This window comes from Capsicum annuum, chromosome 11 (genome assembly GCF_002878395.1).
Source record: "Capsicum annuum cultivar UCD-10X-F1 chromosome 11, UCD10Xv1.1, whole genome shotgun sequence".
Classification (NCBI taxonomy): domain Eukaryota; kingdom Viridiplantae; phylum Streptophyta; class Magnoliopsida; order Solanales; family Solanaceae; genus Capsicum; species Capsicum annuum.
The window spans coordinates 70,216,494-70,288,582 of NC_061121.1; positions in this window are offsets into that span (position 1 = coordinate 70,216,494).

Sequence of the window (72,089 nt, forward strand, 5' to 3'; positions counted from 1 at the left end):
TAGATGCCTAAAATGTGTCCAAGAGAGTGTAATTTGAGAGAAAATTTTAGAAAGGAGTATGAGAGAAATAGGAGTCTGGTGGTCTTTTAAAATTGGTCAGACCATATTTGTGTTCCAAGGTCCGCAATCGCGATGACACGGGTGACTTCTATAGGGAGCATTTCTGCTCCTATGTTTTCCCCTATTCATCTTATTGCTCAATTTGACACACTTTCCCTTATTCAGTTCATTATGAAAAACTTTCACACTTTACCTTTCTCAAGCTCATTCAAATCACTCCATAGTGTGACCAATGTGTAGATTAACTAATGACAAAAATTTAAAATCTACTCTACCAAATAGAAACAAAGGGTACGATCCGCTTTTGTGGTATTTGTGAGTTGCCTCCCACATAATGCCTTTGTTATCATTATGGAACGACATCTTCCAGTCTTTTAAAGTTAGATCCTCAAGGGACACATCAATTATTTCCCCATCTTCAACATCTATAACGGAGACCATTTGAAGCTCCATCAGTTGTTTTTTTATGTTACACACTTGGAATGACACTTCACTATCATGCCCTCCAAACCTCATTTCACCAAGATCCAAATTAAAAATGTCTCTTCTAGTGGCGAGAAAGGGTTGACTAAATATAATAGGCACCTCTTGGTCCATCTCATAATCTAGCATCACAAAATCTGATGGAAGGATGAATTTATGTACTTTCACCATCACGTCAAATAAAACACCAACCAGCTTCTTGATATACCAGTCAACCATTAAAAGCCTAGGTGTGGGGGTACTCAAGCCAATTATCCTATATATTAAAATGGGTAAAAGGTTTATACTTGTACTGAGGTCACATACAGCTTTTTCAAACTTCGAGTCCCAGTTATGCATGGAATGGTAAAGGCCTCAGGTTTTCCTTCTTTTCTGCTATTTCACAACTTATGATACCACGATAACCATAGGTGACTCAATAGTGTCACCTTCAAAAGCTTCTTCTTGTATATAAATTTCTTTATAAACTTAGTATACCCCGAAATCTCTTGGATCGCTTCAATTAATGGGATATTAATAAAAAGGAGTCTAACATTAGTTATGAATTTCTTGAGCTTATCATTCTCTTCCTTTCTCTTAAACCTTTGAATAAAAGTAGAAGGGATTTGAATAGTGTGCAATATACCACCTTGTGACTTACTATTCTCAACCACCTCTTCATCTATTTCCACTTGTTCTTATACATCTCCTTCACTTTGAGGTTTTGGGGGGACGTTGTTTTGAATCAACCACAACCTTTGTCCTAACATTCACTGGCTTAGCTGCGGGCTCTTTTTTACCCATATTTTCTCTCTTAACTTTATTAAAATGATCACTTAGTGTCTTACCACTCTTAGTGACTATTACCAATACCTGATCTTTAATTTTTGGGTTCACAATTGTGTCACTAAAAAGACTCCCCCCTTTGTTCTAGCATTCAATAAAGTGGAGATTTTCCTAATTTTTGTTTCGAATTATTTGATAGAAGTAGAGTGGGACACAACTATTTTGTTGAGTTTTTAAAATTGCCATTCAATTCACGGAGAGTTTTGTATGTTCCTTCTACTTTCATCAAAATTCTTGGCAAGACATTATCAGTTTTGTATTTGTTGTGGTCGATGGAGCCACCTTCTTTGTTACTTTACCAATCATTAGGAGTCACATAATGATCATAGTCGTAGTGTCTATCTATCCAATCACATTCATGATCACGATCTGTCCAAATATGATTCCAACCTTGCCTTTGAATTGTGGGGTAAGAAACACTTGAATAATTTTCCAAATACCAAATCTCCTTATGAAGCTTATTGTCCTCTTTATCATCATAGTCTTTAGATGCCACACCATTCACCGATTTGTGGGTGCACCCATCACGTGTTTTATCAAAAGATCTAATTGAGTCATCACTTCTGCCATATTCTCCTCTCTCTCTCTTTTCATCCTCTATCTTTGTTCCTTGTCAATAAAGGAGGTAGTAGAAGATCCTTTTGGTACCTAGGCATCTCAGGTTTTCCCCTACCCATTTTGGTTGGTAACTTTCTCAAGAAAATTTAGAGCCACTTGATAATTCAACTTCATAAGAGATCCCTCCCTCTGCATTGTCTACCATAATTTTATTGAGTGGATAAAGAGCCCAGTAGAATATTTAGAGAAGTATCTTCTTCGGGAACTTATGGTTGGGACACTATATGAGTTTTTCGTTGAATCTTTCCCACACCTCGTACAATGGTTCTCTATTCAATTGCCTAAAAGTTATGATTTCATCATGCAATTAGATCATTTTGGAAGGTGGGAAATACCGTTCAAGGAGGACCATAGTGAGTTCATCCCATGAAGAAATTGATTTGACCAAAAGAGACCAAAGCTATAATACCACCTCGCCCGTGAGAGAGAGCAGGTAAAAATGAAGTCGGATGGACTATTGGGTTATGTGTGAAATATCAAAGGGTAAAGACACATCTACGATGTTCTTCAAATACAAGTTGGGGTCATCATAAGCTTGTCCCCCAAAATTTCCTTTATTTTGAGAATATGGAACATCACGCTTATGACATGAAAGACAACGTTCCTATGAGTAGGTGGGATACAGATGGCACTTGTATTCCCAAAATCATTGAGTTTCTCCTCATTGTACTTGCCTAGCATTCTCACTCATTGTTTTGTGTATGCTATGAAGATCACCTAAAAAGGAAATAAAAAGAACAACCAAAATAAATACACACCACTACGAAAATATCCAAAGTAAGAATCAACACTGCACAAGTGAAAAATAGATTCTACTCCTATACAAAGGTACCATTTTGATAATACTTACCTATACCTGTCAAATTGATAGAGGAAGATCATTGTCAATACCTCTACTTATGTTGAGGTTGAATCTACAAGGAGAAAAAGTAGCTTTCTAGACCTATGGGTGTTAATAATTACTAAAAAGGTACCCGACGTGTAAATGAAGTAAAAAGTATGATTTAAATTGGGAGTTATATTTGTCACAAGGTTTGATCAATAACTATTCAAGTTATGACACTAAGACAACTCTTGTGATTAAAAAATTCAATATTAGAGGGATCTTGAGATTATGTCTACCTAATGGCAAATTATGCATGAGAACATGATGATTTAATGTAAATTCTAGTTATTAATTATGTGGTTGGCTATGTTGAAGGTCCTTGAGGCTAGTTTGTAAACAAAGCCTCAAGGATATCACTCACTGACCCTTTATAGTACCTAATAAGTGTATTAATTAAATCCACCTAAAACCTAAATTCGTCATCCCTATTTCTAGGGGAATTCCTTAAACATAACCACTCTCTATTTACCCTTATTTCTAAGATGGAAAAAAGATAGCAAACTATCTCTATTACTACCTATTATTGCTTTATCCTCCACAGCCATCTTTTAAGGATGCCATGGGTTTCTAAAGTTCACCTACGCCTCTGTTTCAAGGATGATGTGAGATTTTAAGAGTTTGGGGTTTTCACCCACAAATTCCAACTAAGTAAACCAAGAAATAGTAAAACCCATCATCATCAAACTAGAATCTACACAAATACATCACAACTCACACACAATTATACCTTAGTTCAACATAATCCTAAGATAGAGAGATTTATCTACTCATAAAGTAAAGAGAAAGAAATATACCATAAGGTTCATTCAAAACATCCATACTTTAATTTCACCAAATTCAAAGCAAGAAATTCAAAATATAATTGCTTCCCAAATTAGGGTTTTTGACTTCAAATTCAATTGTTATCCAAAGTCTGAAATGCCAAAATTGGAATGGGTTTGAGATTTCTAAGGGATTTGTAGTCGACAGTTCAAAATTATAAAATTGCCCGCAGGCCTATTCTCACATTATCGCTATAGAGACTACCATAACTGCGGTCATATCATTCCATTACAAAAAGTGACCCACTTTGACTTGCTGTGATCGCAACTCTCAGATAGAGATCTCGATAACTGAGGCTCCCATTTTGTGCGGGGTCTTTACCTGTACACTTTCTTTTTTTTTTTTGATTCGTTTTGAGCTCAAATCCACATCTTTCTATTTCAACCCATTTATACCTGGAAAATGTGCAAATTAGTGCATGCATGTAACACAGTTGTGTTATTTATACCTTAAAATTATAGTAGTTTGCATGAATTTAGGATGCAAATGGTTGGTAAATTTACTACTCATCGTTAGACCTGGAGGGTTAGTTTCCCATTCTACAATGAGCCAATAATTGAGTAGTAAGGTAGGTCTCTGGTGCCTAAGGGAAGGTCTATTCCTATCTTAGAGCTCAGAGGTTGATCTCCAAGGGGTTTATATACCATTTTATACATGTTAAAGATTCTAGTTCCGAGGGTCCTTCATTTAAATCTGTTCCTGTGGTATGCGATTTTCTCAAAATGTTACCTTATGATCTTTCTAGTATTTCTCCTAATAGGAAAATTGATTTTGGAATTAATCTTCTTCCAAACACTCATCCTTTCTCTATCCCTCCCTATAGAACGACTTTGGTTGAGTTGAAAAACCTTAAGGAGCAATTGAAAGATCACCTTGATAAGATTTTTATTCATCATAATATTTCTCTATGGGGTGCTCTTGTGCTCTTTATGCGTAAGAATTATGGATCCCTTTGAATGTGTATAGACCACTGTCAGTTGAATAAGGTTATGGTGAAGAATAAATATCCTCTTCCTAAGATTGATGACCTATTTGACTAACTTTAGGGTTCTAAGTACTTCTTTATGGTCGATCTTTGATTAGGATACCATCAGCTAGAAATTAGGCAGGGGGTTAGCCCTAAGATAGTTTTTCATACCCAGTATGACCGTTATGATTCCTTGGTTATGTATTTTGGGTTGAATAATCCCCTGACGACATTTATGGGTCATATGAACTGTATTTTTTATTAGTTTCTGGACTTATTCATCCTTGTGTTTATTGATGACATCCCTGTTTATTCTAAGAGATAGGTAGACCATGCCTATCACCTTCATATAGTATTATAGTCCTTTAAGGAGTAGCGATTGTATACTAAATTCTCTAAGTGTGAATTCTGGTTGAATATTGTGACCTATCTTGGTTATGTTATGTCTAGTGAGAGTGATTATGGTAGATCCATGAAAGTTGAGATGGTTAAAGAGTGGCTTAGACCCATGACTCCAATCGACATTTGTAGCTTCTTGGTCTTGGTAGGTTATTATAAGATATTTGTGGAGAGTTTCTCTTTGATTGCTACTCCATTAATTAGATTGACTTAGAAGAAATTGAAGTTCCTGTGATCCGATGCTTGAGAAGTTGGTTTTAAGAAATTAAAAGATATATTGATTTCTGCTCTAGTTTTGACCCTGCCTTAGTGTACTATGGGGTTCATGTTGACATCTATTCAGATCATAAGATCTTGGAATATGTATTTACTTACAAGGAGTGGAATCTCAAGAAAAGGAAGTGGCTTAAGTTTCTTAAAGACCACGACATGAGTCTCCATTATCATAAAGGTAAAGCTAAAATAGTTGTTGATGCTCTTAGCAGGTTATCTATGGAAAGCTTATCTCATGTGGATTAGGAAAAGTGGGAGTTAGTGAAGGATATTCACTATTTGGCTAATCTTAGGGTTCATCGCTTAGACTCTGAAGATGGAGGTGTCATGGTGCTAGAGGTTATAAAGTTATCTCTTGGTTCTGAGCTAAAGGAGTGATAGGTTTTGGATCTGATCTTGATGTGGATTAAGGATGATATGGGAAAATAGAAAATAATGGTTGTTTAGATTGGTTTTGATGGTATCTTGAGATACAAAGGTAGATTGTGTATTCCCAATATTGATAGGCTGTGAAAGAAGATTTTGGCTGAGCTTCATAAGTCGAGGTACAATGTACATCCTAGTTTAACGAAGGTGTACAATGATTTGAAAGAGATCCATTAGTGGAATAATATAAAATGGGAAGCGGAAAAAGTGTGGCCAAGTATATGGTTTGTCAACAAGTGAAGGTGGGGCTCTTGAGGCCTAGTGGGTAGTCTTAACCGGTTGAGTTATCTGTGTGGAAATAAGAAGTATTTAATATGGATTTTGTTATTGGTCCTTCGGTCTCGCTATCAGTTTGATTTAATTTGGGTCATTATGGATAGGTTGACCAAGTCCTCTCATTTCTTATAGTGAAGACTAACTATTCAGTAGAGGATTATGCTAAGCTCTTCATTCAGGGGGTAGTAAAGTTGCATGGTGCTACAATTTTCGTTATATCTGATTGGGGTACTTATTCGTCATTTTAATTTTGGCGTTCTTTCCAGAGAGGGTTAGGAACTAAGGTTAACCTTAGCAGTGCTTTCCACTCTCAACGAATAGACACATGGATAAAACTATTCAAACTATAGAGGTTACTCAAAGGTCTTGTGTGCTTGACTTTGGTGGTTGTTGAGTTGATCATTTGACTCTCATAGAGTTTGTGTATAATAATAGCTATCGCGCTAGTATTGGGATGGATCCCTTTGACGCTCTTTATGGTAGGAGGTGTAAGTTTCCTATTGGGCTGTTTGAGGTTGGCGAGAATAGGTTGTATGGTTCCAACTTAGTTCACCAAGCCACAGAGAAGGTGAATGTGATTCAAGATAGGCTTAAGACTACTTAAAGTGGCCAAACGTCGTATTATGTGGATATAAGGAAAAGGGCTTAGAGTTTGACGTAGATGATTTGGTGTTATTGATGGTGTCTCCCATGAAGAGAGTGATTTGATTCGATAGAATAGAAAAACTCAGTCCTTGTTATGTTGATACGTAGCATATTTTAAGGCAGGTGGGAAGTGTAGCTTATGAGTTAGATTGCCTTTAAGTTTGGGTTCCATTCATCTAATTTTTTATGTTTAATGTTAAAGAAGTGTGTAGGTGATCCTTTCTTGGTAGTTCCTTTGGAGAGTGTTGGTGTTTCAGATTCTTTGTCCTATGAGGAAGTCCTAATTAAGATTTTGGATCCATAAGTTCATTGGCTGCAGACTACAGATGTGGCTTCAGTAAAGGTTCATCTGAGGAATCATAAAGTTGAAAAAGCTACTTGGGAAGTTGAAGAGGACATAAAGAACAAATACCCATTCTTATTTCCCATTCAAGATAATTGTGCTTCAGGTATGTGATAATTATATCTTTGTTTCCTAACTTTGTCAAAGAAAATCTTGATTTCCACGACTTCTTTATTTTCTACATTTATTAAAGGTAAGTGTGGGTGTGTTTTTGTGTTATACTGTGCCAAGGAATGCCTTGACCCATCATTCGAGGACGAATAATACTTGGGGAGAATAATGTAACACCTATGATTCTTAGCCCTGGAAATACTTTAGAGCTTCGAACTCACTGCCCTGACTAGAACTCCCTTATGAGTCTTAGGGTGTCTCGAAGGGTCATAGGATCTAAATCATAGGGTGTCTGGTGAGTTTATCCTAAGTTGATTCCGTGGTAATAACTTGAGGTAGCGAGCTGTAAAGACTTTCGATGAGTTGTATAACCCCTTTCCATAGCCAAAGGTGTATAATGCCTAAAGTCTTCTGCCTTGAGTAAGACAAGATTCAACAAGCCGTAATGAAGGTGCAAATCATAAAGTGACCAATGTGTACCCAAAAGTTTCTATCTTTATTATGACTTAGACTCTACGAGTCATAGTGAGTCCTTAAGTATCATATAGTGACCTATAGTCAATTGCAATTATTTTTCATCTTTTAACCTAAGGGTGTTAAGGACATTTCCCTTTTCCCCAAATCATAACCTATAACTTTAAAACTTTATTGGTACCTCATTCCCATCCATAACACAGTAAAATAACTTCTCTCTTCCCATAAATTTCCTCAAGCAGGAGTGTTAGGTTTTTCTAATGGTTGAATGTCTAAATTTTCTAAGGGAAACTTCCCTCTTAAATTGTGATCCTTTAAGGTATGTACCTCTTTCTCCAAAACTCATATTGTTAATAGCATATGCTTAAATGGTTACTCAGGTGGTTTAATTATTGGTTTTTAGATATGGGTTGTAGGCTTTGAATAATTATTGTTTATGTGATCTTTCACATTTACATATGCATTATTTATGTTTTTAATAGTGGTTTTGAAACCAATTAGATGCATGGATGTGTGAATTGAATGGGGAGAATGGTTTCCCCCAAGTTTAATAAGTTAATAATTTGAAGCTTTCAATAACCTCAACCCAATCTAGTAGTTTTCCCTAAGTTGTGTTGAGGGTTTTTCATCTATTGTACCTCCATTGACCAAGTTGAATCAGAAAAAGATTTCATTTTAGTGGTTTGATGCTTGTGAGGCAAGCTTCCAAAAGTTTACAAATTTGTTGACTTCAACTCCTACCTTGACCCTGATAAAAGAGGATATGGGTTTTACCAACTTTTGTGATACTTCGGATGTTGTTTTAGATATTGTGTTGGTGCAGGGGGGTAAGTTAATTGCCTATGCTTTCTATTAATTGAAGCCCATGAGAGGAATTATCCTATCCATGATTTGGAATTATGCACAGTTGTTTTTTACTTTGAAGTTGTGGAGGTACTACTTGTATGGAGTTTGCTGAGAGATTTTTGTTAGATCATCATAGCCATTAGTATTTATTCTCCTAACAAGATCTTAACATGAGGCAACACCATTGGCTTAAGTTGCTTAAGGATTATAACTTGATTGTTCTCTATCATCCAGGCAAGGCTAACGTGGTTGCAGATACATTAAGCTGAAAGTCGACTATCATGGGTAGCTTGTCATATCTTGTGACTCAGGAGAGACCTTTGGCCTTAAAAGTTCAGTCTTTGGCTAAACAGATGGTTAGGCTTGATATTCAACACTTGGGTGTGTTTGGCTTTTGTGGAGGCTAGGTCTTTTTTGATGGAGTAGATTTGGGCTCATTAATTTGATGATGTTGGGTTGAGAGTGATATGGGATAAGGTGTTAAGCGGTAGGGATAAGGAAGACTAGTTTGATTAAGATGGTATTTTGAGTATAGGAGGCCGAGTTTTTGTACCAAGAGTGGGTGATTAGATCAAATTGATTTTGGAGAAGGCTCATTGTTCTAGGTATTTTATTCATCCAAGAGTGACTAAGATATTGCATGATTTGAGATAACATTACTGGTTGAGTGGTATAAGAAAGGATGTAGAAAATTTTATTACTCATTATTTATATTTCAAACAAGTAAAGGCTGAGCATTTGAGATCGAGTGGTTTGCTTCAGAGGTTACAAATTTTTGAGTTAAAATAGGAATAGATCACTATGGACTCTGTGACTGGGTTACCTTATATTTCTTATGGTTCTGGTAGTGTTTGGGTCATTGTGGATCAATGTACCAAATCTGCTCATTTTATTTCAAAATAAGTTTTCTTCAGTGCTGAGAGCTTGGCCCATATCTATATTTGTAAGATAGTATGCCTTCATGGTATGGCAGTGTCTATTATCTCAGATCGAGGTTCAATATATCTTACTTTTGGATGCTTTTTAGGAGAAGTTGGGTACTCAAGTTAATCTTAGTACAACTTTTTTCCCCTAGACTAATGGTCGATTAGAGTTGTCTATTTAGGTTTTGGAGGATATACTCAACGCTTGTATGATAGACTTTGGTGGTTAATGGGAGCAACATCTAGATTTGGTAAAGTTAGCATATAGTAATAGTTACCATTCCAGTATCAAGATAGACCCTTTTGAGGCTTTTTATGGTAGTTTTTGTCAATCTCTAGTTGGTTGGTTTAATATTTTAAAGATTAGACCTTGAGGTATAGACTTTCTTTGTGAGTCCTTGGATAAGCTTCAGTTCATTCAGGACAGACTTTGAGAAGCTTAGAGTAGTCAAAAGTGTTATGTGTATCGTAGACTTTATACCTTGAAATTCACTATTGGTGATCGTGTCTTTCTTTGTGTATTACCCATGAAGGGTGTTTTGATGTTTGAGAAGAGGGGAAAACATAGCTCCACATATATTGGATCTTTTGAGATCCTTTTAGACTATTAGGGATATGGCATCTAAGTTAGCATTGCCCCAGAGTTGTCAGTGGTTCATCTAGTTTTTTATGTCTCCATGCTTCGACGTTACATTCCAGATGAGTCTCGTGTCATTCGCTGGTATTCAATTCAATTAGATAAGTGATTATCTTTTTTTAAGAAACCAGTATCTATTCTAGCTAGGGATGTTAGAAGGTTGTATTCTAGAGATATTTTAGTGGTTATGGTCCACTGAAGACATCGACCTATAGATGAGGCTACTTGGGAGGTTGAGTCTGATATGCGTAGTAATTATCCTTAGCTTTTTGGGGATTCAAGTATTTCTCTTTCCTTTAGTTCGAGGACGAACTAGATTCTTAGTGGTGGATGATGTAATGACCTGACTTTTGGTGTTTTGGGTGAAATATTTATTTCTATATATTTGACCATTTTACCCCTCTACATGATGGCATTATAGTATTTTTATTTTGTCGGAATGATTGGTATGATTCCTAATGCAGTTCGATGTGATTTGTGTGAGTTTGTTGTTTTTGGTGGCTTGAAAAGCCTTATAGAAGTCTTCGATCTACATTTATTGATTTGCACATCAGATGGCAAAACAGATACGCTAGCAGATTTGGAACGTCAATTTTAGGTTAGTAACGTTGTTGCTCTGGTCTTATGACTTTTATATCTTATTTCAACCCTTGATTTAAAAAGTTGTAAAAATTGGGTTGTGGGGGTCAATTCTGTGAAAATTATATTTTTTGAAAATCTAATATCACCATTGAGTCTGGAGCGTCAAATTTGATAGAGTATCATAGTATATTTCCATTCACGGGATTCTAGATGAATCTTGAGGGATCTACAGAGACTTGGATTTGCACTCCCGCTTAATCAACATTTTAGTTGCTTAAGCGACGTAACTGAGCAGCTGAGATATCGCTTTCAGGACTCCTCACGTACATAACCGTCGCTTAAGCGATAACAGGATTGCGTATACGACACCCGCTGACAAGCAAAGTATTGTGTAAGCAGCACCTGGTCGCTTAACCAATGCCTGGGCCATTTATATGCCTCATTTTCACAATTTTACACCATTTTCAGGCATGAAGCTTGTGGATCGAATTTTTGAGCATTTTCTTCCATTTGTAAGAATGGGTAGGCTCAAAAACACCTATTTTATTTACTTTTGTTTAATTTCAACATTCAAATCTTGTTTAAATGCAAATTTAAAGATTGAATTTGAGGATTTTAGCCTAGAAGGCCCAACATTAATTTTTCAATTCAAACCCCAATATCACTTCGTTTTAACTTAGATTTTCTCCTATGCGTTCCTTTAATCTTGGGATATATGTTTTGGATAAAAATTTTGATTTTACCCATTTTTTAAAGAAATGGACCTTACTCGGGGCTCTTACCTCCTGTGGCGGTCAAGGGTTGAGCCACACCCACAAGACTTATTATAAATAAACTTAAAATAAATATAAAGAGGGGGACATAGACCTTACCTCCAATACTATGATGGTTCAAAGTAAACTAGCCTACTAAGGCTGGTCGACTCATTCCCAATACTAGAAATGAAACCTATATCTAAGCACCTCAAAGAAAGGACTTCTCTCGATACAATATAATCTAGGAAAGAATAAATATGGTAGAATCTCCCATTACAAAGTATGAAAAAATCAACACAAAACTAAATCACATCATAAAAGCTATAAACTAGAGAGAATAGCGTAGATGAAGATGATGAGATGAGATAAATGAATGAAGTGATAATAAGTGCAAGATCTTTTAACTCCATCTAGGGTGGTTTCTTGATGTGTTTCAACTTCCTCCTTCTAAAAGTGGACATACCCATTTTATCATGTGTGAAACATCCTCTAGTCTCCCAAGGAAGGTGATGAAAGTTATAATAATATTGACTAGAATCCAAATCATGACTATGCTTAGATAAAGTTTCTGCCATAAAGTTTACCTCCCTGTATATGTGAAGACATCTGAAGCAATCAAGTAAACTAATGAGATCCTGTAGCTCCTTACTGTACCTGAAAAGGCTCTAAGGTAGTGTACTATTATGTTTAAGCCACTTATTCCTTTCTTTTTCGAAAATCCATTTCGCTCCATTTTGACATCGACTCAAAAGTTGAAAAAATAGGTGTCATTATCTTTCTTTTGACACGTAGATTTGGTATTTCTATGTTTTAGTTGATTTGAGTTTGTTCATAAGGGTAAAACTCTAGGTTAAAGGCTCTTTGAACAAGTTTTTGACATTCAAGGTTGGTTATGCATAAATTTTCTTCAGACTGGGTTAGGTAGTTAACATTGGTACAAAATTAATTCTAAGAGTGTGTGATCTAATCATTAAAATGGCTATAATTATCGTGTTGTGCCCATGTGGGGGCCTATAATGTTGCTAATTGGTGGTTTTGAGACATTATTTGCTATATGTAACCATGTGGGATTTTATAGGATATTGTTGGCCTTGTGCATGTGATGTTAGTTATTTATTGTTTTATGAAAAAGCCTAATAGGCTATCTATGGTATATTATAGTGTACGTTACTCTATTGGCATATGAGTTAAGTTGGATCTAATGGATATTGGAATATTGAGTGGATTTAGGCTCACGTGGTTAGTATATTGGTTGAATATAAAAATTCTCATTTTGGTTCGTTGTGAGTTACTTCCTCGTGTCATATACATTCATGAAACATTGGTACCACCATGGAAATACTTGAAAATCTAGCTTTTTCTAATAGAAAATATGACATTTTTAACAAACCTCTAGCGATGAATGTACCAGAGAGCAGATATGGATATTGTATTGGATATGGATTAAACATGTGTTGACCAACCTTCCATGGGTCCTACCTTAGAAGCACGACTTATTAGTTGTATACGAAGGTTATACGACGACCTCGTGCATCATTGCTTCATTCTAATAGTCTTGCCTTTGATTTTGGTAATATCTTTCAATTTATATTAGTTTGAGTGATAGTATTACTTGTCAAGGCTTGCTGCAACAAGTGATATCATGTCGCTTGGTTTTTGGGCCGTGATATGTATGGTGTCTATATCTACTTTACCATTCCACTTCTCCTTCCAAAAGATCCATATGTTTGAAGAATAATTAGCCATGACATTTTGAATTCCAAGCCTTCTCCTATTATTATCTATCTCCATAGGACTTTGAAAAGGCTCCACAAGTGTTATTTATAAATAACAATGTCTTCTATTCAGTTTTATTAACCTTTCACAGGAATTTAAAGAGTTTAACAAATATGATGTTCTATAAAATTTCTCTGCTAATAATTGATTAAAGATAGTGGTCAAACCTTCTTACTCTTTCTAGTCATATGAGAAGAAATTGTGTTGCCAGTCCTAGCCGTTCTATTAATTATTTCCTTCTAAGTGACCAATTTTACTTTGATAATGGTCCCCAGTTTTAGATATGTGTTTAATATTGCTTTCCTAATCTTGATCTTCCACCTTTTCCTTCCTATGTATCAATTCTTCTTTTGGGATTGTTTTAAGTAGGACTGCCTCCTGGTTTGGACTATCTGTACTCAAAACAAGGAGTAGTGTAGGATCCTCTTCTTTTTATGCTTCTAATTCCTTGTGTGTAGATGTCTAATGATTTTCCTCCTCTTTTTGTTTGGTTCTGCCTTAGTAGATTATGGAGGTAGTATTTCATTGGTACTTGCTTTCTACGTCAGGTTTTCTTTATATCCTTCCCTAGTTTTCTATGAGTTCTCCTTCACCTTGTTTGGGTGCTAATGACCTCTTTCTATCTATTAACCAAATGTATTCTCCACCCATTGCTTTGAAGTGGTTGTGTGGTTGTTGTTATTATTACCTTCTACCTATTTTCTATTAGTTTATTGACTTTCTCTACTTTAAGTACATCAAATTTGTTCCCTATTTCTACACTTTGTTACTTATGTGGAGGGATTGGGTTCCATGTTTATTCCTGCCTTTACCTGTTGTTTCGTCTTCCTTTACATATCCTCTTTGTTTTTTCCCTTTAAATCCCTCTGGAGTATTCATTTTATTTGTCATTTTATTTCTGCTTTGGTACTTCCTATAGCATTGAACTTTGACATCTTTTTGTCTGTTTGTATTGTTTCTATGCTTTGGTAATTTATGCCCTCAAGAAAATATGGAGTTGATTGTTGTGCATTCAGCATATGGTTTATCATTTATCGTGATTTTGTTTTCTACTATATCTTAATTTAGCTTTGGCAAGATCCAATGGGGATATGCCTGATCTTGGATGGTGAGGATAAGTTGCACATTTGCCCTTGCTTTAGACTTGTCAGCCATAATTTTGGATTTTACGCCTTGGAATGGCAACTCAAAGGCTATAATAAATTTGGGAGCATGGATGGTTACCCAGTTACGAGATTGGTTTTGATTATTGGTATTGAGTAGTCTAACGCCAGTGCTAAATTCATTGTTTTGGATTAAGTTGTTTGGGTGCAGCCTTTATTTTTAGATTTCCAGTTGGGGTTTTTTTAATAGGTTGAGTAAGCCTACTATTTACCTTCCTATTCACTCTTCTTCAATTTTAATAGATGGTGGTTGATAGATGGTTGGATAGTATCCCATTGGCAGTTGATGATGGTATATTCCGCTCTTGACCTTGATATTTACTTTTCATTGGAGTTTGGATTATCTACAACATGAATAGTGTATTCAGGTTGCGATTAGCATGGTTTTATCCTCAATTTTTAGGACATCATGGAGTAGATCATTCATTTTTAACTATTTTCCCTTTAGGCTTCTAGATATCAAATTTGAGGTTTATTCGGGCCCATTGTAGCTTTAAAAGTAAGGTTGCAGGCATTGTCATCACCGCTGTAGTACCTAGGTAGCACCTAATGGGCTTATCATTATGCTTAACATCATGGATTTTGGTGTATTATCTTTAGTTTTTTGAGGTTAGTGTGATGGAGTTATGTAGACAAGGTTTGGATGATATTTTGGGTTGTTTAGAGTAGATAGCAGGTTTGGAAATGCAAAAGAAGGTTATAGTTGGATGTTGAAATCTGTTGCATGACTTTTTCCTTGTATTGCCTTCTTCTTGCATGAGTATTCACGTTGTTTGGCGGGTATGGGTGTAGTATCACTGTGTTGTGGTTTGACTTGTGTGCATCAGCCTTTCTTAATTTAGTTGGAGACCAGCTGGTTATTGAAGTTGAATATCACCAAGGATGCAAACAATACTAGTGATAACCAAAAACACCTAAGCAATATAGAGAAATGCAACCTTAGCAAAAAATTGATCAATCCAATCCATAACAAACACCTTATCTGCTAACAAAGCGATTATAGGAAAGATCACCTATCTCAACCTCCCTTAAGTCAAATAGAATAACAACCAGATTACCACAAGAACGTAGTGTCCAACTCTAAACTAACACAAAGATAAAACTATCACTGAAAGAAGAACTCAACAAACCTAAAAGATAAGACCAAGGCTTCCCAATATCATAAAAGAACTACCATTGGGTGATGAACTAGCTAGATTAAAAGAATGGATCCCAAACTGGTCAATCTAAGAAATGTCCTATAAAGAGAAGGATAACAAATGCTAAAATCACAACATCTAGAAGGCAAGGCATAAACTCAAACTCTAAAATGGGCAAATAAACAAAATTTTCAACTCTAAAACCATAATAGACCCAAGGATAGCTGACCTATGTACACCTTCATAACCCACTCAACAACCGATCGAACCTCACCAACAACAGAGAAATTATCCAACTGAGAAAATTACAAGAAAGTAAACTCTGACTAGATAATCCTTGTAGGCATCTACCAAGAAAGGATCAATCAATATCAAATAATGAAAATAATAATAATAGTAATAGAAAAACTAATATAATGAGTGGGTGGTTCAAAAAATGAAAATCAATTACAACTACCACTCTAGGGCCATAAGAAGGCCAATATGCTAAGAAAAATGGGACCTTAACCTAAATGCTACTCCGCTAAGGAAATATCAATACTTATACATTATATACAGTACAAAAAGAAATCAGCTACGGTAGCATTCATATAATCATAAAATCTACACCAAGACACACAATAATCCGTATAAACCTACTAAGGAACATAATTATTTGTAATGATCCTCCAGGTCATTTTCTATATTTTTGCTTATTTTTGCTATTTCAATTTTTGCTATAGCTGTCGCAGTCAATTATGAGTTGATAAAACTGATAGTTTGGTTACTGGATAGTTCACTTGGTTTCTTGATCTTATTCTTTATTTTGAAGTCTTCATAGGTTCAGATTGGCTACTGGGCAAAAACATTAGACAAATAACCTCATTTACAAATTTTGGACGTTCCAAAAGATCTAGAACATTGATTTTAGGCTTGGTGGACCCTTGGTTTGGTCCCGGGGATTTCGAACTCATTTTGGGCTACTGGCCAAAAGTTAAGAAAAATGGCACATAGGTGTGGGACCCATTTTTTATTGAAATGACCTTAGATTCAAATTTCAACAATGCCATTTGTATATATAATATTTTGGATGAATCCCAAGGGGTTGGTAGGAAAATATAAAAATTCCAAGTCTTAGTTGGTGTTGGTTCATTACTTAAGCACCCATAAGGTCGTTTAAGAGAATGTTGCTAAATAGCCAGGTGGTCGATTAAGTAGTTTAGCAAATGCTGAAGCAGCCTGGCATCGCCCTGCAGATATTTATTAAGTGATGGCCATTTATGTGGCTAAAGTTTGCTTAAGTATTATATGGGCTGACAATAGATGTCACTAAAGCGACACTGTGTTTCTTAAGTGGTGATTACTTAAGCACCCAGCGTCCTCTTATGCGACACTTGTGCACCTGGAAAATTATAAATACCCCACCTAGCCTAATTTTCTCTATTTTGACCCATTCCTTAGAATATTGAACCCTTAAAAGTGGGAAAATTAGGGAGAGTTATTTGTGGTTGATTTTAGAACTTGGCCAAACTTATTTTATGCATTTCTTGTTTAAATTTATGGTAGGCCTCCATCAATTCTTGATTTAAATCTCCATCTTTTTCTAAAATTCCTAGAATCTTGATGGTTTGATTGTAGGACCATTACAACTTAAAATTCACTTATTTTGACGGTAAATGTTACTTGAGCATAGAGGGATATTGTGTTGGTTTTTAAAGTACAATTCAATAATAAGCCCCACATGGGATATTTACATACTATTGGACCGAAAGCATAATAGTGAAATATCGTATCATTATTTTTGTTTTGATGAGTAGATTCTGATTTTGATCATGTGGCATCTTGAAAACTCTTTACGAAAAGGGAAATCGGTGGCTTCATAGACTCTTCAAGATTTACTATGGCATCCAAGTAGGTAGGTTTACCCTCTTCATAAATTGAGCAATTTATAGTATGATTATGATATTATGCTGGAAATAGGGTAGAATTTAGGTATTGGCGGTATGGTTGAAAATGATTGGGTTAGTTAGACTGTTTAGGCTATCTTAAAATTATAATTTAGGAATAATTTTTCCCAATCTTAAACTCCCTTGTGAGAACGTTCTTGAATACATGCAATTCTCAAGCTTCTGTAGTAGCTTGGGTCCAATTAATTTGAAGAAGGTTGCAATACACGCAACTACTTTAGAATAGATAAATCTCCCAACTTTTCTTATGTAGCTAATTAGTAAGGGTTCCCACAACCCTAGTTAAGGAATTTCGCGCTTAAGTTTTTGCCACATTCCATGTAATTAATGACGAACACACGTAAATAATTAAACAATAATGAAAGAGTAAAATACAAATCTTTAATCGAATACAAAACCAAAAATCTCAAGAACAAAATCTCAATGATTCAATGTATGCTTAAAGAATCCAAAAAAAATACAAAAGGGTGCAATACAATAAATAAATAAATAAACTTAAGGTATTTATAAAATCTTAAAATAATAAATAAATCGTAATAACAGAATAGGAAAACTAAGTTGGCAATCATTATGACTCAAAATGTCACCTTACGGGTCGTATACTGCTAGTCGTAGGCATTCTAGTGAACTTTCATCTCTAGGGATCCAAGCTTCTTTTGCCATTATGATTCATTTCTATGAGTCGTAATCAGTCCGTACGACTCATGGTATTCCCTCATTAACACTGGAGTGTAAAAATTTAGGACCTTGCACACTGGTCTCATTACGATTGCTAACTATGAATCATAGTCTGAACTGTTATAAAACCCTAAAAAGTGGGAAAACTTGGGAGAATCTTTTGTGGTTGACTTTAGAGCTTGGGTAAATTTAATTTACACATTTATTCATTAAATTTATGGTAAGCTTCCATCAATTCTTGATTTAAATCTCCATATTTTCTATTATTCTTAGAATCCTAGTGGCTTGACTGTAGCACCATTGGAACTTAAAATTCATTCATTTTTAACAATAAACATTACTTGAGCATAAAGGGATGTTGTGTTAGCTTTGAAAGTTCAATTTCTTAAATGGGTCACACATGGGATTTTTAATTTTGGACCCAAAGTATAATAGTGCAATATGGGCATTATTTTCCCATTTTGATAGGTAGATTGTGATTTTGATAGTGTGAAACCTTTCGAAAACTTCTCAAAAAAAGAAATGTGTCATTTAGTGGATACGTTGTGGTGATCTTTGGCATCCAGGTAGTCTAGGGTTATCATCTTCATTGATTGAGCTATTTCATAGTATAATTATGATATTATACTAGATATGGGGTTGCGTTTATGTATTTAAGTTATGATTGAAAATGTTTGGGTTAGTTATATTAATTAGACTATCTTGAAGTCATAATTTAGGCATAATTGACTTAGTTGCTCATGTCATAGAGTGAATTTCTATCTTAGGGATAATTATGGCTTATTTATAATATATAAATTAATTTAGATACCTTAGCCTAGTCCAGATAGAATTTACATAAAATGGATTTTTGGGATTAAAAGTTAGCCACTCCAGCCTACCTTAGGACAAGACTTGTGTTAGATTTTGTAGACTTATTTACATATGATATTTCCATATTAATGATTATTTTAGGACTTTGAGGAGATTGAATACTTAATAAGCACGTAATTCGGAATTTGGGAGTTGGTGCTAATTTTATGTAAGATCGATAGTATCTTGATATGTTTAATTAATATAGTTTAGCAGCATTGTTTATTTATATGATGTATGGATATGGATTACCGATATGGTTTATAGATATGGTATATTTATATGAGTTCTGATTCAAGCCTGATAGTTTATGATGATAATGATATATGACTTTTGGTTTGAGTTTGACAATTGATACAATGATTTTCTATTTAAGTCCAGCAAATGATGTTATGTAATGCCCTAAATTTTTGTTCCTTGAGAAATTCTTGGGATATGGTCTCACTACCTTGGTTACAATTGGACCCCCAGGGTCGTAGGGTGTCTTGATGACTTGATGGGATAATCATAACCAAACCAATAAGTTAATGGTTTGGTTCTACTTTGAGTAAGAGTAGCTCACTATGAGCTGTGAGGATATGTTATGAGTTGTAGGTTGAAATCGTAGGATTTCTAGTGTTTAAATCATTTGGGTTCTATATTGGTCACAACTAGATCTTACGAATCATAATATCTTATTATGAGTTGGTTGTTGGAGTTGTAAGGTGGGCAGTGTATTGGGGTTGTAATCATGGTCTTGGTTATGAATCGTGGTCACAAGTCGTAAGGTATGGGTATGAGTCAAGGGGTTGACTCATAACAAAAGGTAATTTTTTCCAGTTTTTATGTTGAGGGCATTCTGGACATTTCCCCTCTTGACCAACTTAAAATCCACATTTTATAACTTTCTCAGGGCATCATAAACTATCAAAAACTCATCAAATAAACTCTCATAACACTCCTAAATCCTCATGGTCAAGAACACATAGGGTTTTCATTAAGGACAACAATTGGGGCTTTCAAGAGTGATTTCTCTTCGTACTTTTTAGTGTTTAAGGAATGTTACTCTTCCCTGAATGTCAATTTTGTAAAAGCATATGATTTGAAGTATCATTCATCGAATATTATTGTTTGGTTTGGAACTATGGGTTGAGGATTTTTAATATAAATTGTTAAATGATTCTTCCATGTTACCTACGACACTATTGTGTTTAAATATATAGTTGGTAAATGCATTGGGGTGCATGGGTATGGTGGATGGAAATAGGGGTGCAATGAAATCCACAAATTGGTTGTTTTGGTATGGAATTGGTAATAAACTCAACCCATTTGCATAATTGATTTTTAGTTTTTACCTTGTCACATGGCCTGGCTTATTTATTGAAACTTTTGCATGATATATATGGTTAAATGGTTAAGGGTGGTTTTGAAAAAATTAAAAAGTACACAGGAATCCCCCAAGTGATCTTATGATGGAGTCTATGGGGTACATGGGAATACCATAAGACCCATCTTAATAACATTGCTTGCAAACTATATTTGGTATGGTGATACCACTTAATAATTCCTTAATACTTGGCTCAAGGAATTATTGGTATGGCTTTGTGTTAAATGTTTAATTTGGGAAATAATGGGGATTGTATAGATATCTATGAAGGTGTGATTCCAAAAGATGGACATTGGGAACTTATGTTTGCCGATATGAGGGTTGGTCTTAATAACTATGTGCTTTAGACATACAAGGGAATCCCCCAAGCCTATACACATATATATGTATCATGGAGGGAGACGGGTACAAAGGAATCCCTGACCTTCTATGATATCTTTGGTTCGAATGGCTAATACACACTAGGGCCTATTCAGGGGGCCACACTAGATCCATTAGGCCTGTGAGTGGACTTATGAAGGTAAAGCTATACAATATAGGTTAAATGTTTTAAATTTCATGATAAACCTTATTCCATGTCCCGATAAGGTATATATATACCTATATGTATTTGTATATGGTTATGTGAATTGGTTTTACTTGGTGTTGGATTGATGACATTATTTTATCATTCCACCTTAGTTATATACTATTATTCACCTTGTTAACCATCTTTGAACGTTATATCTCCACGTGATGTAGGAAACGACCATACTTCCACTTTTTTTGCTTAGTGATGTGGTGATTTGGGGGACAACATTTGAGTCAGACTGAAGTGTTAAGCGTCGATACTCTGGAAGACCTTATTTTATGTTATGGAGTTCTTTATGTTTTATTATTCCTTTAGGTTTTGGTTTGGATATAGTTAGGAGTGTATCTCGACTGAATATTCTTTGGTTTTGATTAAATGCTTTGTCAAACTACTGTGGGTATGGGCAGTGTCGGTATCAATTTTGGTATTAGTATTGGTATTAGCATAGGTATTGGTTGGTATTTTGGTTGTAGATGGTTGGTTTTGGATATAAACATAATATAATGTATTTACTTTGATATTTTCTTGTCTTGTTATATGTTCAGAATTCAACTAACAAGAGGTGACAGGTATGATCAGTGGCTTAGGTATATTGGGGTAGTCTCTGATCCTTGTTGGACTCGATATACCCATCATGACCAAACCCTATTTCAAATCATAACAAGATGGTATCAAAGCTCTAGATTCATAGTTAGGTATACACAACGACATATTGAGTAGAGTTTCTTTTAGGGGTGTGTATCATGCCACACTCATAAGGGAGAGACTATAAGGCATTTAGGAATGTTTCTCTTTCTAGTGTTCTATTTTTGGGTTGTATAATTTAAGGTCTCAAAACTTTTTCTAATTCTCGTTTGTTCGTTTTTCAGATCATGCCTCCTAGACAATTTAAAGATCCTAAAAACTCTTTTTTTCCACTTAAGGACAATGCTGGTATGATATGCCCTATTTATGGGGTCCAGACCCAATCTAGGCATCAGTTCCTAATTTCCCTTATGGAGTTGCATCGGTCCTCTCTAGTCTTCTCGAGCACCTTAGGCAAATATAAGGAATACTGAGTTTTATTATTCTAATTTTATATTGGCTTAGTTGGTAGATTCTCAGACTGAGAGTGGTGCTTCTGTTACTCTATCTTCTAAGGCTACAAGGGTTGGCTAGTTTATGATGTTGAGGAGGATCCTCAAGGTTTTTTCTATGAGATAAAAAAGATCTTCTGGGTTGTGAATGCATCTAATATGGAATGAGTGGAGTTTGCCGCCTACCAATTAAAATATATGGTATATCAGTGGTATAAGGAAGGGGAGCAGTTTAGGAGAGATGATGTTAACCTTGGACAGTGGGATATTTCTCTAGTGCCTTTTTGGATAGCTTCTTTCCTCAGGATTTAAGGAAGGTAAAAGTGGAGGAGTTAGCCAATCTAAAGTAAGGCAAGATATCGGTTAAGGAATACGCGTTAAAACTCCATTTGTCATCCAAGTATCCTCTTAAGTTGGTTTATAGCATGAGGGCTAGAATAGAGAAATTTACTTCTGGGCTATCATGTGTGATGATCTTAGAGAGTAAGAATATGTTGTTAAACAAGGATATAGATATCTCTAGGATAGTTGTGTACATATAGAATTTTGAGAAAGAGAAGAAGAAGCAGGCAAAGATAGGGGAGAGGCAAAATTAAAAGTTTAAAATTTCTAATCACGGTGGAGGTCAACAACAGAGTGGCAGGGATGGTGAAAAATAGTCCAACAAAAATTTAGGCAATTCTGGGTCCTTCTCGATGGCTAATGCTCCCAACCCAAAGCCATTTGGTGATATGTATTTTTAGTGGCGCTATTTCTAGGGAACAAGGTGCCCAATCTTAGGAAAATAGGGCCCAATCAGCTCCATCATATCATTTCTGTAGTCTTTGTGGTCGGTTGCATCGGGGTTTCTTAAGTATGGTTAGCCAGGTCATATGCTTATAAACTTTCCCATGGTCAATGGTGCTTCTAGGGAAAACAAAGTTCCTATTGCCTCTTTATCAGCTATAGAACCAAAGAGTGCTCGATCTAGCTCTGGCACTGGTCAAAATTTTCTCTATACTCTCACTACCTGCAAGGAGTCTGAGGCATCGCCTAATGTTATTACTAGTATATTGAAACTCTTTTCCCGTGTTGTGTACTATTTACTTGATCTGAGGTCCACTTCTTCTTATGTGACCTAATTTATGACTCTACATTTTGGTTATAGCCCCGAGTGCATTCAAACCCTTTTCTATTTCTACCCTGATGGGTGACTCTGTGGTGGCTAAAAGAGTCTATAAGGGTTGTGTGGTATCTATGGGTGGGAGAGAAACTTTGGTAGACTGGTAGAGTTAGACATGGTTGATTTTGATGTTATATTATGGATTGATTGGTTGCGCTCGTGCAGTGCTTCTCTAGACTGCCGAACCAATAAGGTCATCTTTAAATTCCAACTGAGGCAGTTATTTAATGGGAAGGTGGGTGCCTATTAGAAGGTTTATCTCATATCTTAGATCACAGAGATTAATCTTCAATGGGTGTCTTTATCATTTGGTCAGGGTTAAAGATTCAAACTTAGAGAGTCCTTCTTTACTTTTTGTCCCAGTGGTGAATGAATTTTTTGAGGTCTTCCATGATGACCTTCTCGGTGTCCCTCCTAATAGAATGGCTCCAGCTGAGTTGAAAGAGCTTAAAGAGCAGTTAAAAGAGCTCCTCGACAAGGGTTTTATCCATGGTAGTATGTATTCGTGTGGTGCTCTGCTATAGTTCATGCATAAGAGGGATGGTTCTCTTTGAATGTGTATCTATTACTGGCAATTGAATAAGGTGATGGTAAAGAATAAGTACCCTCTTCCAAGGATAGATAATTTGTTTGATCAACTGCAGGGTGCTAAGTTTTTCTCCAAGATCTATCTTTAGTCCGAGTATCATCAGTTAAAGATTCGGGAAGTAGATATTCCTAGTTTGTCTTCTAAACTCGGTATGGTCATTATGGATTCTTAGTCATATCTTTTTGTTTGACTAATTCCCTAACGACATTTATGGATTTAATGAACAGGGTCTTCCATCAGTTTCTGGATGTGTTAGTCTTTGTATTCATAGATGATATTCTGGTGTACTTTAAGAGTAAGAAATATCATACCTATCACCTCTGCATCGTGTTGTAGACCCTAAAAGATCAGAAGTTATATGCCAAATTTTTGAAATACAAATTTTGATTAAACGCTATAACTTTTTTGGGTCATGTCATTTCTTGTAAAAGGATCATATGGATCTACAGAAAGTAGCAGTGGTTAAGAAGTGTCCTATTCCCACAATTCCAATTGATATTCAAAGCTTCTTTGGTTTAGACGGTTACTATAGGAGCTTTGTTGAAAGTTTCTCAACTATAAGCAGCCCCATTGACCAAGTTGACCTAGAAGAAGGTAAAGTTCTTATGGTCTGATGCTTGTGAGGGTAATTTTGAGAAGCTAAATAATACGTTGATTTCAGCTCCAATTTTGACTTTGATTGAGTGTAATGATTGACTTGTGGTTTATTGCGATGCGTCCCGTGTTGGATTTGCTTGCATTTTATTTCACTATGGCAAATTAGAAACTTATGCCTCTAGACATTTGATGGTGCATGCAAAGAATTACCCGACTTATCATCTGGAGTTATTGGCTATGGTGTTCATATTAAAGATCTGGCCACAATTTGTACGCAATACATATGGATATCTTTTTAGATCATAAGAGGATGTGATATGATTTCACCCAGAAAGAACTTTATCTTACATAGCAGAGATGGCTTAAGCTACTCAAGGATTATGAATTGAGTCTTCACTATCATCCATACAAAGCTAACAAGGTTTTTGATAGTCTTAGAAGGTTATCCATAAGAAGTCTAGCTCATGTGGATGAGGAGAAACAAGAATTAGTGAAAGATATTCACTGTTTTGTTAACTATGGAGTTCGCCTCTTGGACTCTGAGGATAGTGGTGTGTTTGTGTAAAAGGTAGTGCAGTCATCTCTTAGTACTGAAATAAAAGAGACATAGGTATTGGATCCTGACTTGATGAAGATTAACAGAGATATAGGTCTACAAAAGGTAATGGCTTTTGAGATTAGTGTCGATGGCATCTTGAGGTACCAAGGCAGACTATATGTTCCCGACGTAGATGGATTGCTAGAAAGGATTTTAGCTAAGCCTCATGAGTCATGCTATACTATTTATCCTCTTTCGATAAAGATGTATAATGATCTTAAGGAGATTTATTAATTGAATAATGTGAAGTAAGATGTGGCCAGTTTTGTGGCTAAATTTATGGTGTGTCAACATGTGAAGGTTGAACACTTAAGGCCCAGTGGGTTGTCTCAATAGATTGAGTTGCATGTATAGAAATTTTAGGTAATCAATTTGGATTTCATTTTCAGTCTTCCCTGATCTCGAAATTAGTTTAATTCAATTTGAATCATAGTGGAAAAGATGACTAATTCTGCTTACTTCTTGTCAGTGAGGACTAATTATTTAGCCTAGGATTATGCCAAGCTGTCTCTTAAGATAATCGTGAAGTTACATATTGTTCTGATTTCTATCATTTTGGATTGTGGTACTCAGTTCTCATCTCACTTTTGGCAATCTTTTCAGAGAGGTTTGGGAACTAAGGTAAGCCTTAGTACTGCTTTTCACTCATAGTTAGATAGGCAAGTGGAAAGGACAATTTATGTCTAAGAAGATATGCTTCGGGATTATGTGATTGACTATGGTGGTAGTTGGGTCAATCAGTTACCTCTCATAGAGTTTGTATGTAGTAATCATTCTCACTCTAGCATTGGTATGGCTCCTTTTAAGGTGTTGTATGGTAGGAGGTTGTGTTCTTCTATTGGGTAGTGTGAAGTTGGTAAAAATGAGTTGTTCGATCCTAACATAGTTTTACAAGCCATGGAGAAGGTGAAGGTAATTCAGGATAGGCTTAAGACCACCTAAAGTAGTCAAAAGTCCTATGCAGATGTGAGGCATAGGGAGTTAAAGTTTGAGGTTGGTGATTAGGTGTTCTTAAAGGTGTCTCTTATGAAAAGGGTGATGCAGTTTGGTAAGAAGGGAAAGCTAAGTCCTCGTTATGTTTGTCTATTTTTGGTTTTGATGAGGTTTGTTAGCATTGCTTATGAGTTAGAGTTTCCTCGTAGTTTGATTTCCATTCACCTAGTATTCCATGTGTCAATGTTGAGGAAATATGTGGATAATCGTCGTTGATTGTGCTTAACAAGGATATCGGTATTTTAGATTCCTTGTCTTATGATGAAGTCCCCATTCAAATTTTGGATCATCAAGTTCGTCGGTTGCAGATGAAGGACGTTGCTTCGGTAAAGGTTCTATGAAGGAACCATAAGTTGAAGAGGCTACTTGTGAAGACGGTGAGGACATGAAGTCCAAGTATCCATTCTTGTTCTTTTTCTCGAATAATCATGCCTAAGATATATGTTATTTTTAACGTCTTTATTTTCTAGTTTTTGTTAAAGAAAAAGTGATTTCCATAGAATCGTTGTTTTCTAACCTAGTTAAAGGTAAGAGTTGAGGTATATGGAGCCCAATTGTGCTTTTGTTGCCTTGACCCATTATTTCAGGAAAAATGATCCAAGTTGGGGAGAATGTAATGCCCTAGATTTTTTCCTTAAAAATTCTTGGGCATTGAGATCACTACCTTGGTTACGATTGAATCCCCGGAGTCGTAGGGTGTCTTGACAACTCGATGTAATAAGTCATAACCAAATAAGTAAGATTGTGGTTTTGTTCTACTCTGAGTACAAGTGGGTCACTATGAGCCCTGAGGTTATATTATGAGTTGTAGGATCAAATCATATGATGTCTAGTATTCAAATCATTTGGATTTTGTGTTGCTCACGACTAGACCTTACGAGACATAAGATATCATTATGAGTTGGTTGGTTGAGTTATAAGGTAGATAGTGTATAGGGGTCTTAGTAATTGTTTTGGTTACGACTCATGGTCATGAGTTGTAATGTATGGGTACGAGTCAAGGGGTTGAATCGTAACCAAAGTCTATTTTTTCCAGCTTTTAAGTTGAGTGTATTTTGGACATTTCCCCTCTTTCCAAACTTAAAACCCACGTCTTATAACTTCCTTAGGGATTCAATAATGTGATTTTTGTAAATGAGGCCCACATAGGATTTCTATGTAATTTTGAACCCAAAGCATATTAGTTTAATATGGGTATTGTTGATCTCGTTTTGATGAATATATTTTGATTTTGAAAGTGTGGCACCTTGTGGAAGCTTCTCGAAAGAGGAAATCAGTGATTTAGAAAATTCTTGGGGCTTTCTTGGGCACCTAGTATGCTAGGTTTACCTACTTATAGATTGTTCTATCTCATGGTATAATTATGATACTATGCAATAAATGGGGTGGGATTTAGGTGTTGGAAGTGTAAATGAGGATATTTGACCTAATTACACCCTTAGGCTACCTTAAAACCTTAGATAGTGAGTGGTTAGTGTAGTTAGTCATGTCTTAGGTTAATTGATCTTCATGGTATGTAATTAAAATGGAAATATCTTAGTTACTCAGGGTACGTGAAATTTCCTACTTACTCATGTTAGGGTAGAATTTTTTTTAGTTGATTAATTATGGGAATTTCCCTTGTTGCTATTATTCTGAGTAGGATTGCCTCAGTTAATCATCTTTAGGGAGGACTTATATCCTAGGGCTAATTATGGCTACTTGACATCTAGGAATGAACTTAGATACCTAAGTCTAGACTTGGGTAGAAACTGCCTAAGCAAATTTTTTAGGATTAGAAGTGGGCAACTCTAGCCCACCTTAGGCTAAGAATTATGATAATCTTGTCGACTCGTTAGCGTATGATATACTTTTTTTAAATGGTAGGTTGATACTTGATAGGTTTAAATTTAATTAAGAGTATGTAAATTGGGTATGGAACGATGGATATAAATTTCAAGTATTACTAATGATGTATCCTACAGTGTGACAAATAGTATAATTGATAAGTATGACTTATGAATGATGCATGTGATTATGGCTATGACTTCCGAATATGATTAATGGATTGGCTATTGATATGCTTTATTCTATAGATCTCGGTATGACTAATAGTTAATTTCTTGTCTGGATGATATGGCTTATGAAGATATGTAATATAGCTCGCCGATATGATATAGCTTATATAGATAAAATGTGGCTTATAGATATGATATAGATTATATATATATATATATGTATGCTTGTATATATGTAGGTATAAGATATGGCTCATAGAAATGATGTGGTATATAGATACAATAAACGACCTATAGATAGGTGGCCTACAAATATGGTTATTAATATGAATTCCGGATATGCTTAGCAATATCTCTTATGAATATTAGTATAGGTATGGTCTCCGAATATGGTCAATAATATGGCTTATAGACATGATTATGGGAGAGACAAGTTGATATGATTCTTTATTCAATTTATAATTATGAGTAAAGGGTTGGTCTAAGCTATGATTTATTGGTATAATCTATTTGGTTTGTCTTTTTTAAATGGATCACTAATATAGTTCATTAATGTTGTTTATAATTATGAGTTTTGGTTCAAGTTCGATCAGTGTTAATTGTATTGATAATATGAGTTTTGGTTTGAGTCTGGCATTTAGGGTTGATTATGATGTGGTATGTGATAAATGTATTCTTGGTTAGGGCATGGTAATCGGTTAATAATGGTAATGTGGTGGTTTACTTTTCTTTATTGCACTCTCCAGGATTATGGCGACCTGGGTGGGGTTGCTAACTTTCCGTATTTATTATATTATGGGGGCCAATTTAGTAGATATAAGTGTACAATTGTTATGTTATCATTTCTATTCTATTTATTTATGTATGTACAATGATTTGGAGCTTATTTCCAGGTTTTCCCCTCTTATCTTGTCTTAGTTTATATATCTTGTATCTTATCATAATTATATCATGATTGTTGTTTTGGTACTCAAACTACAATTCTGTACCTTTTTGGTACAGATCCGAGCACTAGATGCTGCTACTGATTCATTGATTGTGCATAGTAAATTTTGGAGATTGGGTGAGATCTTAGAGTCGGGGTTACCCCTTTTTCCTTCTATTATCTATGTCTAATCTTTTGTTTTGGGATAAATTGTATTGAATATTATAGGACTTATGATGTTGTATAGTAGCTTTTGCACTGACTCTACCATGTTATAGTATGGTTGTCTATATTATGGCTACCTTTCAGACTATTTCTATTACCTTGATTATTTTTTAGTTGCATTGTCTATGTCACCCCTTTTTGGGAAATTTTCCACCAAGTTAGACCATTGAAAGTAGCTCTGGTCTATTGTTAGGCTCACCTACTAGCAGGACAGAGTAGGTGCCATCATGACTCCTAAATTGTGCCATAACAGCTATGCTTCTACTTGGTGTGAATCTAAGAGGAGCAGGAGAGAGCTATCATAGACATGAGTTGCCTACTTGACAATAGTTGATTGATCTAATGGAGTATTGATACTCGACTCCAAATTAATTGTAAGAGGTACTCAAAAAAGTCTGCATATTGAGACAAGGGACCAAAAGTGTTGAGGGTCACTACGATGAATTCAATAATGTGATAATAGAGTCTAAGTTTGAAGAACATATGTATTAAATGGTAATACAATTTGTAGAAAATACGAGGCAAGAAATCTTGAATCCTTTACAACTTAAGCACCGTTAGAGACTTGAGTTATCCATGCATGATGCCTTACGGATTGGGGATGATATAAAAGAAGTCTTAAATTTCTTCATGGGTAAAGATAATGATAACTGGAAGTACTCCACTTCTACGGAAAAATTCAAAGGTATTGATCAAGCTACTCAAGTGAAGGTCAACTACAATTCTAAGATAGTTGACAAACCAAGGAATGGTAACTTTGTGAAACCCAATACTCCTCGACCGTATACAAGTCAAATCTGTAGATGTTGAGAGAGGGGGCTTATTGCAAGTGAGTTCCTAAGTAGAATTATTATAGTTTTTTTGGAAGGGTATAAGACTGAGGAATGTGTTGAGTAATGAAAAAAGTAAGGAAGGGGGAGAAAAAAGTGAGGATAATCGGAAAACGAAGAAGAATAAAAGAGTGATTTTTTTCTGTATTGTAAGGAGAGGGGAACCTTAGGGAGAAGATGACAACAAGTTGCAAGTGAATTTTAACATTTATTTTGGGTTTGCATGAATCATGGGGGCCCTTGACAAAGAATAACTTGAACAAAGGGAGAATTTATTTCATGCAAGATGAAAAATCATGTAAAAGGTGTGAGGCCTGATCATAGATAGTGGGAGTTGCACCAATATGTTGAGTGGCACCTTGTTTTAGAGTATGCAAATTACTACAAAGAAATACCAAAACCACTACAAACTATAGTGGATCAATGATAGTAGAGAGGTGAAGGCCTTAATCAAGCTAGTATCAAATTTGGCAATGTTAAGAATATTGAAAAAGTTATTTATGATATAGTGCCTATGATTGAATGCCATGTGTTGATAGGAAAACCTTGGCAATTTGATTGGGATGTTACACATCAAAGGAGGTCAAAAATTACTATTTCATGTTGGAAGTACAAAAAAATATTTTTTAACCATTAACTACCTAACAAGTGAGTGAAAACTATCAATTCATAAGGGAACTTTGGGATATAGTAAAAGTAGAGAAGGTGAAGAATAAAATTAAGGACTCCATGATTAAGATAGGGTAGGAAAATGGCTTGGTAAAGGTATAAGAGAAAAAGTGGATCATATCCAAGACAAGGAAGTGTCTCTAGGGTGTAGATGAGGAATGTTTTATAGTGTGCCTTGTCATAACCGATCTATTATTATCCGCTAACCAAGATATTAACACTTTACCTGGTATTGTTTGGTCCTATTTGTAGGATTATGATGAGCTATTTCTGGAGGAGATGATCGAGGGATTACTATCCTTGAGAGGGGTTGAGTACTAAATTAATTTTGTGTTGGGTTCTCTAATTCCCAGTTGACTTGCCTTTAGAAGCAAACTGGAAGAGCCTAAAATGATACAAAGGAAAGTGGAAGATATCCTTGAGAAGGGTTTAGTCAAAGAGATCCTACGTCTATGTGCCGTATTCAACATTTTTATTCCCAAAAAATGTGGCACTTGGAGGATGTGTATTAATTATAAGGGAATTAAGAAGATCATAGTAAAGTATGGACATCCATTTCCATGACTTGATGGAATATTGGATGAGATATAGGGCTTAAATGTATTTAAGATTGATCTACAAAGTGGTTACCACTAAATTTTTAGGAAATTGTGTGATGAATGGAAGAAGTGCTTCATAACAATGTATAGGCAATATGAGTAGATTGTGATAACATTTGATTTGACTAATGCCGAAGCACATTTATGAGGTTGATGAATCATTTCTTGAAGACCTTCATCAAAAAGTTGTGGTAGTGTACTTTTATGACATCCTTATATATACCAAGATAGTTGAAGAGCATATGATTCATTTTCAATAAGTATGATGTCTTGTTATAGGAGAGGTTGTTTGCTAATCGAAAAAAGTGTTCCTTTTGTGTTGAGAAGGTAGTATTCTTGGGTTTGGTAGTTAGTGAAAATAGTGTAGAAGTTGATGAAGATAAAGTGGAATCAATTAGATCTTTCCCTACCCTAACTATGCAATTGAAATGAGGAGTTTCTATGAGTTGGCAAGTTTCTACTGATGCATTGTAAAAGACTTTAGTACTATCACTTCTCCGATAACCAAACTGGTAAAGAAGGATGTTTCATTTGTTTGAGGGAGGCACAATAGATGTCTTTTAAAGCATTAAAGTCTACGTTGAGTTCCTCACCAATGCTCTGATTACCCAACTTGACAAGTGTAATACCCCGTATATTTCTAAGCTAGAAAATGAACCGTTGTTCCTACACATAAAACCTTCTATCCTATGATTCATATTTGAGTACATGAATTAGGATGAGTATCCTAGTTACAATTGTGCTTATGATGTGTTAAGCATGTTCATAAGATTCACTTAGAGTAAGCCAGGCTAAGAACTTTTGAATCCACCAAGTTTTCGTGTGTGATTTCACATAGCTCATTATTAAACGAGAATAACTTGGTTTATAGGTGGTATTTTGTCAAATTTATACCCTCCAAATTGTATAGAATTGAATAAGCTTTCCGTCGATACCAAATTCGCCTAAAACAGACACCCTTTGAAGAAGTTATGGTGATTTAAATTTTCAGCAGTGTTATTTCAGTCAGTGGCGCATCGCGCCGTATGCCAAAATGATGTTCGTCAATTTCTAGTTTCTCTCTGCAATTACAGTGCATCGCGGTGAGTTTCTAGATCACAAACGGGTGGAAACGCGATGTCTCTGCGTTGCGCCAGGGGCCCAAATTGGGTAATTTTTACAGAAATTAAGTGACGCATCTAGAGAGGTATTTGGGTCATCTTCCCCCCACCCCTATATAAGTTCAAAACACGGGATTGAGGCCCCAAATCAGCTCTTTGCATTACTTTTTATCAAAATTCACTCAAGAACAATAAAGAACAAGTCTAGGGTTCAATTGGGGGTTTCAAATTCCAAGCTTATTTCACTATTATCTTCACGGATTATTAATCTAAGGTATGTGTAGTGGTCATCTATGGATCCAATCCGTTCATAGAGCTCAAGAACCATGTTTTAAATGCTATTTTGTGAACTTTTTGTGGTGATATGAGCATGTACATGTTGATGATTGTTGTTTAAGTTTTAAGATGATATCTGAAGCTGTTTTCATGGAATATATATGGTTGTTAGTTTAAAACTATGAACTTTAGGTGGTGTAATATAGTGCAAGTTATGAAACACACCTATGCCTTAAAGAATGCATGCTAGGTGTTTGATAAAATTCTTCGGATGCTAGGAATTTATGTTTACATGGTTCCATGATATCTAAATGACAAGTCTATGTTAGCTATATAGTTAAATATGAATTCCACGCTATTGATGTGTTGCTATTGTTATTGTATGAAGCATGTATGATAATGGATATGTATAACATGAACACGAAAGATATCCATTCAATTCCTACAATGTTTAAGATGTTGAATAACTACATGAAGTATAACATCCCCTACCTATGATATTATGAATTGTGGACTCCAATCTTGTGATCAAGTCATGTCATGTATGTCAGTTTCCTTCTATCGAGTCCTGGGGGGATTCGTACCCGATAAATTTTCTATGTGCCTAGAGCCATGTCATGTTGTCACTATAATCTTGGTAAAGCTATAATCTGTAGAACTCAGTCAGTCATGTGACTCAAGAAATATCAGAAATTTCATGATCTTAGTTAATTCTCAGATAGTAGTACTATTTCGTCAGTCAACGGAAGTTTGTTAATCAGTCCATGTACAGTCAGTTAAATCATGTTCAGTCTCTTCAGATAGGAGTAGAGTTAACACCGAGTGAACCCAATGATGGAAACCCACCTACCGGTTTAGGGTGTGATTCTTAGCAGTCATCTTTGCATTCCAAAACTATGTAGCCAGCATAGGTTGAGACATCTTAACCTGTTAGATTAGCATTGATGAGGTGGCTTAACCTATCAGTTCAGTGTTCCCACCGCTCTCGTTTCGAGTATCTTCCAGCTAAGGGTCACTCACAACTGTTCTTACCAGTGGCATGGTGTTGACACCCCTCCAGTCGGAGCAGAGATTAGACCTCAGCTTAGCCAAAATGGCACACATGGGGAATATCGGTTAAACAACTACCTCCCACAATTTTAGACTCAGTTATAGCACGAGACTCAGAAAGTTCCATCAGATTCAAGACTATCAGACACAGTCGTCAATGCTATCAGAACTATAGTTTCAGCGATGTCAGTTATCAGTAAACCATTTATTAGCATACAGATTTAGCTATCACGTACTCACGATCTCAGTTACTATGTATGTATGTTTGTACTCTTACGTTCATATCAGTTAGTCAGTTAGCATTATTCATGCATGTAAACCCTTTACATTAGCCTACCTCACTCGTATACTCAGTACTCCAGTTGTACTGGTGCATTTACGCTATGGTGCTTTCTTTTCATGTCACACCATACGTTTAGAGACACGAGTTCCAGACCAGCAGTAGAAGATGCATTCTAGTATACAGAGTTGCAGTGAGTCCTCTTCATTTGAGAATGATACGATATTATTTTATTTCATTAATTATTTTAGCTTAGTTTTGCTATACAGAGTTAGTTGGAGACATGTTCCTTCAACTCCTTATTCAGACAGTATTTAGAGGATTTCAGATTTAGTTTAGATTTGATTCAGTTTTCTATTGTTTTAGGTATCTTTGACCCGCGCGGATGTTACTATTTTACAGATTTTTGTATTAAGTTGAACCTTATGGCCTACATATTCATGTTTTCGGCATTATTACATTATTATTGTAGTGCACAGGTACAAAATCAGTCATGGGTTACCTTGTGGTCCTTCAGGGTCATAAGCATCGTATAGCATTCCGGTTTAGAAAATTGGGGTGTCACAACAAGGCATATGAAATAAAATATGATACTTTATGTGTGGGCATAGGTGGTGTCTTGATGCAAGAACGGAAATCTTTGGCTTACTTTAGTGAAAAGCTAAAAAAGAGCATCTCTAAGCTCACTAAACTCTCAACTCTAATCTGAAAAGTTTGGCAATCCAAGGTTAATTTGGCGATACAAAAGCCCTCTTGGTTGATGCAAGGATCTAAATTAACGATGGTTAAAGAAGTTGGGCAATCGTGGCTTCACATTGGCAACAAAGAAAGCCACATTGGTGAGGGAGCACAACCTATGTGCCTTATTTTCATGCAAACCACTATATTTACTTGCTTTAGTTATTTCCTTTACATGGATTTCTTTGAATATTGATGATACTACTCTAAACTTTGGCTTAAGTATGTTACTGATAGTAATCATTAGGTAATATTTTAGTTAATCCTTAGTTTTAATTAGATGATTGATGGAATTGTTTGTTACTCTTGTTAGCTTCTTTTCATAAATCAACCATCTAGTTTCTCACTTTTGGTATCATTTGGTTGCTCATATACTAGTTTGAGTCAAAAAATAGTTTGTTGCTTGAACTCAGTTGAGAGGTGATGCTGAAAGCCCTTTGTTGCTCATAAGTTCTAGCAATTTATTGTGATTCCGATATCTTTTGTTATATAAATTTCAATATTTTTTGTTTATTAATTCTTATTTATATTGATGTTTTTGAACTTGAATTATATCACTTGAGCATCCAAGATATCTATTACATGGACATAGACATAAATTAAATAAGTAACCCGAAGTGTAGCATTTATGAGGAGCCTCGGTTAGTAACTACCAGGATCAAAGGCTTGATAATCATTCTTGTCACGACCCAATATCTTAGGTCATGATGGCACTTATCATAACACACCAGTAGACAAGCAAACCTATAGCCTGGAACAGCTAGTAATGGACTACTCAATAATATGAGGAAAAGAATGCAGAGTAAATGAGATAAAGATCAATACATAATGGAATCCCAAAACCTGGTGGTATCAGTACAAGAGCTTCGAATATCATAAGAGTACAAAAGTTAAACAACAACAGAACAACACTGATACAACTTATCTCTGAACACAATATAGAGATTAGTGTAAGACAATGAGATAGATAAGTAATACTCCAAGCATCGAGAGCTCACACTTGTCTCTGAACCATGGCTGCTCTGCCCGATGCACACATATCTATAATAACCTGTACTATGATCTGCAGGTTGCAGAAGTGTAGTATGTGGACCAAATGCATGGTACTCAATAGGTAACTGCCAACTGAGCTACAAATATAAAGTAGATATATGCAGAATATAAAAAGAATGTAATCTATGCCGGATGGTCCAAAAATAATATATCAAGTCACTGGGAATAAGAAGGGAAAACTATCATGTTCAAGCCGAAGAGTCTAAAATAATAAGACTAAGGAAGTATCAACATGAACCATCCTATTTCAGCCGCAATTAATAGACGCCAATGCTATACCATATATCCTTGGACAATATACGAATGAAGAGCAAAGAATGATATATATATAACAATATACAAGGCAAAGAAAAAATATGCAATATGTACAAATGAAGGAAGGGATATACGATAGTGCCATAACTTCATGTTCATATATATATATATATATACATACATGTAAACATGAGGTCATCTCAAACAATAACCTAGATCATCATATCCTAATTCTAGGATCTCATTATAATACTACCATGACTTAATAATATCATACTTAGGGTTTCTATTCCACATGGAAAAACATGAAATAATCATGCACAATAGTGTCATCGTAAGATAGAAGAGGCCATAGACATACCTCGAATATACGTACCGAATTAATGATCAATCTGTCATAACCTATCCATAATAATGATCATAACAAAATTAAAAATGGTACCAATGACAATGGTACCCTCACCGCTCAAACTTGAAAGGTTCAATCAACATACAATAGCACAAGGCATACTCTTCACCTATATTTATGCAACCGTCCCATTCGAGATAATAGACATAGGTGCATACTAGTAATAGGAGATATGCATGCAGGAATGAATTCAAGGTACACAATTAATATCATAATCTCATCATCACAACCATCTCTATCATATCTGTCATTATCATGACCATTATCAACGTAATCAACCTTTGACCTTGCCGAGTATTAATATCATCATCACAATGTCCTTCGACCTTGTTGGGTGTTAATACATCATCACAATATCCTCTGACCTTTGTCGGGTATAAATAGAACTATTAACATCAATACATGTAAATTTATAGACATAGAGTAGGTGAACGGGATCATGACGTGGAAAGAGATGGGTAAACCTATAAGCCTATTAGTATACTCGTAATTATTATCGTATAATCATAATAGTGTCTATCTTTTCAATACTTTCCAATTATTTGATATCAGCTAACCAAGTCGTATTATCATTAAACCACTAGTTTACTAGTCTTCACATGATCTCTAATTATTAGCCTAAATAATATCCTTCACATAATCCTTAACCATGGGATAGAAACTAATCATTATATAGTAAGTAGTCAATCCCCAACATCTTGTCAAGATTCATAACTAGAACATAATTGTTATTTGTCCACTAACCAACATTATCAACTAATCCTCCTATACTAGTTAATCATTATAAGACAAAACAATGCCATTTCTCATCTAACTATCTTTTATTAAGTAACACCATTCTCTGGTTAACCATTGTTACCAACAATTCCATGTTTACAAACTATTCCTTGTTTACTAACTAATCCTCGTTTACCAGCCATTCATCACTATTATCAATTCATCTGTTATAACAACATGTCTTATTATCTAACCTCATTGATGCACACTTATCGGGTAACAACTAATCGACATCATAAACTAAGTCATCAAGTGCTATTGTCACCTAATAGACATCTAGCTACCATATTTCTTAACCCTTAATTAGGAAGAACAAATATAAAATCATATTTCACCTAGAATCACATAAATTACTGATATAATAATCATGAATATACCAAATCTATGTCATAACCAGTATTCAATCAATGGAACGATAAGCACTATACCACATTGTTCTCCATCCCATACCAGAGAGATGTGCATACAAACATATATATGCATAGTCATAAACATTAATTGCATTATTTATAATGATAAAAATTTCTCAGATATCTAATTAATACCATAACATGACCCTCAGACCAATAATATGTCTGGAATAATAGCCACATCATAATCACAGCCTTTAGCGCATATATAAAACCCAAACTTATATCGATAATCAAATTTGTAAGCTATAGCATATCTTTAGTCATCTCACATATAGGTGGTATATGTCAATAAGCATGTAATCATCTCTCACATAGGAGGCATCTCATATCTAGGAGACATAATATTGATAAGCATGTAATCATCTATTAGCTATCTCATATCAATAGGTCATACATTAAGACTTACGAGGAATGTCACCTCTCTCGGCTAATTAGCATATCTATGAGGAATATCGTCTATGGTCCCAACAATCATTACTTCGAGGAATAGCATCTCTATAGGCCCAACACTCATAATTAGGAGAAATAGCATCTTTATAAGCCCAACAATCATCTCTAGGAGGAACTTGCATTTCTATAGGCCAACATCATATCTAAGAGGAAAATAGCATCTCTAAAGGCCAACATCATATCTAAGCGAAACGCCACAGACATAACCAAAGTCAAAATCCAAGGAACATCATTGAAAGTTACCAAGTCATGAAGTAACCTTATACTAAGGTTTGCTAGTCTCAATTATGCCTAATATCCGCAACTAAGTCCACAAGGTTAACACAGAACAATTCCACTTCTAAGGATCAATTTTTCATATTTGGACAAACTATGCCCCAAACAAGGCAGAGGTATTTAGTCTAACTGCTAGATGTTAAGTAAACCATTTTCAAGCCTAAGATAGGGACTCCTACTAGAAACAAGGGCATTTTAGTCAACTCTATCTTATTTAGGATTTCAACACCACCAAACTAGAATAATATGATTGAAATTTACTAATCATTCTTCCAACGCCAAAACCACATCCCAAACCTAGCATTATATCACATTCATGATACAAGATTATCTAAACTAGGGAGAAAGTAATAGGATTCTGAAAGGGTTATAAACATACCATCTTACGGGTCCAAAACCCTTATCTAATCCCTAAATATCCATAATTAATTCTAATGAATTCTACTTATAAGCAAGCCTAACATCCAAATTCACACGCAATATATATCACACATCATCTATGAAGATAAGTAGATAGAAGCCTACCCCAAAACTGAACCATAAAACATCACATCATGCTGCACCATATGCTCGTCTTACTTCATAATCCATAAAATGCCATCACAAAAAATGTCATAATCTAATCATCTATCCGAGTCTAACGATGCCTATATTGTACTATTGTGCTTCATATTCTAAAACTACACCAAAAACCCAACTGGGTCTCACATACAGAAAATGATTTTCTGAGATCAAACCATTGTTAAAATACCATTAGGGAGTTATACCCTCTATAATCAAGTAAATAACAATCTTGTTTGGGATAAATAAAGACTCAAGCCATTAGGAGTTTTGGGTCAAGAAGTCACGAATTCAATACTAAAATTGAAGGATTCATACCTTAGATTCAACGTTAATAATGAATATACATGCAAGTTATTCAAGCTCCCAATCAATAACCAAGACTCAATTTAAGAAATTCACAATCTATTAGGGCTTATGGATCTCAACAAAGTGGACAAATGGCCAATTATCTATATAAAATAGCCTTTTAAAGGCCATTCCTAGGTCCTCAGTCATAAGATCGTGCACCTATGCTAGACAAAATTATAGCATCGCAACCGTGAGTCCCCTTCTAAGATCATAGTCCTTTGTTTCACTAGATGACAGCTTAAACTTGGAAAATATTCCAAGTTTCCACCATTGCCTTAGGATACGTCCGAAATCCAATTTTCACAAAAAAAATATGTAACCTCACTAAATTCGATGTATTGGATTTGTTGAAAAAGTTAGATTTTCAATCCAAGGTATCTTTGGCCAAATATGGGTCCCACACCTAAACTTACAAATTTTCAACTTTCCAATCAGTAGTTCAAAATGACCTTAAATATATTTGGACTCGAACCTAAAGTCTACCTATCTTAAAATTGATATCCTAGATTTGCTATTGTTGTTGAAATTTGCATTCAAGATCATTTCACTGAAGTTTTCGACTGGTGGCTATTTTAAACCAGAAAAGAATTCTAAGTAGGGAATTAGTTCTAAAAAACAAATGAACTTCTTAGTAACCAAACCATCGGCCCCAACAAGTCATAAATGACTTGGGGCATATACGGAGAAGATAAAATAGTGGAAATAAGCATAAATATAGAAAATGACCGAAGAGTCATTACTATTTTAGAATTATTTAATAAGTTTAGGTTTAACTGGATGAACAAAACTTTATGGAGATAAGAATATAACATGGTTAGAGAATTCTATATGGATTATTTAGCAATGATAAAGAATTAAAATTTTACAAATAAATATTTGAAGAAGTATCATGCATTTTCTACTATCTTAGTTTTGAGTACATAAGTCGATATATTTGAGCGTATGGTCTCATACTTCTTGTAAGGTGAGTTGTATGAGTACCCAAAAACATGGATTAATATGAATCTAGGGATGATGAACTAAAAAAGTAAGAACCCAGTAGCTGAGTGAAGATAACAAGAGGTTGCATTACACTTGGTTGGCTGGAATTATTGCTGCAAAAGGGAGCAATATAGAGTGGTTGGCAGGTTATGAGTAACAAATAAAAAAGGTAATCTTGAACTTTAAGACAAAGGTTTAGTGGTCTTTGGTGAGAAATCTATTGGGGCTGGCTAATAATGAAAACATCGTTTCCTCGAGTTGCTTGATAGTATCATGGAGCGGTATGCACTTAATTTAATGATGTACAATATTAAAGAGAATGGGAAAGAGCTATATATAATAGCAGTAAAATTTTATTCTTGTGTTTTATTTCTTATTTATGTCGATAGACCGGGTCCTGAGTTGCCAGGTGCAGGTCATTTTATGTCGATGTCTAAGATTACAAACATCAAGTAGATTTTAGATAACACACACCCTATATCCAATATTAGAACTCACCTTGCCATTTAAACTGGAGCCGCTAATATTTTTTCCAAAGAGGTCCATAGATCAAGACTCTAAATTTTGAGGTTGAGGCATCTTCTACAGATTCACAAGATAGTTATCCCCAAGACTAGCACTTTTGTAGCTATCACTACTACCCATACTCTAGCACCTAATTTATCATCCACTACGCCAACTGCCACACTAGCATCTTTAGCTCCTAGACCCTAATTTGTCAGACTAGTCATCATTACTTAATAAAAGATACCCAATATCGATTGGAAACTAGCTTGTAATGAAAATAACAAATTAACACTACCTTGAAAGTTAAGGTATTGATGGATTAAGGGAATCCACGGGATACAAAGGAGCTTGAGCCACTTGTGAGGACTTTCCATATGCATTTAGACAATCTTGAGTGGAGGAGGAGGGATAGGTTCCTAGTAGCACTTAAGGTGCTTGAGCTGACTAATTGGAATTAAAAGCTTAAGTCTTTATGAGCAGAGGTAAAAGAGTTATGATAATGATAGATTTCTTTTATAACAGCATAACCTATGCTTCCAGTTGTTGAGGAGGAGCTAGAGGAAGACTTTCCATATGTAATTGATTTCTTTACAAGCATCCTTCAAAAAGGCCCGTCGTAAGACAAAAAGGACTGAGGATGATCCGATAGAGTTTGATGAGCTTAGAGATACTTGGAAGACCACCAAGGCCTCCCACAATAGCTATCATATGGGATAGATCAGGGAAGAGGTAAGATTACTAGGAACATCTACTAGTTTGTCCCCTGTATATATGAAAATCCAGGTTTTGGGAGGTGGAATCCATGGGACTTAACCTCTTCCATTGAGTGCATCAGCCACTACAAGTGCCACTATTATTATTGAGGCTATTGACACTACATCTGACACCAACGATTGCTCCATTGCTGATTCTAAGGTTGCAACTGCAACTCATATTGATTTACCCAACCCATGTGCCTAGGCTTCCCTAGGTATGTAACTAAAACATACACTACATATTTTTTTCATGTATTGATTAAAATGCACCTCTTTATGATGGGGGTATTTTATGGGCCTATCTCATAATCTAGGGGGGTTTTATTTCTATGTTTCTTTTCCCATGGAGAGCTATCATTGTATATAACACCTCAAGACTACCCCCTAGATGTCATATAGTTCTTAGAACCACAAGTGATCCTAAGTTAACCCATGATTCTAGCAAAAATTATGAGTAACTGAATAAAATACATAAAAATAGAAGTAATAAGTGGAAGAGATGTCTTTAGTTGAACATGTTCAATACAAACTGTTTAAAGCATTTTCACTTTGGCTATACAAAATAAAATTGAAATTAAATAAATCAACTCATACTGACTGTCTATGAAGCCTCTAATAATATAGAGTATAAACTATAGGTAGCCGGGATATGACCCCCAACCATCCCTAATCAACATGATTACATAAAATATAATACTAGAACTAGTGATGACTTGAGTCCTTGAATCAAGAGAACTCATTACCTACTGACTAGAATCTATGGTCGGTCAGATCATGGTGTTGTGGTATACAACTGGTACCTATATTATGAAATAATGTAGCCACACAATGATATATATGGTCAGTACATAAGGAATATATTGAGTAAGCGGGGGTGAACGCATAAAGTAAAATTGAATCAATATATAATCTTAAAACATGCATGCTAAGTGAAATTAGACTCACCAAGAGAATGAAATAAATGAAAAGATAAAATTTCAGAAGACGTGAAAAACAAACATAATCTGATAAGCTGGATGAGTTACTACACTTAGTTTCTGAAAACTCTCTTTTCTGTGAAGTAAGTAAAATAGAAGATGAATATATTTTAAAATCATGTAGGCTAAGTGTAAAAGGACTCACCTTGATCATAAGTTAAACTGAAAGATAAAATCTTATGGATAATAACTCATAAAACAACATCTAAACAAAATCACGAGACATTATACTAAGTTTCTAAAATACACTTTTTTGTAGGAGATTCTCATAACCGACATAAACCATGTGAGCTAGCATGGAGTCCAATGTCTGACCCATATTAAGAAGGGTTGTTCTACCCATGCCATCGGAATAGAACCTGAACTAAAACAAAAGTGATCACTAAACTAGCCCATATTGGGCAAGGAGAATGCTCTTTAGCAAAGACCCTAAACCTACAATGGCACGTAGTTAATGAGAAATAGGATGCACCAAACAAACACTTCCCTCTAGATGATAAATACTACTCCCAAAATATATATACTATATTCTCATACTGATGAAATTCACCTTAAAATAAGAATATGGATTTGTAAATCATCAACCTGATCACACTTTTGTTAATAACTCATACTATGAATAACTGTGTGAATTTCATATCATGTTTGATATCATAAGATCAAAATTGAAATCCAAATCATATTGTGGTAATCTAAAATAGTACATTTGAACTTCTTATAAATTGGGAAAATTATGATAAATTCATATGCTCTTATTTGTCAATTGACTAAATCAGGTTGAAAATCATATATATTCATTATATTAGGGAAATTCATGTCAAAATACTGAAATTTCTCTCATAATAATAATTTTATAAGTTAAAGCATGAGTAAAGGTAAATTCTTATGCTAACTAAATTTTAAATCACATGATAATTCCACTATCTCAAAAACATAAAAATTGGGTAAGAACCCTAGTTAAAATCTCATAAATTAAATTATAAAACCAAAGAATTTGGGCATAAGGATGAAAGATTATTGTAATACCCCATGTTTTGAAGTCATTATGCAACATATAACTCATGAACCAGAGTCATACACACAACATATGAGTATTATATTATATTCATATCCATGACAATGTGTGATGGGTTACATTCTGCTCAAGGTATGACTTACCCCTTGGAGTCATAAGAAGATCATATGAGTCGTATATGGTAAGTTATAGTCAAGTTAGTGTGTGGTTGGGTGAATTCTGCCCAAGGTACGAGAGGGTGAATACTAGTCTTATGAGATGTTACGAATAGTATGAAGTAGAGTAGAAAGTGTTTACGAATCATATGAAGTGGATTCGATAAGTTCAGCAGTATAGACTCCATAAGATTTTGTTCAAGTTACAAGAAGATGTACTAGTCAAATGTTATGATACCAGTCATAAAATGGGACATATGATGGCCAGAAAATATCATTTCAATTCTACATTCTTACGAGTCAAGATCCAATTGTACCCTATCATACTAGTTGTATGGTCGACTTGTATAGAATGATGATAAATCTTGTAATCTTCTGTTAAAGAGCTTTTTAGTCCTTTTCTCTTTTTATAACTTCTGCGTATGACTTATAACACTCAAATAAGCTTATTTCCCCAATTCTCAAATGCTCAACACGCTACTTTCTCTCCTATACTCAAGAACAACCATCAAGGTTTTCTTCTTCAAGAACACCTTCAAAGTCTCAAATTCAATCCCTCTTCTCAAGTTAGGTAATTTAAGGTATGTAGGGTATTCATCAATGGGTTCCTTCCACCCATTAAGCCCAAAAACCCTCTTGTAGTTTTAAAAGAAATGTTATTCTATTTTATGGAATTATCCTTAAAATTTATGAATCAAATCCATGAACTTCTTATCAAATCAAATTCAAGTTATGTCAATATGTGTTCCTATGTTATTTAAGTTAATTCATGTTTGAATCTTAATTTCCCTACTATTAATCCCCTAACTTCATGATAAATCCTTAAGTTATGAACTAAACCATGTAAATATATTGTTTTCCTATATTTAACATATCCTCATGTTTAGATTCATGTTTTCTAACAGTAATTAAAATTTACTATCTTTTGGGTCTCTAAATTATGGCTTCTTACCATCGACAAATATTGTTGTTGTATCTTTGTAATCATTCAGTGTTGTTGGGTTATGAACGCTCGATACCTAGGTGTTTTTACATGATTCTGTTTTAAATACCAAATCAGTCAGACTATGGCTTCATTATTATATTCAAAACATCATGTTCATGCTGAGCACTTACGAGTACCGTACCATGTCATGTTAAACAACTAATAATACAAAAGTCATTCAGTTTGGAGAAAAACTTAGCACTGGCTGAAGGTAGGCATGACTACTCCCCTGTCAGTAGAGGTATGAGTCATTAGTAGCATTCCCTAAGATCCACACCTATTATGCCACCGTATATTATGAGGGGCCCCCAGTCAGTAGAGGCATGTCACCATCATCTTTTGAGACATCAACCTTGTGGATCCATATTGTAGATATGTGTTAGTACTCCTGGAAAGGTACTAACACCCTTCTAATTAGGGTTACAAGTAGGACCCCAACCGCTCAGATTGAGGCATGTCAGTTGTAGTCTGCTCCCACAGACTCAGTGTAGTTTTCAAAATAGATCAGTTCAGGCTTGCATGGCCAAGTGTACAAATTCCAACTATTCTATTATATAGATTTCAGTCTTTCAAATTATAAATTACTTCAGTAAATATTAATGTTTGGTTTTGCATTCTTATATTTTACATGTTCATTCAATCATGTTCAGTTATCTTATGCATTTTAGTTAGTCCTTATCTCATGTAATAGTACATTCAAAGTATTGATCACATACTCTTCTTTTGCACTATGTTGTCTTATAACATAGGATTAGATGCTTAGTTTCTCGATCGTTGTTAGATAGTTTAGTGTTACCTAACAACAGTAGTGGTTCGTCCTCTTCTATCGAGGACATAATATGCTTTTACAGTTAGTTCAGTATTTCCTTATGTTCAGTAAATCAGAGTAAGTTGGGGGTTTATACCATCAATTCCTCATGATATATAGAGGCTTTCAGAGAGTTTGTAAGACAATTAGTTTTTATCAATTGTTACAGACTGGTGGATATATATTTAGTTTACGTCTTTATAGTTGTTTTTGGATTATATTTCAGTGTTTCAGACTATAATACCTTATCAGTTTATCTTTTGCACACGTGGGTATATTATTATATTATTCAGTGCACACAACAGGTACCAGCTCATGGGTTATCATGTGGTCACTTGTGGCTATAAGCACCGTTGTTAAAACCAGGGGGTAGCTTCAGGTCGTGACAGTTATCCTGTTCAAACTCCACATACCTGAATTTAGTAAGTCTCTTGAAGGAAACTTAATGGACTCTGGGATTTAAACTTTTGGATGAAACCCGAAATCTTTTCTCTTGCTAGTGAAGAGGAGAAAGAGTGTTGAAAACTGACTCAGAATGGGCAAATAACCTTTTATGGCTAATTTAAGTCGTGGAAGAGGTGTTTGATGTAAGGAAAAGACCAAATTACCCTTAAGGAAACTTTTAAATAGTTGCATGAATTATCAGTTGACAACTAGGTTGACGACCCATCAGTTTGGTGACAACTTGCACCTTAGTCTTCAATATCAAGCTAGATTTTGCCATTTACTAGTTAAGGCTAACGTCTTGAATTGACAGCTCGTCACCTAGGTGATGGATCGTAAACTTACTCATCACCTTTTGGAAGACAGACACTCCTATATAAAATAAGCATAACTTTCTTCTCCGATATTGTATTAAGGTTAAATTGTATGCGTTGGAAATAAGACTCGAAGATATTTCATTTGATATATAGTAGGCTACCTAACTCATTATATTCTATGAGTTACACTTATGTAAAATTGACCGTTGTAGAATCCATTATGAAAACTCAATCAATAGAAATCTTCTCAACTCTAATTTACTTAAAGTGCTTCCTATGACCATAATCGCATTGAAAACACTACACACTTAAGGTGAATGGTCATGAAACTTATTTTTATGGTTTGACATAAATGCTTTTGGGAATTTACCCAAATAACAGATAGATGGAAACTTATGTAGGAGCTTTTGGGATATGACAATATCCCCCCTGGCATCATTCGTCCTCGAATGAAGACTGGGATTCGCACAAAAAGACGTAGTTACTATTTTGAAATTAAATTTCTAAAATTTATCATGCCTTTTAACTGGATTCACCTCTTGAGAGGGTATCGACTCAGTTCATACGTATGGAATATGAATAAATAATTAGGAATCATATGTTATAATATAGACATGACATTTCTGCTAATGAATAATATAGATGAGCTGAAACGATAAAACTTCTATCATGAAAATGATTTCTGAATAGACTTAATTCACTATAAGGAGCTAATTCATGCAGAGAGTTTAGAAGTCAATTGAATAGTTCATGATAAGATCGTACATATAGAACTATTATGTGATAGCTAATGCGATAAAATTTCCAAGGTTACTAAGAATGGAATTTGAGTTTCCTCAAAGTCTCCTTATCATAACTTCTAATAACAATTAGGGGAAAGAATTTTGGGCAAGATCTGAGTATGAAATTCGAATAAGAAGGTACAATATGGCTACAACGATATAACATCGGATATAGACCTATAGAACAAAAAACTAGAATAGGATTACTATGTCTTAGGGGATGCAACTGCTAACTTTAAAGCTTAGCCACACATCTCAAATACTCTCTCAACTGTAATTACCCTCTAAAGTACTACGCTTCATTTTATGCAACTTATAATCTTCACATGAGTACATTCACCACACTAACCAAAGTCTGAGTTGAACTACATATCTTACCATGTTTAAGCCTAACATCGCAATCAGAAGGTACTACACATAACACGATAATACTAGTCTAAACCGCAGGATTCAATATTCTATTTCTTTTAGAGATCTCATCCCGGGGATAATACTCCTTATCACTTTAATGGATAACTCTAAACTCTTACTATGAATTGACTAAAGCATAATGCATTCATCCATATATATACCAACATGACATTTAAGCCTATTGTTATCACCACATATGAATTTCTAGGCAACCAATCACCTTGGAATTTTCCCTTGTTCTCTAATACAATTATCAATAACAACGTTTATGCATTATCGCTAAGAAGACACACCAAGAATTCTCAACTAACTATGACATATATCAATGCTTTGCCTTAATATTTCTTCTTATTTGTAGCCTTGGATAAAACAAGCAAACAAAAATCCGCCTTAATGAGGGTCATCTACTCTATATCATCTAAAATATTGTTCATCCATCTTTATCACCACTATTTTAATAGAAGAAGAGTTCACTGAAGGGCTAGAACATGAGGACCTAAAGAATGAAAGAATACTATACATAACTTTGACACTTAACTGAGGCATGACGAATGAAGTATCAAAGTCCTGAATTCATTAAATAGATCTAAACTGAGGATGTACATGACATAATGTGAATTTCACTACTCAATAAAGGGTGTACCATGAGTTTTGAAAATTGAGCATACTCTGTAACATGGGTTCATACTTATTAAGAGTTTCTTAACATAAGACTGAATCTCATAGATTCATGGAGGATGACTCGAATCATAGACTGAAGCTGCTACTTCTTTACTAGGAGTTGAGAATGAACATAAATATGCATGAAGTGTATAAGCATTGGTCATGGGCTGGCTCTATCTCACAATACATTCCTAGGGTGCCATAATGACTAAAATCTAAGGAAAATAATACGTTAGAGAAAGAATGGATAACTATCTCATTAAAACTCTTATTGGCATGCCTCACAATCTAATTCTAAAATCTTCATTTGGTTCTTCACCCTATCATCTCCTTCTTAGATCAGAGCGGACATTCTAAGCCATCCTATTTGACATCCTTAAGACCGAGTCATAATTTCTTTGCTCTAACGGTCGACATTTAAATGCTTACTCACCCAGATAAATGCTATTTGGACAAAACTATCTTTATTCTTTTATAGTGCTTTAATGTATACCACTCTTAACTTTCTCTAGCTTCAACAATCATCATCATATGCTTACAATCTTCTCGACAAGCATTCTTGCCTCACTAAATACATAATCTGCCTTTTGTTCTTCATAGCCTACTAATATGACATCTCTAAACTTAGATTTTTTGATAAATCAAATCATACTAAAAGCACCATATATTATATAACTAGCACTATTCACACTTAGAAACTCATGAGCACTATCTAAGCACACATGACATGTTAAAAATATAGAAAATAATGCTGCCCCATATCACTTTGGGTGCACCTCTACATCATACATAAATCATCCATAACTGCTTAACTTCGCCATCAAGAGCACCATATATTATATAACTAGCGTTATTCACACTTAGCAACTCATGAGCACTATCTAAGCACACATGACATGCTAAAAACATAGAAAATAATGCTGCCCCATATCACTTTGGGTGTACCTCTACATCATACCTACTTCATCATACTTAATTAAAAAATAAATGAACATAAATTCTTGCATACATCATTCCAAGCCCACTAGCTCACCGTTCATATAACTAACATCACTATCCTAATCAATCATTATATCCACCTTGATGATCATTCATTGTTCAAGATTAGATAGAACTACTAGACATGATTAACCATAACCTCTTGCACAATACATTCTTGGGAAAACATTAAGAAACACTAGTCCACAAGAACCTCATAATAATAACTAATCATAATCTTATTGTCTATCTTACTATAATCCATTTGTATACACTTTTTATACACATTACTACAACTTATCCATCCATATATTGAAATTATACTCCTAGCCCTATGAGCATCACCAATTTCTCTTCCACAACCACAAAGAAAACCCATATTAACAATCCTTATCAACATGATACTTTCGTTAATAACCTATACTTTTCTGATATAATGGAATACCATTAAGAACTCCTTTCTTACTTTAAGCATACCATAATTTACCTTCACTAATAACTCCTTCTCTACCTTCTACCATGAAACCTATACCACATTTACTATCCCTTAACACAAAAGGATATATAACCTCAATCCTACTTAATAGGGGACATAGATCTATCAATTTACCAACAACTAAATTCTCAGCCAACCTTGTCTTGTTACCACACTTCTAAATCCATACTTCCAACTCTAAGGATGTTCTACTACTTAGGAATCACAACACCTTAAGTTACACTATCCCTTAAAAAACATGTATTCAATACTCTAGGCACATGGTTCTACCTTTTATAAGTGTTATCTGTAATAAAGGGCTAAAGAGAAATCCAATTACGTAGCATATTCTGCCATAAGTGCACAACTCATATGAATAAGGACATAATCTTTTGAATTAAAGGACTTTAAACACACTAGAGAGCTCTTCTCAATCCCTTTGCACAATTTTTGAAGTTACTGATAATAAATTTGAGAGCATCATCACAAGAGGAAGTAACATTTACTACTCATGTTATCTCAATAATGTAAGAGATAGAGAATTATAAAGTAACACACAAATCAATAGAGGTTTCTAAGAGAATAAACTTACCACACGATCTAGAGAATAAAGAAGGGAAATATTTCATAAATACCAAATATCCTTTCAAATAAAAGAAAAGACGTCTCCTAACCATTTCTTAACATAGTTTGGGGGTTTTCAATCTTGTCAAGTGTGAAAGTACATCTTGGACTTCTAAAGAACTAATTCGAGACTAAGAATAATTAGACTGTAGTTAATTAGGTATGGATCTTGGGATTATGATTTCCCAGGGGAAAGCTATGCATGGACTTATGAAAAGTTGATACAAGCTTTAATTGATGATGATATGGTAGGGTAGGTTTAAATCTTTGTGGTTAGTATTTCAATAAAACCATAAAGATTTCACCCATTGGATCTTTCGAGCACCTAATGTGTGTGTCCATTAAATCCACCGATTACCACAATTAGGCACCCATATTTATAGGATAGTCAACCTCATATGAACCTTTATATCAAAGATAGTGAAAAATTGGCAAGGCATACCTAAAAATTATCTGGTATTTCTTTGGTTCCCGCATCCCTCTTTCAAGGATGAGGTGGTTTCCTAAAGTTCACCCTAAACCCCTCTTTCAAGGATGTCTAGGGCTTTCTAGAGCTTTGGACTTTCATCCATCAAACCCATTTAGGCATTTAGGGCTTTCACCCACAAATCCCAACCTATTTAATCAAGCAACAGTAGAACCCAACATTAACAAACTAAATTCCACACAAATATATCACGACCTATGCAAGATTGCTTTCTATTTAAACATAATCTGAAAAGGCAAATCTAGTAACTCATAATAACAATAACAACAAATAAACTGCGATGTCTATTAAAGTTATTCATAGAAAAAACAAAGATAGTGCAAACTGCATATTAGACTCAAATGAATCTTCAATAGACAAATGCAAATCTACACTTGGAAGTTACTCTAATGTCATGTTAGCTCAAATTAATAGAAATTTAAGCTCTAAGTTCAATGAAATTACTAAAAACCTAAAACAAGGATGGGAGGTAGGGTTGTGGAAAGATGGATGAAAATGAGCTTTAGCCACTATTCAACATCTGATAAATATTACAAAAATGCCACCATCTTTAGGTCTCTTTACGTGAGTTATAATTTTGTCCTTGAAGCTTTCCCGCTTAACTGCGATCACTATTTCTTGACTACATTCACAAATCCCCTAATTTTGTTAGTAATATCACGATCGCCACTAAGATGACTTGTTGGCTGGACGCGATCACTACCCTCAGGATGTGATCGCAGTAACGAAGGGTCAATTTCCAGGCCTACAGTTCACCTTTCATTCTTTTTACTCACATTTCTTTTTTTTTTGACTTGAATGACTTGTTTCTTATCTTCCCTTTTCAACTTTTCCTACACAAATGAGCATTAAGTAAGAGATTAACAAAAAATCAATGGAAAAGAATAATAGTTTAGGATTAAAAGATTCAAGAAAATCATCAAATTGATGACTTATTAGTGATATTAAGCTAACCCATATTATTGGCATAACTCATGAGCAACTAAATAAAATACATATAACTAGAAGTAATAAGTGAAAGAGATGTCTTTAGTTGAATATGTTCAATACAAAACTATTTAAAACATATACACTGTAGTTATACAAAACAAAACTTAAACTAAATACATCAACTTTAACTGATAGTCTACGAAGCCTTAACTAATGCAGACTATAGGTTGCCGAGATGTAACACCCCGAAATATCATCCCGAGACGCCACACGGTGCCCAAGGCTACACGTAGCCTAAAGATAACCCTTTAAGCCAAAACACTACCTTTGGGTTCCAACACAACAACATACACGCTACGGTAAGGATAAATATATAAGTACATATCATATCACATCGTACATGGCATGAAATATCATTAGACTGTACATATATGGAATATCTATACACAAACCAACCCAACAATACACTACTCTGACATAGCCTCTATACAGTAAAATCAATGAGCCATTGGGACAAATCCCAAACTAACTCAACAATCCAAAGGGAGCACAAAACAACAACACCAAAACTAGCAACTTGGTCCTCGAACCATGAGGACTAACCACTGAAGTAACGTAGATGCAGAACTTGAATATCAATATCGCGGCTGTGGCTGAGTACTTGAACCTACATCAAGGTAAGAATGTAGGCCATAGCAAAATATGTGGGTCAGCACAAGATACGTACTGAGTATGTGGGGGCGCATGCAAAATATAAATAATATCATAAATTTCGTAAAAACGTACATACGGACCATAATGACACACCTGGCTTGAGTGACACTGAATCATGCAACTCATAATATCTTAGATAGGAAATGTAGGAGAAAAAACTCATAAATCATTATAGATCATCATAGGCAACTTGACTTACCACATCAAAACTCAGAGTGACTCAGTAGTTCAATAAACATGACTTATAGACAGGAGAGTTTCTTATAACCGACAACCCCACATAAGCTATGTGGAATATCAATATTTGAAACCCCCACTGGTGGAAGAGTCATACTCTTCACTAGGGAGTACGACCTTAAAACTGCAATAATCACAACCGGGCTCTCTGGCCATTAATATCATCATCAAACAACCCTATGGTGGCACATAGGTTTGGCGAAATACCAAATTTCTCTCTCAGTGCTAAGTAGTACTCCCCGACTAGCTCAGAACACGTTAGAAAATCCACCATAATATCACAAGTCTATCATAAAGACCAAATCAAATTTGCTTCTCATTTATCAAATCATATCAATTTTTGCATTCCTAACTCAACACATTTTACCTCAAAACATTTTAATCTTCCACAACATCAACAAGGTATCAATGCATTGAATCATAAGTGGCTCGACATTTGGACAAGGATATGAAGACTCAATACATAGTATTTTCAATAATTTAACTCATCAAAATCATCCAAAAAATACCAAGACTCATTGCAACTTCAATATCAACATTTCTCAATTTGCCATCCAACTCTCATTTAAAGGTACTTGAGAGATCAACCCATAGTAGGGATATAGAATTTCCACTATCAATTATAAATTCATAATAAGGAAATACTGGAATGATAGTATAAATCAAGGCTTAACAAATTAAATCATCATACTCTCATAATCAAATACTTTTTGGACATAATTCAATCTTAACATCATACACATATCAGATGACATAATTCCATAGCTCATGGAAAATAATATAAGATATAAAACCATATTTCCAATTCATGATAAAACATGTAAAATCTCATGTCAATGTAATTTAACAAAAATACCGGGTACAACATCGAAAAGATAATCTTGTTCAAAGCCCCACCTACCTAAAAATGAAAGATGAATATGAACTTCAGACTTCGGAACTTTATTCACAAAAATAAAGGGTGCTTCTCGAAGTCCTTAACATGATCAACTCGAATACTAAATCAATTTGAAATTCCTACAGTTCAATCAAGAGACATAGAAGGATGAAATTTGGAGTAGCAGGTTTGGGGTTTGAGCCTTAGGAAATTTTGGAGACAAAATGAGCTATTGAATGCTCTTAATGGACTTAAATCCATGGTTTACCCAGATGGATTTTTGTGGGAATGACCAAAATACCCTTAAAAATCAAATAATGTCAAATCTGTCCTTTGGTGGATTATTTTGATAAGTTAAAGTAGATCGACTATAACCTTTCTCTCTGATGGCCAAATTGGATGAAACTAATTTCATTAGAAAGAGGACTTTGAGAGCTTTCTGTTGATATATAGTAGCTCACCCAGATCATTATGTACAAGGAGTTATGGTCCTTTGAAGTTGACCCAAAAATTCGCCTGGCCTCAGTATTTTCTTCCTACACATTTACTGTTCACCACTATTCATGGTTAGATCGAAATGATCATAACTCATCGCTCGAGTGTCCGTTTTGGATGATCCACATATCATTGGAATGATTATTCGATGCTCTACGCGATGACGGGTCGCATATCTAGAAATTCCACAAAGAAAATTTTTTAATCACAATAAAGAATAGAATTCAACACATTTTCATCCGAGATCTTAACGAAAAATTATTCCGGGGCATCACATCATCTCCCCCTTAGAAACATTCGTCCTCGAATATTGATAGGTAGGTCAAGAATACTATGAAAATGAGTATATAGAGAAAAATCATCTTGCCCAAGTATATACTCCATTCTAGATTTATTTTGATATCGTAGAAAACACACAAGCCAAGATAAACATACCAAGAAGGAAGAAAAACCTTGCTACAAGGAAGGATGAGTCACTATTTCAAATATATGTCATACCCATACCCAAACCTACATTAAAAGCCAAGTATACTCCTATAGTGAACCTAGTTTGATTTTTTGAAAATAGAAGTATAGAAATAAGGTAAAATCTATGGTTGTGTACATATATCGTTTGAACTCTATGGTTGTGTACATATATCGTTTGAACTTCTTTGTGAGTGCAAGCATCTTAGTTGAATTCTTATTTTTAAATGGCATATGTATATGTCTAGGACTTTTTTGTGGCGTATGAAATGGTGTTATCTTGTCTATTGTTGATTATTAGGTAGTGGTCATTTGTGTATACACAATTATCAATCAACATTAAGTCATATGTAGATCGTTTTTGCTTTTTTTAAATAAGCTTGGAATGATCACAACTGCTTTGATAAAGATTTAGAAGAGTGGGGAATTGGAATTATAAAAGAAAGTGTTAAGTGTCACATGACTTTTGTAGTTTTCCTAGGTTTCTTTTGTTTAAGTGTTGTGTTAGTATAGTTGAATTTTTTCATTTGAGGACATAAAAAGGTTCTTGGTTGAGGGTTTTTATGTGTCTTGGTTTTATGATACTTTCAAATCATAAAACAAGGAATTGGTGTATCTTCTTAAGTAGTTTTTGGTAGATTTGATGTGTGTTTGGTAGTTTGTGTAGGAAAATAGTTTTTAGAAGTGAGATACAAACAAACACTAAAATAATAATAAATGTTTATTGTTAGATACAAGGACAATTTGTTAGGTAATACCACATGTTGAGCCTTAACTCATTCTAATGCACACAAATAAAGTCTCAAAGATTGAACATTAAGAGGCAAGCCATAACTGCTTCCAACAATCCATTAAGTCAGACAACAACTCCCATTGACACGTTCTTAAGATCAATGAAGTGCAGAATCTGGATGATGTAAAAGTAGTTTAGGGACAATGATTCGTTAAGTCAATCCAAGGGTCTGAATGATCCATTCTGAGAGGTCATTTGCATCAAGTATTGAAAAGATAAAAATCAAGTATGGTGGGTATGAGTCATTGTATGATTCATCAAATAAACTATTGAATTTCTCACTAAGGTGTGATAAGAAGTAAAGAAACACAAAGTATGAGTCATTTCCATGCAAAAGTAGTCATTGGGACACCTTATGACTTATTTGCACTGTAGAGCCTGCAATCTAATTTGTTTAGGATAAATTTAGATTTTGTGTATAAATACCTTTCCTAGGGTTTCTTTTATTGTTTATGCACTGATACACTCTTATATTATTTAGAAACATGCATATTGTTTTATTCTTTGATTTTGAAGAATTATTCATAATTTTAATCATTGGTTATAAAATTATTTTTTAGAATTCAAGTTTCCAAATTTCAGCTAATCAGTCTTGTAAGTTCACAATTATGAATTCATCTATAATTTCTCATTGTGATCCTTCAAGCATGAGTAGATAAATACATAACTAGGTTGTAGGTACCATGGTGAATTAGAAAAGTTTGATAAGTACTTAGTGAGCCTTGAATAGTATTAATGCATGCATTGTTTTGCTTTTGTATTGCTTGATTTTTAACGGTGGGCAATGTTAGAAATTGCCTAATTCATTATTGTTTTCGCCAAAGAGTTGGAGAACAGGAAAAGAGATTAACAAAGGAGATTCGAGGCTATCAGCCATCACATAATAACTTGATCTTATCTGAGAATAGCTAATCTAGGATCAAAGAAAAGGGTTAATATGCAAAACTTATGTGACATAGACAATAATTTATAATAGTTGTCTATAAAGCCAACCATCCATTTGGATGAACCTAACATACTAATTTTTTATTCTAAGCACCAGGATAGATCACTAGTACACTACACCAACTAAGTTATTTATGAATCAAAATCTCAAGACACACTAAAATTCATAAGAAATAAAGACCTCAATGCCATTTTGAGTCATTTTTAATGTTAGTATGGTTGTTTTTTAGATTTAAAGCAAAAAAATGGTCAACAAAGCATACAAAAAAAAGGATATGAAGAAACAGAGCTAGGAGTGAAAAATAGCATCAATTAAGTAGTTTAGTGTATCACTATACTTTTTGGTAGATTGCCAAAGTAAGGAGCACTTCGCCAAAAGTAGTAGACCAGGACAACTACGAGTGAAGCGATTCGGCGATAAGGAGGACTAGGTTGGTGTAGAAACATACAATATTATGGTAACGAGTTTAGATAATTAAAGTGGACAAATGCCAATAACCGATGATCATGATAGAGATAGTTTGTGAAGAGAGACTACTTCAGTGCATTACCTATGCAATTGGCTTTTCTCTCTATCCATCTTTGAAGTATCCTCAATAATCATATTGTAAATTTGTGTGCCTATTTTTTATTCATCTATAAGATGCATTTGGAAGCATTCAACCCCATATTTTACTGAATTTGAGATTTAGTAGTTGTAATTGAAAACCTAATATTTTCATTAGCATTCATGTTGATTTTTCACTTGAGGTTTAAGGATTTTATTGTGAATTTTTGAATCCATAGAGCTTTTTATGAGCATAATGGTATAATCTCTTTTTTCTCTTATTATGTTTAGCTAATCCATTTGATTGCGATTGTTCACTTTTTGATTGATGGGGAGGTGATTATTGGCTAAGGAAGCTGCCTAAGGATCCATTAATCATATGTCGAGAAAACAAATCCTTTTTTTGATAGGTTATTTCCTCCATCTTGTATGCTTCAACATCAAGAAACAATTACAAAAAATTTTCAATTGAGTGGTGAAATTTTATTTGAATCTTGGATAAGGCTTAAGAAGAAGTTACTCCACTATCCAACACATGAACTACTAGATAAGTTATTTTATGCCACGTAAGTTTGATGATTTTATTTTGATATCTCCCATGTGTTTTAATGAGATATAAGGTTGAATGTTGATTAATAATGTTAACGGGACCATTGGAAGGTGTTTCAAAATTTTTAGGATAAGTTTCAATGGCCGAACAGAACTCTAAAATAATAAGGCTCCGTGTTTAGGCTGTGCCATGGAAAAAAGGAACATAATAACTCAAAAACTAGTGGACTGGAGTGATAAGGGAGTTCCATGATTGTTAGGTGCGGCAATAAGGGTATGCCACACCACTCTCTTAGCACGATAAGGGTGTGTGATGCTAATGTCCATGATGATGCCAAAATCCTATTTTTTCTTTAATTTTTTAGGGGCAATTTGGTCTTTTATGTCCTACTTGGTCCATTAACTAATAATAAATGTGTTTTCCGTTCATATAACATAAAATCCACCTTTTCATCTCCTTCTAATCTCTCAAGAATACAAAAAGGAAGGGTTTCTATAAAAAAATTCCATCTCAAGGACTCTACATTTAAGTTTCCTTCAAGAAACTTTCTAAGATCAAGTATGTGGGGTTTGAATAAGGATCATCTTCCCTACTTATGCCCTAAAGTTTAATTTTTATGTGAATTTCAAGATTTGATGACTAGGTTTTGCACCCTTTCCATGAGTTTAAATTATGATTCTTTCTTATAATTTGATCTTTATTTAGTATAAGAATTCATTTTTACTCAAGTTTGAGATGAAATTCTATGAGTTGGTAAATGTACATGATTTATTCACTTTGCAAACAATTTAGACTTTACTACTTCAGAACACAAAATATTATAATATGATTACAATATCAGTTTTGATCTTATGATCTCAAAGAAAGGTATGAAATTCACGTATTTATTCATGAGTATGATTTAGCAACAAAAGCATGATTGGTTTTAAGACTTATAAACCTATATTCTTACTTTAATGTGAATTACATATATTATGAGGACTAGTATATTTTCAGAGTAGTATTTAGCACCGAGGGAATATTGGTTCACTGCTCTTGAATTCCCATAAACGATGTGCCACTATAGGTTAAATGGGTCCTTGTTAGAGAATGTCTCCCTTGCCTAAATGGGGTTAGTTTCACAATCACTCCAGTTTTGGATCTATATCGATGGCAAGATATGGAGCATCCCTTCTAAACTTTGGTTGGCCGGTGATCTCGATATAACTTATATGGTTAATGTCAGTTGTAAGAATCTCCCACAGAAAAGATGATTTCTGAAACTAAGTGTAATTAGTCACTAAATTTACTTGATTTATGCTTTATTATTTAATCTTAATAGTATCGCAATTTATTCATGATTATGGTGGGTCTGTGTGCACTTAGCATGCACGTTTTAAGATTATGATATATAGCAGTCTTCGTTATTTCATTTACCTGTCAAGACCCGATTTATGAGTCATGATGACACCGACTTTATTCCATCAGTTGGTAACCTAAACTATACCCCAAAGCTAGAAACAATCGGCTAATTTAGTGGATAATGTCATAAATACCTAAAATATGAGAAAAAAAAGGAATACAAGAAATAAATAGGCAATAGTAATAATGACTATGCAGAAGATAAATAATATGACATAACACCCCACACCTAGTAGTGTCAGAACAAGAGCCAATAACAAAAGAAATACGAGTACTATATTAGTCAAATATACATCAGTCTCGAAATGGAAAGACTAGGAAAAAGTAGAAGAAGGAGAAAAGATCAACTCCTACTATGGGAGCTCACCCTGTCTTTGAAATATAGTCAATAAGATCGCAACATCAATGGCAATAACTATACTAGAATCTGTACTAAAATAGTGTAAAAGTGTAGTATGAGCATAAAAGCCACTGGTATTCAGTAGGAATCATCGGCGACTGTGCTAAATAATACTATAAGAATAATGATTTGCAAGATTAATAAGCCAATTCAAGTAAAAAGGAAAACCTAGAATGAGGCTTCGAAAACTATAAGTAAATAAATAATCTTAAATGAAATAACCTAAAAGAACTCATAAATATCACTAAAAACACATGCCCTCATAAGCCAATAAATGTAGAAAAGTAAATAAATCAATGCAGGCCTCCATAAGCCAAGAGGGTGCAAATAAATAGTAAAAGTAAACCAAAAATATACTAAACAACCCATCTCAAAGCCATAACAATGAATTCTTACATATAATAAACACATATTAAATAACCTCTTACTGTTGAAGTAAAATCAAAACTTATACCATCATCATTTATCGAACTTTAAACGAAACTCATATAATCATAAATCTCTGGACATAAACTGAAATAAGAATGAAATAACAAGTACCAATTTACAATAAGTATCATGCATCTAGACTCCTCATACTCTAAAATATTTATATTTAAAAGATATAAGACCCTTAATAAGTCTACAAAGAGGTAATGATGGTGCTGACCCACGGTGGGCCAAAGGGCCTACTCCAATCCCTCATATCCATTCTATGGAAAATTCCTCCTAAACTAAGGTAAGGTATATATCTGACTACTATAAATTAACTAATCCATATTCCAATTCTAAGATATCAATTCTGCCCTATGAATGAGTAACCAAGTCAATTATGCCAAATTACAATTCCTAAATTGACTAAGAGATCCAACTTACATTAAATATACTTCAAAGACCTAATTACCAGACCATATCTAGCACATTATAGTAAATATACTACAAATTAGCCCAATCTATGAGAAAGGAAAACCTAGAATACTTGGACGGCAAAGAAAGCCTGATGAAATTTGCTAAATTAGTGAATTTCCCTTCTGAGGAGCCTCAACAAGATGCCATGCTAATACAAATGAGAATCCACTTACAAATATGAGAAAACAGTAACCATATTGCATTTTTGTGATTTTGCAACAAATATGAGAAAAACAGTAATCATATTGCATTTATGTGCAAGTTTGCTCAAAAATTATGTAAAAATTCTATGTGGGGCTTTCATGTGGAATCACACTTTTAAAATTGACAACGCGCACAATTATGCTCAAGGAACATTTACCTTCAAGAATGGGTAAATTCCAAGCTCAAATGGTGCTAAAATCAAACCACCAATAATTTAGGGATTTCGGGACATTATTTAGAATTTAACCATGAAATTAATGAAATCTTACCAAGATTCGTACAAGAAATTAGTAATTAACGCTCACAAACATCCCAAAATCACCTATTAATGTTTCTCCAAAGTTTTCACGTGTTCTAGGATTTTTCAATCATGAACTTGTGTGAAAAATGGGAGAAAATCAGACTAATTGGGGCATCTAAAGGCTCCCATGTGCCGTTAAAATGGGAACCGGTCCGCTTTATTGGTCAACGCTAAAGCACCTAGGTGCCGGTAAAGAATTACCTACCTATGCTTGGCATGTTTCTAAAGCCCACACGATTGCACTAAAGTGGATGAACTTTAGCGGTCATCCTACCACTAAAGCGACTCGTCGGGATGTCTAGGCTGCTAAAGTGCCTGGAAGGCTGCTTTAGCAGATACACTACCTTAAGACTTGAAATTTTTCTAAGTCTCCATTGACCCCTTAAGAACCGTTCGGAATCCCATATATATAAAAAAATTATGCTACCCTATCAAATTTGACATTTCGTACTCCATAATGCAATCAAAATTTCAATTCGTGTTCGTTTTGACAAAAAATGGACCCACACCCATGGGCCATTTTTCTTAATTTCTGGCTAATGGCTCAAAACGAATCTTAAAGCCTTGAGAATTGAACCAAAAGTCCCTATATCCTAGAATAAATGTTTCATTGTTGGAACTATGAAAAATTGAATACGACGTTGCTAAACTAAAGGTTTTTCTTGGTAGCCAATTCTTACAAGCGAAGACTTCAAAACCTGGAATTGGCACTAAAAATAAACAAAATGCCTGGTAACGAAATTGTTAGCTATAGCTTATCAGATATGACTTGGGGCAACAATAGCAAAGATCTAAATGGAAAAATTATGTGGAAATATAAAAAATGACTTGTAGAATCATTATAATATCCACTACTAAAACAACTTTTTGTTCACAAAATAAAGAGTTAAGGTGTACCTAAAGCCTCAAATGGGTAAGGATATTGGGTATGTATTTCAATCTCAACCTCGTAAGTGGCCTCCTGTTCTGCACGGTGTTTCCCATAAACCTTAACCACTAGAATCTCTCTAGAGCGCAATCACGTTCCATCTCTCACTAATATTAATACATGATTCTTCACGAAGGTCAATCGCTCATCCAATTGAATTAAATCCCATGGAAACACATGAGACTCATCTGGAATAGACCATCACAAAATAGAAACATGGAAAACTGAGTGAACATCAGGAAAATCTAGGGGTAAGACCAACTCATATTCCACCTCTCCAACTATGTAAATAATCTCAAAGGTTCCAATATATTTGTGGCTGACCTTTTCTTTCCTATTTAACCTCATCACATCCTTCATAGGTAATACTCGAAGAAATACTTGTTAACCAACTCTAAATTTTAAGTCATGAAGTCTACGATCTACATAAGCCTTCTACCTACTCTAAGCCACCCTCAACCTATCCTGAATCACCCTGACTCTATTTAATGACTCCTATAGAAAGACTATACCACGGGGTCTAATCTTAAAAGTATTAAACCACTCAATCAGAGAACGATATCATTTACCACATAAAGCATAAAATGGCACTATATCAATACTCGAATATAGCTATTACTAAATGCAAACTCCCCCAAAGCTATGTGCTACTCCCACTAACCTTTAAAATCTATTACATATAAACTCAAGAACCTAAATAGTCTACTCTGATTGCTCATCGATCTAACGGTGAAAAGTTGTGCTAAATCTACATGAGTACCCAACTTTTCCTAAGAAGTTCTCCAAAAGATGGAAGTAAACACTGAGCCCGAATCTAAAATAATCGATATAGGTACTCCATACAAATGGACTATCTCATAAACATAGATATGGGCTTACCTATCGATACTAAAGGACATCTGAATAGGAATGAAATATGCCATTTTGGTTAATCAATCCACAATGATTGGAATACCTTGGGGACTATGGGATGTGCGAGGTAGACCACTAATAGAATATATCATAATCTGCTCCCATTTTAATTAGGGAAAATGAAATCCCTGAATCACGTAATTAGGTCCCTAATGCTCGGCTTACTCCTACTGACAACATAGGCAACGAGCTATACAAAGTTTGCCATATCTCTTTTCAAGACACTGTACCAATAATGCTTCTCAAATATCTATGCATCTTGGGTGTACACCGATGAATAAAATATCTAGAGCTATAAGCCTCCAGCAAAATCAACTAAATTAAGTCACCAACTTCCAAAACACAATACAATAATAAAATCTAAGTATAACTATAGAATTTATGATATCCCTCTTGGACTCGCCACTCCGCACCTAATAATAGATGATGCAAAGTACTAATCTTCAGGACTCCAATTCTACTCAAATAGGGTAAACCTTGCCTGAAAACAAGCAAGAATCCTTCGAGGGTCTGAAATATCAAGTTGTACCAAATTGGCTATGGAATAGATGTATCACACCATCAGCCTTTGAGAACAAAGATAAAAGCCAATGTACCCATACTCGACGTCATTCAACTCATGGCGGCCGCTACTACATTCACTTTGCGAAATGGTAAACAATAGAGATGTCATAATCCTTAAAAAGCTCTGTCCATCTACGCTACCTAGAATTTAGCTCTCTTTAGGTCATAAGATGCTAAAGTCTATGATGATTCTTGTAAATCACACCAAGCACACCATAAATATAATTCCTCTAAATCTTAAGAGCAAAAACTACCGCCATCAACTCAAAATCATGAGTTAGGTAGTTGCGCTCGTGGACCTTTAGCTGCCTCAATACATAAGTAATTGATAAACCCTACTTTATCGAAACATAACCCAAACCAATATCGAAAGCATCATAATACACAATGATTCCCTCACCCTCAATAGGATGAGCCAATATAGGAGTTGAAGTGAAAAATCCCATGATATTACAAAATCTTAAATCATAATTCTCAGACAACTGGAATAAAACCTCCTTATGGGTTATTATATTTATCAACACTGCAATAGTTGCAAAACGCTTAACGAATCACCTATAGTAATCAACCAAACCAATAAAGCTACGAATCCCAAAAGGAGCATAGGACTGGCTTAATCATGAATAGCCTCAATCATCATAGGGTCGACCATTATTGTCTCCTTAGACAACACATGTTCTAGGAATGTCACCGATCTAAGCCATAACTCAAACTTTGAGAATTTGACAAAAAACTTATGATCTCTCAAAATCTGGAGCACAATCCTCAAATCCTACATATGCTCTTCCCCCCCTCATCGAATACACATAGATGTCATTAATGAATACAATTATGATGGAATCCATATAAGGCCTAAAAATGCGATTCATCAAGTCCATAAATTGGGGCATTAATCAAACCAAAAGACATCACTAGAAACTCATAATGGCCATAACAAGTCCAAAAGGATCACTTTGAGATATCCTCAGCCTGAATCTTGAAATAATAGTAAGTAGACCTAAATTTAGTCTTAGAGAACAATACTGTTTTTTGAAGCTAGTTAAGCAAATCATCAATATGATATATTGGAACTAGTTCTTCACCATCACCTTAATAAAATTCCTGTAGTCATACATATATGCAAGGATCTATCTTTATTCTTCACAAACAAAATAAGAGCATTTCAAGGGTACATACTATCTAATAAAACCCTTACCCATAAGATACTGAAGTTGAGAATTTAGCTCCTTATTCTCGGTAGGAGCCATATGGTAAGATGCCATAAAAATAGGTCGGGTAACCAACTTAATATCAATAACAAACTTAATATCATAGTTAGGAGGAAGACTAGGAAGATTACTAGGAAAAATGTCAAAAACTCTTAAACTATTAGAATGGAGTCAAGGGATAGACTCTCTACATAAACATCACAGATATAAGTAAGATAAGACTTACAACTCCTTTAAATAAGTCTCTTATCTGAAATAAAAGAAATAATTACCATTAGCTCATGGTTAATAGATCCCTTCCATACAATGAGGCAGAGGGGGAGTATGCCGGGTATGGATAAGATCATGGTCTTGCAAAAATAATCAAAGACCACATGAAAAGGGAATACCAAGTACAGCCCAGAATCACATCAAAATACAACATGACTAATATAATGAGATCAGCCTGAGTATCAAAATCTCAAATAGTCATAACACATGATCTATGAACTAGATCTACTACTAAAGAATCACTTACAGGAGTAGATACACATAACAACATAGATAAAGAAGCCCAAGATAACTGTAATCACAGGGCATAATAAGCAGGAATATAAGAAATTTAGATTCTAGATAAAATAAAGTAAAAGTCGATTGATAGAACACTAAAATCATACTTGTAATAACAATATCTTAAAAAAACATCAAATCTAGAAGGTATGGCATACAACTGACCATGCCCCACCTGGCTGGGCTCCTAATCGACCTCCAATCCTTCTTGCCTGATGACCTTTATGAGCTTCGTACGGACCATCACGATGACCAAGCATACCACCTATAGATCAGAAAGGTACTTTCTTGATCGGTAGAACACTATAAGCTAAATAAACCATCACTCTAAAATTAGGGAATTCTTTTGAGAAATGATCAAAGTCCCCACGTCTATAACACACCCCAGGTTCTCCACTAAAATAAGAAGATTTGACTGACTAGATTAACCATCACAACTAGAATACTTAGAAGATTAACCCCTCAGAAGCTGATTGCTACCCTCACTAGGATGATCACTATAACTAGATTGGCCTCCATTGATAATCTAAAGTGTGACACCAATGAGCCTAGGCTAACGTAGAGGATACCTACCCTAAGAATCACTACCTTTGGACCGTGATACACTATAACTCCTTCTAAAGTTACCCTAATATCGTGGCCTCTTACTAATGACTTCTTGGGCCTCGCAATACATCTCCTCCATAACTTGAGCATAAAAATAAACGTCAATAAAAGATCTAACAACAACATTCAAACTCTATGTATCCTTGTGGAGAAGAAGTCTTAATACTTAAACCAAACACCAAACACGCTCGTACTCAATTGATAAATAAAATGTAGCATGCCTATACAACTCATATAATTGAGCCTTATACTCCACCACTATAATATAACCCTACTTAAATCATAGAATAAATCCCTCAAATGATCTTTAAGGTAATTATGCATATACTTCTCTAAAAACCCTTAGAGAACTGGGTCTATGTCAAAGTGGGAGGTCCAACTAGCATAGAATTAGGCCGAACTTTGCACTAATGTTGAGATTTTTGATACAATTGAAAAGTAATATTAACCACACTATGATTCTTAACTAGTCCTAAATTATGGAGTCTATCCTTGCAAGCAATCAAGAACTCATAAGCATCCTCACCTAGTGCACCACAAAACCTATGATAAGTCAATCTAAAAAATTAATCCAAAATATTGTGCTCTTCATAAAAAATTGATGGATAGTTAACCATCGGCTGAGAAACTACCAGCTGAGCAACCAACGATATAAAAAGGACATTTACTTTAGGAATTATAGCTATAGGCTACTTCGCTTCCTCAGTACCACTTTGGTACAAAGACTGTGCACTATTAGATAATGCATCACTAACATAGAGCTATGTTAGACCCTACTTACATCTGGCTAAAGTTGAAAGATCTTCAGCTTAGTAGCACAAATAGGGTATTGTAAAGGCCCCCTATCTTGGTCCCTAGATAGTGATGCATCTCTAGGGTTTCCATGACCTTTAGGTCATCTAAAAACTATGATGATATCCCTATTAGTTAACTTAGGGTCCTTATCTCATGTACTGGTAGCATGCGTCCTAGCCATCTTTAAAAGAGTAAAACTAAAGAAACCTTTTGAAATTAACTCAGATTCATAGATGAAGTGAGTTAAGATAATGAAGATCGCTTAAGAATGTCCTATTACCTCCATAAGATAAAAAATAAACATCATCATTCTAATCTGTAGGACTCTACTAGACACTTGCTCTTGTACTAATAATACTGGTGAACCTAGCGTTCTTATACAAATTTGTCAAGACCTTATTTATTAGTCATAATGGCACCTACTTTATCCTATATTAGGTAACAAAATCATAGCTTGGAGCCTAAATAAATTGGATTATTTGGGAAAAAATGGCATAAATGTTGAAAATATGTAAGAAAAAGCCTATAAGTAATAAATACAGAATGCAAATAATAATGATAATGCAAAATATAAATAAAATAAAGATAACATACTCTGACCTGGTAGTGTTAGTACAAGAGCCACTAGCAAAAGAATATGAGTACCATACTAGTCATATACATTAATCTCAAAGTAGAAAGACTAAACAAAAGTAGAAGAAGGGGAAAGGTCAATTCCTCCACTGAGATCTTACCCTCTATCAAATAATTGATGACAACTAGTACTCGAATATACCCTAAAAGGTATTGAAGTGTAATAGTACTAAACCCATGGGAACACTAAAACACCCTAGATTTTTTCAATTGAAAATTTCTAGAGCTTTGAGCTCACCGCCATAGTTACGATTGGACCTTATGAGTCGTAGGGTGTCCTGCTGAGTCATTGGGATGAGTCCTAACTAAAGTAGTTAGTTTGTGGCTTGATTCTACTTTGAGTACGAGTGGCTCACTAAGAGCCATAAGGGTATGTTATGAATCATTAGGTGAAATTATATCGTATCCCATGTAAGTCCCAAGGTGGGTTCTATGTATACTATGACTGGACCCTACGAGTCATAAAGTTGAATTATCAATAGTGCCATTGAGGTAAGGATAATAGTGCAGGGTAACTTTATAGTACTTCCTTGGTTATAACTCATGTTGTGAGTTGTAAGGAGAAGTTACGAGTCAAGGGGATGGCTCATAATCAAAAGTTTCCCTTTTTTAGTTTTATGTTGAGGGCCTTTTAGGCATTTCCCCTCTTACCCAACTCAAAAACCACGTCTTATAATCTCTTCAGGGTATCATTATCTCTAAAAATAATTAATGTAACATCTTAAATATTCCTAAATTCTCAAGGTAAAAAATACTTAGGGCTTTTAAGAGGTTGATCAATTAGGGATTTCAAGGGTGATTTCTATCTGTACATCTTACTATTTAAGGCATGTTACTCTTCCCATATTTTAAAATTTGTATAAGCATATGATTTAATATACCATTCATGAGATTATGGTTATGGTTTTGAAATAAGGGTTGAGGGTTTTTAATATTTTTGAATTGAACAATGTTTCTCATGGTATATATATATATATATATAATTTCCATGTTTTAAATATGGATTTGAACTTGTGGGTGCATAGGTATGGTGAATGAAATAGGGAATTGTGATTTTCCTAAACTTGTGACTTTTAAAGTAGTTATGAGCCCAACCCCTTAATCTAAAATTAGTTTCGATTATAAGCATTGTGGGAATTTGTAAAATTGAACTAGTCTTTAAATACTGTAGGATATAAGGAGGTATCTAAAATAAAATAGTATGATTTAGTGAACAAAGGAAGTTGTTTTCCCCAATTTAATAGAAATTTTTTTGGCATGTTGCTGTTATGTTGCAAGTATATATCATATGACAATACCAACAATGTATGCCTTAATGTGGAATATTGTTAATTGAATTGGAATATGTAATACTTGTTTTAATTGGGTTTGAATAAGTGATGTGTAGCTGAGTCGTGAAAGTGGAGGTTTGAGTGATCGATACTAGAACTGCATTTTGGAATGTGGGAGTCACATTTACTAGGGAGGTTTGAGTCCCCTTATTATTATTATTATTACATATTCGGGTTCTTAAGTCACCTTAGTATATGTTTGGAGGTTTGAGTGTCCTGTGTATATATATATAATATTATTCTCCATTTCATGAACCTACACATAATAAGGCCGAACTAGGGGGTGAGAGTTGGGGCCCATATATCCCATAGGTACTATTAATTAATGGTTGAGCTAAGGTTTTAAAGTACATGCTAAACCTTATTCCCTAACTCAGCATTGTATATATATATATTTACATATGGTTATCTGTATTTCTTGACATAGTTTGCACTAACGAGATTATTTTATCTTTACCCCTGAGTTACCTGCTACTATTTACCCCGCTAATCTTCTTTGGATGTTGTATGCCCATGATATGAAGTAATTGGCCATATTTCTTCTTCTCTTACTCTGTGACTTGGATTCAGGATCAACTAGTTTTCATATTAAAGTTGTAAGCTTCCATACTTTGGAAGACCCTATTTCATGATTATGGTTTCTATTCCTTTGGATTTTGTTTTTTGCTTTTTTTGGGTGCATGTTCTGGAACTTTATAAATATTCAATCTCGTATTGTAGTTTAAAAGGCTTTTTTTGGACTACTTTGGCCATTGGGATGCAACGGTCGGTTGTTTGGCCGATAGTTCATGGTTTGTTTTTGACATGTATTTAAAAATTTCTTAGACTATTGTATGTTATTTTTTTATATGTTTGGAATTTAGCTAACTATAGGGTATGGTGTGTTTAGTTTGGTTAGTTATAAGGGGTGATCTCTGATCTATGTGGGAATCAATAACCCATCATAGCCTGGCCCTGGTTCGGGTCATCACAAAGATGGTATGAGAGACTAGATTTAGTTTCATTAGGAGTCCAACAAAATCGTTTCATGTAGGATCTCTTTTATAGTTGTGTAGAATATTACACTTTTAAGGGAGAGGTTACACTGTATTTAGGAATGATTCCCTTCTTTGTTGTTCTATTTCAAGCTAAAGAGTCTAAGGTCTTGAATCTCTTTAATTCTAGCTTCTTTGCTTTTAAGATCAAGCCTCCCAGATGATCTAAAGTTCATGGAAACTCCTCTGTCCTAGTTAAGGACAATGCTAATGGGAGGTTCCTTTCTTATGGGGTATAGACCCGATCTAGGGGTCTAGGTCTTGATTTCCCTCCTAGAGTTCAACCGATCCCCTCTAGTCCATCTCGAGATCCTTAGGCTAATGTGTTAAATTCAAAATTTTTGTTAGTCCATTTATTTATTAGCCACTTGATCGATTCTTAGTATGAGTATGTAGCTTCTGTTATGCCATCTTCTGAGTCCACACGGGTTGGCTAGTTTATAAGGTTGAGTCATCCTATGTTCACTGGTGTTAAGGTTGATGAGGATCTTGAAAAAATTATTGATAAGATGGAGAAAATCATTCGGGTCATGCATGATACTAATGTGGAGGGTGTAGAATTCGCAACCTATTAGCTGTAGGATGTAACATACCAATGGTATTAGGAATAAGAATAGTCTAGGGGAGATGATGTCGAATCCAAACTGTGAGATAATTTCTCTAATGCTTTTCTAGACCACTTCTTTCCTGAGGAGTTGAGAGAGTAAAAAAAAAGGTTGTTAATCTGAAGCAATGTAGGATAAAGGTCAAGGAGTATGACTTGAAATTCCATTAGTTGTCCCAATGTGCTCCCGAGTTAGTACCTAGTATGAGAGCTACAATGAGGAAATTTTCTTTTGGGTTTTCCCATGATTTGATCTTAGAGAGTAAGGTTGCCTTATTGAACAAGGATATGGACATCTTTGAATTAGTTGTGTTTATGCAATAGGTTGATAAAGAGAAGAAAAAGTAGGTGGAGATAGGGGAGAGGAAAAGCAACAAGTTCAAATTTTCTAATCAGGGTGGAGGTCAGTAGTATAGTGGTAGAGATGGTAGGAAAATTGTTTAAGAATAAATGAGGGAGTTCAGGTTTCTACTCTACAGCTGGTGCTTCTTATCTGAAGTCTCCGGGTGATCATCGTTCTCAGTATGATGATAGGTTTAGGGCATAGGGAGCATAACATCAGTCTTGTGGGGCTTAGTCTACTCCATCATATCCTCTTTGTAGATTCTGTGGGAAAGCACACCCTGCGTTTTGTGAAGAGGGGAGGAATAAATATTTTTAGTATGGACAGATTGGTCATTTGTAGATGGATTATCTTTTTAAGGTTTCTTTAGGGGAAAACAAGATTCATGTTGCCACTTCATCTACTCCTGCACCAAAGGGTGCTGCTTCTATTTCTTATACTGGCACTGTTCAAAATAACTTATATGCTGCTCTAGCTACATGCCATAACTCTACAGCATCTCATGATGTCATCACTAGTATGTTTGACTCTTTTCTCGAGATATGTATTGCTTGATTTATCAAAGCTCTACTCTTTCTTATGTGACCCTATATATGGTTGTATATTTTGGTTTTTGTCTTGAGTGTATCCCTAATCCCTTTTCTATTTCTACCTCGATGGGTGGCTCTGTGGTTTCTAGGAGAGTTGATATGGGTTTTATGGTATCTATTAGTTATAGATAAACTCCAGTAGATCCAACAGAGTTAGACATTATTGATTTTGATATCATATCAGAGATTGATTGGTTGTACTCGTGCTATGCCTCTTTAGATTGTCAAACCTATAAGGTCATGTTTAAATTCCCTAATAAGCTGATCATTGAGTGGGAAGGGGGTTCTTTAATGCCCAAGGAAAGGTTCATATCATATCTTAGAGCCTAAAAGTTAATTCCCAAGGGACGTCTCTATCATTTGGTCCAGGTTAAGGGTTCTCACTCGGAGGGTCCTTCATCACAATCCATTCCCATGGTTAATGAATTCCATAAAGTTTTTCATGATGATCATTCTAGTTTTCCCCTAATAGGGAGATTGATTTTTTGATTTACCTTGTTCCTGACACTTATCCTATCTTTCTCCCTTCCTATAGAATGTCTTCAGCTGAGTTGAAGGAGCTTAAGAAGCAGTTGAGAGACCACCTTGACAAGGGTTTTATCCATCCTAGTGTGTCTCAATGGGGTGCTCCTATCTTATTCATGTGTAAAAAGGATAGTTCCCTTCGAATATGCATAGATTATCATCGATTAGATAAGGTTATGGTGAAGAATAAGTATCCTCTTCATTGGACTGATGATTTGTTTTACCCACTTTAGGGTGCTAAATGTTTCACTAAGATTGATCTTAGGTCTGGTTATCATTAGCTAATTATTAGGGAGTTTGGTATCCCCAAGACTTCCTTCCGATCCCTATATAGTCATTAGGAGTTCTTAGTCTTGTCTTTTAGTTTGACTAATGCCCCAGCGCATTTATGGACTTGATAAATAGGGTCTTCTATTAGTTTCTAGATTTTTTCATTGTTGTGTTTATATATGATATTTTGGTGATTTCAAAGAGTCAGGTGGATCACCTCCATATCATGTTGTAAAATCTTAAAATATCATTATTTGTATACTAAGTTCTTGAAGTGCGAGTTCTATTTGAATACTATTACTTTTTTAGGTCACATTATTTATGGTGAAGGGATCATGGTGGATCTACAAAAAGTTGTAGTGGTTAAAAGGTGGCCTAAGCCCACGACTCTAATTGATATTCAGAGCATCTTGGGTTTATCCAGCTACTATAGGAGATTTATGGATAGTTTCTTGACCATATCTACCCCTTAAGTAAGTTGACCCAGAAGAAGGTGAGGTTTTTGTGGTCTGATACTTGGAGGGTAGTTTTGTAAATCTAAAAGATATATTGACTACAACTCCAGTTTTGACTCTACCTGATGGAATTGATGGTTTTATTGTTTGTTATGATACATCCCATGTGGGACTTGGTTGTGTGTTGATGCACCATATTAGGGTGGTGGCCTATGCTTCCTGATAGTTAAAAGTTCATAAGAGGAATTATTCGACTAATGAATTGGAGTTGTTGGTTGTGGTGTTCGCATTGAAGATTTATCATCACTATTTGTATTGAGTCCATGTAGATATCTTTTTTGATCATAGGTGGCTGTAATATGTGTTCACCTAGAAAGAGTTGAATCTTAGGCAGAGGAGGTGATTGAGTTACTAAAAGACTAAACATGAGTCGCCACTATCACTTAGGTAAAGCTAATGTGATTGCTGATGCTCATAGTAGGTTATCCATGAGGAGTCTAGCTCATGTGGGATAGGATAAGCGGGAGTTAGTGAAAGATA